At 40.8% G+C, this 72,089-nt stretch overlaps 3 protein-coding genes across 8 annotated transcripts in view; all 3 read right to left on the bottom strand.

Moving 5' to 3' along the window:
• LOC123962799 (voltage-gated potassium channel subunit beta-3-like) overlaps positions 1-14,827 on the bottom strand; it is a 17,715-nt gene extending 2,888 nt beyond the window's left edge. The window contains exons 1-9 of one of the 3 annotated variants that reach the window (XM_046039153.1): positions 13,458-14,827; positions 3,333-3,376; positions 3,213-3,250; positions 2,923-3,002; positions 2,682-2,726; positions 2,155-2,199; positions 2,005-2,048; positions 281-367; positions 39-124 (exon numbers count right to left, since the gene is read on the bottom strand). In XM_046039153.1, coding sequence (XP_045895109.1) covers positions 39-124; positions 281-367; positions 2,005-2,048; positions 2,155-2,199; positions 2,682-2,726; positions 2,923-3,002; positions 3,213-3,250; positions 3,333-3,376; positions 13,458-13,780 — 792 coding nt within the window. In that variant the 5' untranslated portion in view covers positions 13,781-14,827. Of the gene's footprint in view, positions 1-38; positions 125-280; positions 368-2,004; positions 2,049-2,154; positions 2,200-2,681; positions 2,727-2,922; positions 3,003-3,212; positions 3,251-3,332; positions 3,377-11,245; positions 11,352-13,457 lie in introns of those variants that run through there. The other 2 variants (XM_046039155.1, XM_046039154.1) reach the window with 2 other exon arrangements.
• Positions 14,828-28,834: 14,007 nt separating this feature from the next.
• Positions 28,835-64,428, bottom strand: ephb4a (eph receptor B4a). Its single transcript, XM_046039393.1, has 17 exons — positions 63,480-64,428; positions 45,465-45,535; positions 43,368-43,649; positions 41,034-41,424; positions 38,807-38,959; positions 36,966-37,301; positions 36,757-36,881; positions 35,913-36,078; positions 35,488-35,587; positions 34,181-34,245; positions 33,907-34,020; positions 33,334-33,581; positions 33,035-33,250; positions 32,663-32,812; positions 32,170-32,363; positions 31,579-31,737; positions 28,835-31,284 (listed from the first exon to the last, which is right to left on the bottom strand). The coding sequence occupies exons 1-17, from the start codon at positions 63,556-63,558 to the stop codon at positions 31,176-31,178; spliced, it is 2,958 nt and encodes a 985-aa protein (XP_045895349.1). The 5' UTR covers positions 63,559-64,428; the 3' UTR covers positions 28,835-31,175.
• A 7,187-nt stretch (positions 64,429-71,615) lies between these two features.
• Positions 71,616-72,089, bottom strand: part of LOC123962845 (disks large homolog 4) — a 22,344-nt gene continuing 21,870 nt past the window's right edge. For all 4 annotated transcript variants that reach the window (XM_046039253.1, XM_046039254.1, XM_046039255.1 and 1 more), the window contains exon 20: positions 71,616-72,089. This exon is cut by the window's right edge and continues 3,045 nt beyond it. The gene's annotated coding sequence lies outside the window, so the exon portion shown is untranslated.

Raw genomic sequence — 72,089 nt, 5'->3', positions numbered from 1 at the left:
ATTTGTCAAACTTTTCTAAATGGGAGATCAGCCTTCACCATGATTTCCATGGCACTCCAGCGTGAGGTTCCCCAGTACATGGCCATACCCTGGTTTATTACAAACGTCATGGCCCGTACAATCTCTGCAAATCACATTATATAACATCATATAACATATTTAAATTACATTTATTTCAACACTCTAAGGTAAATGTTTGCATCTTTTTAAAAAAAACATATAGTATATACGCACATAAGCAAGCAAACAACCATAATCAATTTAAACATTTATAACTGACCTTCCATCGGACTGTTGACATCATTTCTATTGGCAAAAACGATGTCCACATAATCTAGCTGCAGTCTGGATAAGGATCCTCTTAAACCTGTCATAAACAATGGTCAAAAATTAATCCTCATCATCATCAGTTTGCTCATTCATTGTACCTTGTAACAAGACTAACAATCTACAGCAACACAAGCGGGTCTCTGCTCTAACATCAGCAAGCTAACATGCTTACAATGTCTACCTCATGGTGGCGCTAGATGAAAAGTCAGGGGATCACCAAACTTAGTAGGGTACATTGTCTTGCAACTATGACTGCCTGTACAATACATCATGATAATCCATCAATATTTGCAGAAATATTGCAGTGTGGACCAAACACACTAAAGTGACGGACTGACTGAAGAATTCTAAGCTAGATTTTGGTCACTGTCTCCTGTGTGCCAACTTTCCAACCTTTGGTGTGTTAGCAATTAGATGTACAGTTTAAAGTCACAAACGAAGTCAAATATGAAGTCCAAATATGAGCTCTGTCTCATTACGCAATGGACTCATGACAATGACAGCCATACAGCCCATTCAACTCCTTGGTAAATGGCCACCCCAAGGCCATGCTACTTACAAAACAAAGAAGATTATGATATACAAGGCCAATAGCCTCTTGGCTTTCTTTAGGATTATTTTTGGGAGGGCAAACTGATTAAGTGGCTGTAGTCTTTCTTTGTCCCAGAAACAAGACAGGATTCAGTTAGTTACATCTGATGACTAAAACACCTAAACATCAAACCTTATTTCTACATTTCCATTCTTCAACTTCATCCTTCTAACCTTCGATAAAATCAGGCACCTCCTCACCCACTAACATATGTTTACAACCATGGACGTAAACTCAGGCATAATAAAGTTATATTAATCAGTTATAATGACTTTCTCCTTTTTTACTGGGATTTATATGCGTAGTATTTGTGGTAGGAAAGAGGTTTGACTTTGTTTTTATCCAGTGTTTATCATTAATAATCTATAAATGCTATTCATGAAAGCCATTAGTACAACACAATGTGTGACTTGTTATTGATCTAGATTATCGACTATATCTGCTAACAATTTTTGTTTAGCGTTGGCAGAGTATTCAGCTAATAATAACGTACTATACTGTCCCGGAGAGAGAGAGAGATGAACCCCTGAATGTCGCACAGCATTTTCTCTCTCAGCACCCTCAACTCTGACTGACTTCCAGCGACCCTGTTCGCAACCATTACATACTGCAAAGGAACGTACTCAGTTTTTCTTTAGCTGTTACAAAACATAGTATTGTTTAGTTTAAATTTTAAGGCACACTGATGTATTTACTGTGACATGTAGTGGCTTTAAGTGAGCAAGACAAGCATCGCTCACACTCACAGATTAAAGGGCAATCAAATGATTCATCACAACTCAGTCTGTTTTGGGGTTGAACTAATGCACTCTGGGAAACAGTTTAAATATAATAAAAGTACCATACACTCCACAAAAAAATAAATTTGAAGTAAGTAATCTCTAAATTTATGGACAGCAAATTGACAGAAATTTAGTAATTTAGTAATTTTTGGCTTTCTGAATATATTTGAGCTGTGGGATAACATGTACTGTGAGGAACTCCTGTTTCAGGGCCTGTACCAGGAACCTTCTTGTATTTGGTTATAACTCTTCATAAATGAATTCCAGGTACTTTACTGTAAAAAATGTATTATTCTCTACCTTCAATAATGTGCTTTCTAGAGAGTCCTCTCTCTGTTTCTGCTCTGTGGAGTGATGAAAATACACATTAATAATGTTCCATTGAATTTATAAAGGGAAACAAGGACTTTGATTAAAAAGAAAGAAAAAATATGTTAGTATGATACTTACTGGCCTCCCCAGTAGATCTTTGTTGTGATGACAAAACTTGAACGCCTGGCAAGGACAAAAATTGGTTAAATTATTATATTACTTCTCCACTTCTATTACTATGTAAGTATGTAAGTTTTCTTTCTCTGTGCCTGCAATCTTTGGCACATTTATAAAATATATTTGGACCAGCATTGTATTTCTTTCTTTCTTTTGACATTTAGTTATTTATTTTTTTCTCCAGATTAAACATTTCTCAAGGATTTCCCACATGTTTTGTGATTGGAGTTTATTTTCACATGGTAACATTTTTATCCTTTTATAGTCTTTCTGAGGTTGAAGCTCCTCATTTGTCTAAAAAGTATGAATTTCCCTTGAGATAATTTGATGGTGCGCCTGTGCCAAAAGTAATAAAAACATGTGGTAATGCAGTGGATTTCAGAAAAGACAGGGATTATTGGGGATTATTTACATTTCAAAAGATATAATAAGAGTTAAAAAGCATTTCACATGCATGTGAGTCAGTGTGTAAAAATGAGTTACATCACCTCCATCCTTTCTTCTTGATAATGTTCCCCAGAGTGATTTCCGCTCTGTGGACAAACATCATTTTACTTCACATCACTGCACAACAACATTAAATCATATATGTGCAGACATGTCATATGTTAAAGAAAGCTGAACACAGAATTATTCATTAAGGATATAAAACACGCCTAGAAGTACTCTACAAGAATGAAAAGTAGCAAAAGTTTGAATTAATGCTTGGAAGGAAAAGTGCAGTCTCACCTTCCAGAAGCGTACACCTCTGCTGTGTCAAACAGGTTCACTCCGTTCTCATAAGCTATGGCCATCAGGTTCTCAGCCATCTGGGGGAACACAAAAATTATGAAACTGAGCAACAGAGATGATGGATAAATTCCAATTACCTGGAAATTGTCTGTGAAGGGCACTTTGAAGGGATTTAGAAACATTTCTATAATTGAAAACACAGGTGAGATTTTTTGACTGAGAATGGGCTCACAGTGCAGAGCGTTTTCCACATAAGGAATATGAGCGAGACACAACCGAATTCTCACCTCATCAGAGATCTGTGATCCAAATGTCACCCAGGTGCCTGAACGAAAGGGGAGACAGAGACGTTTGTATTGTTTGAGGGATGGAAACAGAGGAGTATGTTTGCCTTCAAACCAACTCACCTAACCCGAGGCAGGAAACACGTAGGCCTGACTTCCCCAGGTTTCTGTGGGAAAAAAGAAAACAGACAGTGAAGCTCAGGAATAAACAACAAAAAGACGGTATGATGTGTGGGTATTTAGGATACATTTGCACACACAATAGCTTGGGAGATCCAATGGTGTGTGCGTGAGTGACGAGAGCAGATAAATCCTGAATAGTAACAAGACTTGGTTACATGTTCTCCAGTGCTACTGAGCATTGATGGAAAGTAACTCATAAGTACTTTTACTGAAGTGCTGCACTTGTACTTTATGCTATGTTATATTTTTACTCCACTACATTTCAGAGGCATATATTGTTCTTCATAACAGCTTATGAAGTAGTTAAATGTTTTTCCCAGCTGCACACAACAGTGACAATAATCTACTAATACAATTTGATGTAGATTTGCATATTTTATTTTTACTTGAGATACTTTTGCGTAAGATATAGAAGTATTACAGTATTTTGACAATATTGTAGTGCTACTTGGACTCACGTAAAGCAGTGCTCGTGCAAGTATACTCAAAAAACTAAAAATGCTGAAAATAGATTTAATCTTACGTGCATCATGCACATACCAAAAAAACTTAAATTAATTATAATAATGTAAATATAATGTAACACAACCCAGGTGTTATGCATGAAACTAGAGTATGACATGAGATGAATAGACTAAATGTTAACATAAGACTTTCCATAGTCTTCCTGGATGTGAATTCTTCCTCCACTACTGCTGCTGAGTCAAAGTCTTTCTCGCCTGTGGTTAAATTACTGCCTGTGTCTAATTATTTCTGAACAATTGACCTTTCATCCTTCTTATGTTAACAGTTCAGTGTATTACACTGGGTCAGTGAAACAGCTGGAGGGAAGAGAGCTCAGCTCAGACAGAGTCAATGCAAAAGCTCCTCTGGTCTGTGCTGTAAATGGCCCAAAATGTCCCATAAGCCAAAGAGGAGTCCATTACCCAACATGCCACATCTGATTATCCAGACAGCTGAATTTTGAAGGGCAAGCAGGGAGAAGCAGAGAGCTGCATTTCTGACCACGGGAGCATGTACGGCTGAAAATGATGTGAGCTTCATGTCGCTCTCCTCCTCCCTGCGTGCTCTCCCCCATTCTAATTAGCCGGGGAGCCAGCTGGAGAGGCAGCAGAACTGCAGTGCAACTCTCTGCTCGCCGTCTTTTCATCTCCAGCGCCTCTCCCCTCTCTGCCTGTCTGCCCGCCTGCCCGCCTTCCTGCGTCCGCCACAAATAGCCAAATTCAGAAAGACAGACTGTCAGAGCATTTAGACTCAGTCGAACGAGTCCTGCTTTTATTTTCCCTGGTCTATTTTTAATGCCTGACCTTAAGCTATTTTTAGGTTCCTGCATATGTAAGCGTTTGTGTCACACTGCGTGAGCGTTTGCTGTCTGGGGGCGTCAGTGTTCATGTGTGCACTGTGTGTGGGTGTGAAGTGCATACTGTTTCTGTCATTTCTTTAAACTCTGTCAAAATAACGAACAGGTGGAAGGTCAGGAATGGTATACAGAGGGGACAAGTGTTAGCGGGGTTTGATGATGATGATTCCTTGTATGGTAATCTGGCTCTGGTTCACCATTTGTCCAACCAATGAGCTCTGCTTGTTCTCACACACTGACAGTCACTTTGAACAGTGGGAATAAATATAAACGAGTCACATGGGAGAAAACATGCTTCAGAGACTTTTCTAAAGCTTTTTTTTTTCAAATAAACATTTTTTTTTCATTTGTTTTGTTCTCCTTTACTGGCATTTTTTGTTACATATATCAAATTAAGCAGTTTTGCCTCAACTTCAGTCAGGGAAAGTTAAAGGAAAAAAATATTTGTCTAACATTTGACAAGGTTGGACCAATAACAGCATCCCCAAATAATTCCCTGCTAGTTAAAACAGTTTACCTCAGCTTCACAGCAAAAAGGCTAGAATTTCATCAAAAAGACCAGTAATTTGATCTTAACATCACCTGCAAGATTACTGCCGTATCTGCACGCTCAGCGCATATAAATGACATGGTTGACATTTTGGTGTCTCAAAAGTGCAGTCCCAAACTGGACCCTTATTTTAAAAGATTAATATTATATTAACCTTTATTTAAAACATTATATTCAGCAGACTGGATGATTTTGTGGTATTATTTTCATTATACCATTTAAAATATTCAGTTTTACGTATTTAGCATTATGTATGAAAAGCCTTTTATTTAGCCTGAGGCTATCTTGCTTGGGTAATAAATGTGATTTAATGACATTATTAAAGCCTAGCTCCAACTGTGTTTACCACCTTAGTCACACTAGAGTACACCTTTTTTCCGTACTTTCCCTTTCACATCGCATCATCCTGAAAATACAGAAAGGTTATGTGTGACAAATAAAAGAAATGCAACAACTGAACATGAGTCAGCATTAAGAGAATGTCAAGCATCCAGTAGCATCCACAACTGCTGCACAAATGCACGCTTTCTTCTGTGCTTATATTAAATAATGCTTTTTAAAGATGGAAAATAAGTGCATGAAGCCGGAAGACTAACATTTTGGTTATGTTATTACAGGAGCAAATGAGGACCTTAGTGGGTGAATTTCATGATTGCTGTGCCTCATAAAATACCTTTTTTATTTTGTTTCTGGGCAATGGAGGATGTGATTGTTTCTTTTGTGTGACAACTGGCTGCCCCCTCCCTGCTTTCAACTCCACCGCTCTCTGCAGTGCTGCAGTCTGCTAAATTACTATCAGTGAGCCTGGAGAGACACATGCTCTCTCTTTCCTCTCACTATCTCCTCCGTGACAGTCTCTGCCACACTCTCTCTCTCTCACATGTACACAGACACTCCTACATTTCCTTTGACATGGATTTGGCAGACGTTAATGTGAAAACTGGTTAGCCATCTATACTGTGCAAGAGTCAGTGGGGCCGGTCTATGCTTTCACGTGATCATTCACGCTTGATGGGAAATACACCATAACACAGGCACAGATCTACATATGGTCACGCATGAATGCACTCATGAGCCGGGCACACAAAACCACAGATGCTTCTCTGTAGCCTTTATAAGTAGGGCTTCCTGTGTTTTTCTATTTTTCCTCCCGCCATAAATCATGAACTCCAAACAAGGTGGTTATGGGGACTTGGCTGTTACACACATTATTAATGGAGGAGAGAAAGGAGGCACACAGGTGCTCTGTCATGGTGTAGTCAGCATTTTAACCTGTGCTGACATTTACAGTTAGTTTTCACCTGAGACAGGAGCAAGACACTATGTACAGATGGTTAGTTGCAAATGATGGAGTTTTCTTTTTCCTGCACTTGTCATAAAATGCCACACACATGCTGAGCAGGCTCTTCTCCAGAGGGAAGCACACCTAGATATTAATAACACTCACGTCAGAGCATATGTGTGTGTGTGTGTGTGTGTGTGTGTGTGTGTGTGTATGTGTGTGTGCGTGCGCGCTTATACACGCATTTCTCTGAGCATGAGAACTCAGGGTTTTAAAGGGTCAGTTCACCCAAATTACAAAGAACTTACTTTGTCACCCATGCAGAGATTTCAGCATCTACCTCAATAAAACAGAGGCAAATTCATTTTCATTCGTGATGCTCATAGCCTCGACAAATTACTTTTCTTTTCTTATTTTAAATCAGCACCAGTGTCTCTTTTCTATGATCAGTGTCCTTTTTCTTTGGTAGAAAACAGTTTCACTGAAAGGATTATCCAGAGCATCAGGGACGTTGCTTCTGCTGCTGCTGAATTTAAAAAAGATGTCTTTTCAGTGCCACAAACAGAATACCCTTCACTTCCATTGTATGAAGGTAGAGTTCAGAGAGAAATATCTCACAAGCAGGACAAATAAAACAAAAAATTATCTGCGCTGCTAGACACCACAATAAGTGAGAAAATGTAATGTGTGTGACCCTTTAACTCTAAGGGACAAGAACCCAATGTAATTCTGACTCAAATTTTCCTGTAATGTGATGTTTTTAATTCAGTCATATTAAAACAGTTAGGAAAGTAGGTCTGTCCTAATTATAAAATACACATGCTGTGAGCGGAGCAAATGGGGAGAAAAACACAAAGACAGACTCTCACAGTCACAGACACACAAACCCAGCTGTTCTCCTCCAATGTTGCGTATCAACTGCTAACACTTTATTAGTGGTCTCCTTTTAACTGAAAATAATGTGATGAAGTGGCAAAGCTGAGTGATTACAGCAACTGATATTAAAACTATGAACCTTTTTTACATGTGTGAATTTTCTGTTTGGGTCTGGACATATGGACATATGTAGCACTCCTTTTGTTAGCGTGGATTATGTTTTAAAGGTAACTGGGTGTAAAATGTTACTCAAAGGTAAAACTATTCAAAAATGTCTACATAGTTTGTAGTTTGAGTTTTTGCGCTGTCAAAAGCAGTTTATTAATGAAGTTCAGTGTTTGAAAAGGTCACTGCACTGTGACCTGTTAGGTCTGTTATGATCTGTTATGCTGTGAGACCAAATATTGGAATATGTCAGTTTCCTGGCCTGGTGCCTCATAAATATAGACTTTGACAGCTCGAGTTATTAAATGCTGCCACTAAGATGCTTTTGAATGTCACGCTGTCCCTCAGTTCGTCTTGTCTTATTTGAAACATCTCAGCTACTTTGCAACAAGGAATTAAGTAGTAAAGTTTGTGGAAATACTGAAATTACTATTACAGTGTATGCAGCTTAGCTATGTTTCACCCGTTTCACTTGAAACGGCCGCGCCCTACAAAGGGCCCCCGACTGACATACAGTAATTGAATAATTCACCCACTTTTAAAATAAACTAGGCCTATTCACTCAATGCGCCATAGACATTGGAAGAAGGAGTGCTGCAAAACCAGCCATTATAAAAACCACCAATTGATTATAAGTGTGATGCAGACTCACAGCTGAGAAAGAGAGAGAGCTCTTGCGAGGGCGAGAGAGAGAAGGGAGCATATGTGTATGGACAGAAGTGTGTCAATGTGATATTAAAACTTTATTTGATCATGAAGCCTAATGTTACTCTGCAATTATGTGGTTTATCAGTCAAGTACATCAACTACACTACGGAGTCTAGTTTAACAGTGACAGACAGACGCTCGTCTCCTCTATGAAACATCTGTATCCTCACTGCACTGCATTATTATATATAATGATTGCCCCTACAAAAAACACATACTATAAATAATTACTATAGAAATACCACAAAAATAAAAATAAGGGTAAAACTAGTATAATATCAGTATTACTATTATTCTATGTTTAATACTATTGAGTTGGATATGGTGCTCTTGTAGTGAAGTTAGTGTTATACTATAGTGTTTTCTATTTGTTTTTTCAGATGCACTGTAGAAAGTTGCGATAATAATACTATACATTTACTATAACATCATGGTATTACTATAGGAATATTCTATAGTGTAAAAACAACTACCGAAACACGATATAATATACTATAATAATACTTTTTAAAATAATATAGGAATACTACAAAGATACACTGTATTACTATTGAAATATTATAGGGCTACTATATCTAATAAAATAGCACTACAGAAAAAACTATTGCAGTACCATAGGTGGTGAAAAATACTATAGAACACTACAAACTTACAATGGGACACTTTACAATTCTCATAGTATACTACAGTATAGTAATACTATGGGTCATTTTCATATAGGTGGGGTTGGTTGGCACACTTTTCAGTCTATGCCGTTTTTTTCTGGCATCATTTCTGTTGAGTATTAAATAATCTAACAAACAGCAAATGAAAAGTTAAGGTCTCAATTTAAAAAAAAAGTTTTTGTACACAAATGTTTTCTAAAATTACGTTATGCGTGATTAAAGTCATTTTATTTTTCTGGTCTTTTAAAGGTCACAGAAACAAAAATGTAACAACAAAAAACATTATTAATGCAAACCCCACTTTTTTCTCTTTTATGTTTAGGTTGTAGGGCCCCCGAGATGCTTAAGGCTGCCCCTGAGTATATGTTCATGTTTCAGACAACTGAATCTTGGGTAAAATCAAGAAAAATATATTTAAAGCTACCTGGAATTAAGTCCAAAGAGTTTTTTATAACGTTAAGATATTTAAGATCTAAAATTTAAATCATATATTGAAATACTTTTGAAGACTTTTCCAGAACATTAGGATACTCTTTTTCATTATGCTGTGTTTCTGCTCTTACATGACATGCAATGATGACTCTGTCTCTGCCAGAAGACAATATCAGACTTTGACTTTGACTACATGGCCTGACGGTGGACCTGACATTTTCTGGCCCTGAATATGATGCTGGCAGTTCATAACAAGCCTGCTGATTGCTGCTGCCACTGCTTCTATCCACAGACAAATATTGACAAATGTAAGCCTCATTAAACAACACTGACCCAGCAGTCACTTCACATTTAGGAAAGATTAAGTTGTCTGCTTTATGTACTTTTCTATGCACAGGTTTAAAACAACTTACAACAACACAACCAATATCGTAATATATATATATTATATATATATTATATATATATATATATATATATATAGTTTGCAGTTTAGCAGCAAAAAACAGATCTGTCTGGATATCTTTTGGTTATGACCAAGACTGAAATCAAGCAAGTGAGGATAAAGTGTGACTTTGAGTCCTTGCAGGACCTGAAAGTGATGTCAGTAATCTGTTCAGTCAACCGGGAACTCAAAAATCCAGTGAGAGGAGAGTTGAAGGTCAAGGTTGTTGCAGCAAACACTCTTGATCTCCTCCCTGCCACACAGTTTGTTTCCAGTGATTATTAATCATGATAACAATATGAGGCCAAATTACTTAATTACCACTTAATTATTATTCATGATGACTCCACTCTGTAAAGCCCATATTTTATCACTGTTTGGAATTTGGTTAAATACATGTGGTGTCCGTCAGGTTTTATGAAAGTGGGAATAGTGTAGCTATTAGCATGAATTTTTTCCCACAGCTTTTCAGAGTTGTATATATGAGGCAAGTCTAAAACCACATTACTTAAATTAAATAGTCTGGGATCCAATTAACAAACTGAATCTGTGAATTCATTGTGCCCTCAGCTTGCATAAAAAACTGGCATACTGTGAGAGTAATAAGACTGGGGCTGGGTCACTGTCTCATAGCACTAAATGACCACAATATGTCTGTAACACTTGACAGAGCTGTTCATCAGTGCGAACGACTCAATCATTACTTCATAAGCTGCTGAGAGTTCAAGCTTTCAAAACTCACTCGTTCAAGTGTACTCTGTTAGAGAATGGCACCTCTCTGCATGGTTGAATGTCAGGACACTTGATCCTGATACAAATGCAAATACATGCAGATGCATGTGAAGCCTGAATATTAGGTGCTCACCTTAACAGTTTTGTCATCTGTTAACTATCCAGTATCTAGTCATCTGCGTTGGATGAGAAGGTTGATACCACTCTTGCACCTGTCCATTAAATATGAAGCTTCAACCAGTTAGCTCAGCTCAGCACAAAGACTGGAAACAGCTAACCTGTCCAAAGGTAACAAAACTTGCCTGCCAGCTCCTCTAAAGCTAACTAATGAACACATTATATTGTTTGTTTAATCCATACAAAAACGCCAGCTATAGCTTCATATTTCGATACAGCCAATAAGTGTCTATTATAATATTTAGTATAGTATAGTATTTGTCAATATTGCCTTGACAAATACTTGAACCAAATTCACTGCACAGAACCAAAATGTTGGATTTAGAAACAGCAGAGTGGCATTTACGTGTCGTCATCATGGTTTTAGAAGATACGACCAAACTTTTCTTTAAGTGTCTGACTCTCTTTCCTGGTGTGTCATAGTGTTGAATGTTTTATGTAAGTATGGCATCCCTACTTACACGCACCTCCTCTCACTCATGCATGAAGATAGTGGCATCTAGCTCCCTGTTACTGACCCACTGTGTCGTGAGGCCATTAGATTACAAAAAAAATCTGTAACACATAAATCTATGCTGGAAACGCAACTGACCTGCTTACCGGGTCGCTCTTGGTAAAAAGAGAGGGCCTGGTTACCATGGAAACGGCCAATTTGCTGAGTGATAGAACTTCGCCTGACTGACTTCTAGACTCACCCCGCTATAGGTCCCAAAACAAAATAGAATATTATTGTTGTTTTCAAAAGATTTAGAAGATTTTAAAATGTCCAGCAAAAAAATTTTTTTTAATACAACTATGCTTATTGAGGAATTCATTTAAGTTTGTGAAAACGCATTGCACAACAATACTTGATCCAATTCCATCCATCCATTCATCCATCCTATGTACAGGGTCGTGGGGGACAATTCTTCAACAATATTATTGTATATGTTTAACATTGGAAAATAATGTTTATCTATTGATTTTGAGCAGGGGGTGACAGTAGGGGCTCATGGGAGTGATAACTGGCAGCAGGTGCCTCAGTCTGTGACCTGCTGGTGAGTGATGAATACTCAGGTTAAAGAGATAGCAGGAGGGATTAGAAAACATGTCAAGCAAGTCAAATAATGGTAACAATGGTTTCCATCTACAAAATGGAATTCAGATGAGATCAGTTCACTCGTAACTGTTCACTTCTGCTCTATAATGGTATTCGTTTGGCCTCAATCTATGTCATGTCAAGAAATCCACAACATTTCCTCTCCGCACGGATACACAGACTCATTCAGCATGCTGACATGTTTTATGTACATTCCTGTTCCCTCCTGACAGTCTGATTGTGACAAAGTGTGTAAAATGGAGAATGTGCGACCACTGTGCTGCCACAAACACACTCTGTGGCCGGGTGCTGCAGGGGCTCTGAGCGGACTCAGTTGCAGAAAGAACTGGTAAGTGACAGCAGTGCTGGCTGATTAGGAAATAAGACAGACAAAAACTAAAGGCAATGCCTGGGGTGTTGCCCCTGGCAACTGGAGCTGGCCATATGCTGTATAGACTTATTGTGCTGCTGCACTCGCTATTAGTGACACTTTTCCAAAAACAGCAGAGCAACCAGAAGAACCCAACCCAATCAGAAGTATGGATGCAATTCTCAAGGAAGAAATGTGGAGATATCCGAGTGTCATCTTGTGCCTCATTCCTTTTTTAAACATCCTATTAAATGAAAACTAAATTGACTGAAGATAATGGCAGCAATTCAATCAACCTGATTACCAGGAAAACAGGTCATTAGAACTCTCCTCCTAGTTGTTGAATTTTACAGTCTAAATGAGGCGATATGAGGTTATGGTCTTAAAGTCAATGTTAAGCGCATGCTGTGTGTTTTTATGTGCATATTTTTATAAACATGCATTATTTGCCACTGCTCATGAGGAGCCCTCTGTAAGTGGAGGCTACATGAACATCTGTCCTTGTCAACCTGAAGCTTTTCTTCCATCAAGGTGAAAATAATCTAACTGAAAAAATAATTGTTGCCCCTACATTATAAGGCAGACCTGCTGCACCACTATTTTATTAAAATGAAATGCTTTTAAAACCTGCTTTTAAAGAAAAGCTGAATGTCCTGGGGTGATTTTAGGTAAGCTGTTACTGGAGGCAGGCTTTTTATTAATCTGTGGTGAAGAGCAAAGGGCCCAGGCAAAATCTGCATGAAATACATAAGCCTATGCCGAATGCTCCTATATGCATACTGTCTGTTACACTGTGATAACATTATAGCTGTTTGCTATGGATTATATAAGCACTTTTACATCCATCTGCGTAAGCGTTTTTTGAGTAAATGTCATATTTTCATGTCAATAACATCCCTGCCGCATGTGCACTCACCGAGGTGCATCTCATCATTGCTAATGGATATGTAGGCAGCCTGCACAATATGCTACAGAATGCATGTTGGTGACAATTTAAGCTAACCTACCATTCACCTCACATCTCAACAAAGAGGGTGACAGAAATATGAATAAAAGAAAGGCTGGCTGGTAGAGCTTTGTGATGAGAGGAGGGCCGATCACGTCACCTGCCACTTGTTCCTGGAGGAGGATTTGCCACTGATGCTCATTGTGATATAATCTAGAAGTCAAAAGGCTGTAGTAACCAACATGAAATAAAAACCACCCCCCTGATCTCCATACTCACCTGTACTTCATACTGGTGTGGCGCCCAATGGCCTCCTTCATGTGGGCATGGCCGTGTGGGGCCTGACGGGACCCGGACCCGTCCCTAGTCTTGACTGAGCCTTGGGACATGTAGTTGCCATTACTCCCTTGTCCACTACCTCCTCCTCCTCCTCCTCCACCACCACCACCACCACCACCCCCACAACCTCCTCCTCCTCCACCACCGCCTCCCCCTCCTCCTCCACTGCTTCCTCCAGGAGGTGGAGCGGTGCGAAGGCCACAAAGTCGGTCCTCACTACGACTCTTGAGGTTGTGCTCAGTGCAGGCGAAGGACACCTGCATCCTGACCCTGGTTTCCTGGGAGGGGGCTTTTTAAGGAAGTCACACAAACAATAATGTCTGTAAACGGTTGGTGCTGCTTGACACTGTTCCCCCGTTGTGCTGTTGTGGCAAAGCAGTGATGCTCCTGAAAAGGGCTCAGACAGGGGAGGTCAGAGATTTTGGCTGAGAGCTGGAGGGAGCAGGCAGGAGTCCAGCCTCTAACATGACACACACAGAGTTACCGTCTGCTCTGTCTCCTGTCTGGTGATGCAAACCTGGCAAAAGGGCTCTTTGAGTTTTCACACTCACAAGATGCATCAGGGCTCTTCTCCAGAAATCATCAGGAAGCTTGTAAGCTCACAGCAGTCCTCAGACGGATTTGGAGATGTGTCAGTTCATGGGAACCCCTCAAACCTCAGTGCAACAAACGACTCCCTCTAGAGTGTCAGTAGCTCGGCCTTTCCCCGCATACATGCGCGGGCTCGTATGGCTTATGTTGGGTGGTAAAGCACTTGATTGCTTGCTGTCTTCTCTTCAGCTGAGGTTAGGTGTGTGTGCCTTGAGCCGAGGAGCTCCGGAGTGTGCCGCAGCAAAGACACAACCACAGGTACAAGCATCTTCGCACCTCGCGTCGAAATAAGGCATTTTTTTTTGTCGCAAGGCGGGTCATCAAAAACGGTCCTAATTGCACGAATTTAGTCTACATAGCCGAGTCGAACAGTCCAATCAGACTTGAAGTGATGCCAATTCACACAGTCAAACCCCACCGATGTATCATCGCCCAGCAGCCTCACGCAGCATCAAATTGATGCAAGAGAGAGAGAGAAAAAATAAACACCGAGCCGGTTTTTTATTACCTTCAGCGTGTGAAGTCGCTCACATACCGGTAGCAGCAGCAACAGTGCAGGTCTTCCGTCATTCGGCAAAATCTCACTGTGCACGGGTTTGAAAAAAATGCCGGCATACTGGCCCCAAAATCAGCTGCAGCAAACATTTCAAACGCTCGGTACCGCCTCTTGGCTCTCCCTCAGCATCATGTTGTCAGTTCAGAGTCTGACTTTTGTATTTGTTTTGTTTTTTTGTCTTTCCTTTTTTCCAGCGGCTCCAAAAATGTTCACGACACACAAGCAATGTGGGGGTTTTGAAGATGCTCTCTCTCTCTCTCTCTCTCTCTCTCTCTCTCTCTCTCTCTCTCTCGGGTGTGATCTCTACATTATTCACCACACGGTTGTACTACACATCTCATCACATCGCCACAGTATGTAAGTGAAGCTAACACACACACACTCACACACTATCTTTTTTTATATTTGCACACATAAAGATCAGGCATCACATGAATCATATTCTATCATTGTAATTTCTGCATATAGTCGACGTTTGCACCAGCTCCATATGCAGGGATCTCTGTCTGTTTACCACACTCATGATCAAAACACTCTTTTCCCTCACTTTATTCATCTATATGGCCAACCATCAGAATCATACTGCAACACCATCATCATCATCATCATCATCATCATCATCATCATCATCTCACAACAGAGAGCAGATATACGACTTCTAAGTCACATCACATCACATCATGACATAGCATAGCATGGCATATCATATCATATTGCATCACATCACGTCATGTTCAAATAAAACTGATGTGTCATTTAGTGGCCAGGCAATGATAATAGCTCCTCCAAGGCTGTGTTTACAATCCAAAACAATGCTGCCACATCCTTAGAGGAGACTGTCAGTCCAAAAAGTTTCAGTTGGTATGCAGGACGATCTGCAAAACACCTCCCAAAAGATGCAGACACATTCATAATTTCTGTCAATTTGCTCTCAGTAGTCGTGTCTAATGAAATCTTGCTTTAGAGCAACCTGCAGTTCCAGGATGATCCCAGAGCAGATTGCGTGACAGTCAGCTTCCAGTAGAATGTAACTTCGAGTTGACAATCAGCTATTTTTAAAGAGCCATTCAGTGCAAGTTGGGACGGGGATAGGCAGAAAGAAAATGGGAATGCCACCCACTGTGACGTGTTAAAAGGGAAGATGGTTTAATGAGCTCCTGTCCTGTTAAAGCATGGTGAGCGCCTACACAGATAAATGGAATCACTTTATTCTGTTTTCCAAACAAATCTGCATAATAACTTTGACAGGTCTTCATCTACACATAGGCTCAGCCTTCACCTCCACTCCAAACAATGTCCATCACCATTATCATCATCATCATCATTGTCACTTTAAACAGCAATGACACACTGATCCTGCTCAACAGTTCAGCTATATATTGCACTAAAATTGAGCTTCCCTACACTTCACACAGAGCACCAGCTGCTCCATCTTGAAGTTCTGTATCGACAGACAACAAAAATTAGCGTGTCTTTAGATACATCTGTTCACTTTTCTGCAAATAAGAAGGCTGCAACTGCAGTCTCAGGAAGTGAGGAGACAGATGTCCATCATTCTTAAGGAGATGCATTATATAACAGATTGTATAATAAGAATGTCCTTGAAAGGGTAGATGTTTTGTACAACTCTGCCATTAGACTCGGCACCAAAGCTTATTACAAATCGTGTCCCTTCTAACTGTGTTCCTCTATAAACTGCCAAGTCCCCATCCAGGATAAAATGCTCAAGCTCATTTACATAATGATGTTTTTGGTTGACAAAATGTTGTTTAAATCTGTTATTGGAGTGCAAATAAATAGGTCCACCCAGTGATTTTAGGTGAGTGTAGACCTTCTGCTATGTCCTTGATCACAAATAACCTCAAACCCAAATGCAGCAGGGTTGTTGAATAACTGTATGTGTGTCCCGATATAGAGGAGATTAGTTTCAGTTGAATGATAATTGTTGTAAGTTTGCATCAGAAAAGTGTGCATTATTCATTTGTAGGCTTCATCACCACGGCCTTATTCAGTCAAGAAAGCGTAACAATTTTCAGTAACAACTGACAAAAACACCCTTGTTTATAACACGTAAAGTTTGGTTACTTATAAAATGCAATAAGTCTGTCCAGTAGGAACTCTAGATGGAGTGAGGAAACACATCTCCCACAGTGACACATTTTTCTTGTGGCTGCAGAGCCGTTAACAGCTGATTTTGACTTCTTTGGACTGATGCAGAAATAAAGAATTGTTTGTGGTGTGCATGTAGTTTAGCAAAGCTGAAAGTATTTATTCTATTGAAGTATTCCCTCAGACATCTTGTTCCTGTTGTGGTTTTGGTTCATCTTAAAACAATTCAGCTTCACGTTAAGTTTGTCATAGAGAGGGCAACCAGAGGACAGTTATCAAACGCTTTTAGCAGAATTGGTTTTACTTAAATCCGTCAAATATTCTGAATCCATCTGACTGATATATATGTTTAAATATGTCCAACCTTTAAGCTTTATTTTATTCAAAGACAAGATTATGCACTCGGCCCTCATAATCTGTTTGTCAGAATATATGTATCTGTCTCACTTTCTCAAATTTGCCCTACACTCAGGAGATCAGCGGATGTGGAAAATTGTCGTTTCCAGCAAAACCAGCAAATTACATAGAGCGCCAAGGTAGACTGTCGCTGTGTTGATTAACAGTAATCATTCTCAGTCTTGGGGGAGTTTAAATGTGATGCATCATTACACAAATGAACCAAGGCTAATGTGTCACATGCACAGTGGCTGTATAGAGACTGCTGCCGTTACAGACACCAAGTGAGAGCAGAAATTCACAAGCGCCCAGCACCAGTGATGGAAGCAGTGCTGCCAGAGAATCTGTTCAACTGCATAATCCAATATGTCATTAATTTATGTCAATTATCTAATCTATGCTGCTAGAATATGCTAGGCTACTGATTTTGAGGCATGGTTTTTGTCACTTGTTCACACAACATGAGACTCTTTAAGCTGTAGATTCGGTTCCTTTTTTGGTTTTGAGTCATTGTGCCATGGGGCAGTCATGTCATCTCATCTGGGTAACACTGCCACCTAGAGGCAACTTTAATGGAGTCTTAATGCCTATGTGAGTCTGCTCGGGAAATGGTGTGTCAAATAAAATGCCAGATTGTTTCTTGACAACTCTGTTTCCTATAAATTAGATTTTATACTAATATTTTTCAGCCAATATATCACGAGTGACACTCACAAAGTATCCACTGATATTCCTACACACAAACCTACAAAGATGAAATCTGCAACTATACACTATGTGTCTTCTATGTTTATGCTGTAATTTATGTCCTCTTGTCTCTGTCACGTTTTTCACTGAAAATGGAGTCATGGAAACCTTTTCATCCAAAAATAGCTAAATGGAGCTCTTTAAACTGAGAGATACAAGCATTGTAACAACCAACTGCCCGTCCCCTGCTGTCAAATCATGCATCATTAACCCTAAACCTGTGACCCACTGATGTACAACCTGTCAAGTCTTTTGGAGCAGAATTAGACAATGGTTGATTAAGTCCCATGTAAGTTACTGTATCTGGCATTAACACTAGTGATCCTGTACAACCAGATGTTTCTGCAGTCCAGTCACATTTATTCAGCCCTGCTGTGCTTTGAAATCTCATCAAACGCATGATATTTCTTTCTAGGTCACTGGTGGGGGGAGAGAAAAAACTGCAACTATATTTCTTTTTTTTTCACCCATGGATGATGTTTCCACTCACTGCCTTCAATTGTAGCCCTCTTCAAACACTCAACTACATTCATGCATTAGTAATATATTAGAAAAATATTAATCATGTTATTTAAATGGATCATCCACAGAGGGCTGAGTGCTCAGGATGGTCTGAATAGAAGCATTTGAAAAATCAAACCTCCTGTTAAATCTGTAAGTAAGTCAGTGTGTACATATCTAATTATTTGACATAATTTTATTTAATGTTCTCATTGTGATCTCTCTAATGTGCAGGTTGTTACAATAAATGTAACGCTACTTGTGAAAGCAAGAGAAAGGTTTAATTTTAAGGTGTTTTACATACATCTGTCATCACTAAAATCTTTTTATTCTCAATAATCTTGTTGAATTGTGGTTTTACATTATAAATTTGCCGCACTCCTACTTTTCCCCCTCTTTCAGCTTCCTTCCCTCTTACTTGTACACCATTGCAGAGCGCTCAGCCTCGCACTCTGCCAGGGAGAGGCCACATTCTCTCAGGTAAAGCTCCAGTCGGCGTCGCTCCACCAGCCTGTGCGCCGCTTCCAGGATCTGAGAAGCCAGGGCCTCTGACTCGGTCCTCTGCTCCGGGGTCTTGCTGCTCCGAGCTCCAGATTTGGCCACAATACTCCCAGAGGAGGACGACGCCTTGGGCTTCTTACTGATGCCATAGAGGTCTTCCACTGAGTATTTCCCTCCCTTACCTCCTCCACTTGCACCGCGACTGGCAAACATTATTATCTGGAATCGAGTGCTGCAAAGTGATGAAAATCCTTCGTCTCTTTTGCTCAGTTTAGCCTGCTATATCTACTTTAGGCAAAAGCTGCTTCTGAGATAGAAATAGCTATTTTGATCGAGATTCATGAAGATTTGAAACACCCAGCCCGAGGATGTCAGACATCAAACAACAAGAACTTAAATCACCTGTAAAATATCAAAAAGTCTTGATTGCTCCTTTGTGGAGTCTAAATCCAAAATAAAACAAAGCCAGTGCCAACATGTCAGCAGCAACACCCAGTCACAAACAATGACTCCTGCTGATGTGAGGTGCTTCTTTGAGTAGAAATGGATAGGAAAAGCAATCAGCATCTTTCTCTCTTTATCTCTTAAAAGAGGGATTTGTGTTGAAGCTTACATTTGTTCAGATTAAGAGAGCGCCCGGATGAAGTATCTGTAGTTCTGTGACTGCCGTATAATCTGAATCAGTGGAAGCTGTGAGAGTTCAGCTCTCTGACCTTTTCTTCTGATACTGAGTAGTAATGATTTTTTTTCTCACTAACATGGACAATTATTAGTTGATCTGCAGGGGCAATGTCATCGTAACTAACAGTCTCGCTGCCTTCCAGCTCCTGTTGGCTCAAACAAAGAGAGAGTGGCATCCTCCCAAAGCCTGGCACCGGCTTCAGGCCAGTGCTGAGCGTTGTTGTCGGGGTCAGGGTTAATGTGCAAGCCAAACCCCTAGTGCCTGATTTTCACACAAACCATAAAGGAGCACATAATGTGTGAACCTCATTCCACTGGAGGGGAAAGTAATATATCTTACCACTCATGTACTCTTTGTAAAAAAGGGATCATCTGCATGCTAAAGTTAAATGAAATCAACAGAAATAATACAGAAACAAAGGAGGTTGAAGTTTACAAAATGATAATATTGATGCAGAGGATTGCTTAACTTTTCAACAGGATATGCAAAGAAATCCATCTTCTATTTCTTTCTATCTACCGTAAATTTTTCTATGTCACAATTTAAAGACCAATACTGGAGACAAAAATGAATTTGTATCATACAATTAATAATAATTAATCACACTATCCCACCATGAAATAACTGTTATTTTGATTTTCCAAGGCAGATATGTTTTCCATTTCAGAAACAAAGCAATCAGATGAGTCATTATTGATATTTTGAAGTCAGTGAAAATGTTTGCTCCTACAGTGGGTCAAAGGTTGGATACAGAATTGAACTGTCAGTTACTTATTCTATGACTGAATGTGCATCAGTACACAAAAGTCAAGCTCATTGACTGTTTGAGAATCCATTCATGCATCCATCTCTTTCTGTTCCTTGATCTTCAAGCTGTCACAGTGGCCAGGCACTATCCCTAAGCTCAGTCCTTCCTGACGCTGATGCAGTGGCTTTCAGAAGCAGAGATCATCTGGGATTAAGCCGCTATAATCGCGCTCTTTCGATTGACTACAATCACTCAGGCAGCTGCTGGAGGTCAGTCTTGATGCTGGCTGTGATCTTCAGTGTAAATTATCACACTGAGTGTTTCTGGGCTACAGAGGTGCATGATGGCCTCCACCAGTGCTAAGTAGTGGGATTATTATGATGTGCAGTATGAGAAATACTAGATTTAAAAATAAATGTTTGCATTTGAGTGAGCGATCTTGGCCTCCACATTGTATAACTGCCTGACTGATATCTGGGTTAGAACAGTGGAGTTTGTTTTTAGTAATCTGTTGCATAACTGCAAAGATAGATTTAGTCAGTCTGATAATATAGTAACTCAGGAATATAGAGCACAAAACTATGGGGGAGTAGTGCTATTTTTTGCCAAGTTGTACATACTGTACAGTGATGAGAGGGTGGTCAGCTCAATTGTTTGTGAGAGAAGTGGGTTTATTGCAGATGGAGGCATTTTCCCTGTGTGTGGCAGAAAAAGCCAACTTTTAATCAGAAATCATGCCACCCCTGTTCAGGATCCCTGTCCAGCTTCAGTGTTACTCGCCCACTTGCACCTTTATACACAGTTGCACCGAAGCATTTCAGATACTTACTGTAACTATGAGAGTGATGTGGCAGAGACAGTCTGTAAAAGTCAAGGTGGTAAATCACCAAACCATACTAAGGGACTGTGTGAAAATTATGCAACAAGTCCTCCAACTTTAACAGCAAAACACATTGTTTGCTTATGCCCTCTAGAACGTCACATCAAAGAAGAATTTTCTAATCTGAATCCTCTATCTGCAAGATGACATCATTTGTCTGTACCTTCCCAAACTGTCAGAGCTGAAAAAAAAATCTGTTTTATGATGTGACAACACTCTGGGTAGGTAATTTATTTCACAAACATTTTTTGTTATATTTGTTGATATTTTCTTCTCTTCAAATGCTCTGACACAAAAAAAAAATCCAGTACCAGTAAAGGGCTGCAAAAAGTACGTTTTGAATTGCTTGTCCCATTGACTTTCTACCTACCTGCACTCCCTGCCCAAATGTGTTTGGACAAATGTGTTTTGGGGGAGTGGCTTTGGAGGGAGGCCTGAAGGGAGGGATAGGATTTCTTCTATTATCTATTCAAAATCTATCTCTTGCTAGTTTCTCCAACGTTGCGTTAGGCAGGGTTAGGCAGCAAAACAAGTTGGCTGCATTTAGGAAGACATCACGGTTTGGGTTCATTTTCACAAAGACACATTTTACTTGACTCCAGTATTGCTTTTTGTTAAGATGCACAATAAAGTGAATCTGCTGACAAACTATGTGCTCTCTGGATAGAAGAAATTATATCACTAAACCACGCTGACTGATACAGTGTCTCAGGCCCTATCCATACTACTTTTACTTTTTGTTTAAAAACGGAGTTTTAAAACAAATATGAGGCAGTGTTTTAGCCTCATATCAGAGTTGATCTCTATCTTTATTAAAACGACTAAAAACACACATCTAGTGGCTGTTCACGTACACTGGGCATGCATGTGCGCGTGTAAACATGAAGCAGATTATCTATTCCATAGTTACAGAAGATTTTGCAAAATATTATAGCACCACAGACAAAGAACCATACCAGATTTTATTTTGCATGGACCAGGACAAATTGGGAATGTTACTGAATGTTACACGGAAGTTAAAAATGGCTGTGGCGGAAAAAAATTCTGGGAGTCATTGCAAAGTAAATATGGCAACAGGCATAGTACAAGTAAGTGTAGGCTATAAGTGTTATTTGCAGGGTACAAAATATTTTAATAAAAATACAAAGTCAAAAACTCTGTCAGTAGCATTGTGTTTCTACTTCCGCATGACTTATGAGACCCAAACATTAGCGTCTGCATCATCGTTTCTGAAAATCCACCGTTTTTCCCATCCACAATAAAATGCTCTCCAGAGTTTAAAACGAAAAACATGGTCAGTAGTGTTTTTCTCCGTTTTAGGTCTTTGTTTTTGCCGTTTTAGTCTGGACGGGAGGTGCAAACCTAGCAAAAGGTCTCTTTTAAAACACACACACACACACATGCACACACTCTTCAGCAAAAAGGAAAAAAGAATACCCAACTCCCCCTTTTCTGAATTTTCTTAATAATTTTCGTACAGTCCCTAAGAACTCATTATAGCCCAAATGCACCTATTAATTAATAATTTAATTAAGTAATTATTGACTTTTGTTATTTTATGATATGAGTAGTGTGTGTGTGTGTGTGTGTGTGTGTGTCCACAGCTAATCTCCACTCTACTGGAACCATCAGCCTAATGTTGTTTGATCACATTTATGGCTGTATGCTCAAGAACTATATTGCGGCGATTCCCAATTTATGAAAAAACATTTTATTGACTGAGCCTATGTAAAGCTCAGACTTTAGTCTTTTCAGCAGTATTCGCCTGTGTGTGTGTGTGTGTGTGCGTGTGTTTGTGCGCGCGCGCTTGCATGTGCGTGTATGGATTCATCTTTGTGACAGCAGTGAAAACGCCCCATGCGACCCTTCAGACCTCCAACTGTGGTCGGCCAAGCGAGACATGACTGTGCGTTTCCTTCAGGGTGCAACACCTTGCCATCAGCGCTAGGAGGCGACAACGCAGCGCAGCTGAAAGATACTGCCATTGATGGATTTATGTGAGAATTATTTAAAAAAACAAACTACCTTTCAATTTAGATTGAGACAAGAGACGACTCTTCCCTGTGATATACAAAGGAGACATATATGATCATCAATAGTTAAAATGCTGTCAAACGCCCCGCCCTTAAAACTCTATAATAAACAGGACGTGACAGTGCCTTAAATAGCCTACTACAGATGAGAACTCCAGAACCGCACCTGAACTCCTGATAATTTCACACATGCTGCTCTCTGCTCTGTTCTCTTCAACTGATTTTGTCTATCCGGCCATGTGGAGGCGATGGCGTATGCTTCACCCCGTAATGTAACGTTAGCCTAGATTTGGGGAGCAGACTGTGGCAGACGAACAAGAATCCGCCATTAAAATGCTTTGCTGTTTGCGTGACACGGGGCTTATCGATCCGGGCAGCAGGTTTTGTGATTGTTAAACTGGGGTGATGTCTCAGAAGAAAATATGCTGAGACACTGCGCGCACAGCCCAACTCCCGGACAGCAGCTTACTTCCATGGCCGAAGGTCATTCAAGCTTCACAACTTTGACACTGATCAGCCTGAAAGCATATATCAAGATAAACGTGGAGTTTCATTGTTTTTTCTCATCATTAGAATAAAAACAGAGATTGGGCTTTCTGCACACTAGATGGAGCTCATGATACAGTAAATAATGCCATTGTCTTCTTGGGGGGTTTATTTCTTCTAGTCTGGGTATGTTATGTAGCCTATTGGAAGAGGTGTGGTGGTCACTGCCATTGCACATGACCTGTGATAAATTGAAGAGTAGGCTATGCTATAAGCCCATAGTTGATTACAGTTAGGGCTGCTTTATTTCTGTAATCTGATTACATTCGATACTGCACACAGACACACTTTATACTGTAAACCTAGTTTTATTGCATCCAGATGCTGGTTAAATTATAACCATATGCTCCTTCCTCAGATTTCTAAGTGGGCTCTAAACAAAGGTGCAGAGAAACCCACAGACTCTGTCATACACACGCACACACACACAGAGTCCTGACTGCCTTGCAGATTGTCACAATGCGAGCCCCGGTTTGTTCATGGGGTCAGTAATAAACGTGAGTGGTCATGTTTCTATAGTATAATCAACAGATGTAATGAATGTAATTTATCCAAACCAAGCTGAAAGAGTGAGGGTATGTTTGGGGGGGCACAGGGGAACAGAGGGGTGTGCTTTAATCTTTAGGCCTGCTGTGTGAGGAGCTGCATTTGTGGGGCCAAAAAGAGACTGAATTAGGTTCAGACTGTACATCTAAGAGCAAAATCGGTCCTCAGTAACTCACACGTGTACGCTTGTTTATCTAAATATTCAGTGTTTATTGCTCATTTGCTTGGTAAACGTCTATGAAAAATTGCTCATTTAGGCTACTGGTTTGCTGAACTATAAACTATGTCATTTTAATGTAGAAAAAGAAGAGGGACATGCAGTTGAAGTAAACAGCTATGACCACAATACAAATATAAAGACCAGACTTCACTGTAATCATGAAAAACAGAACAAACAGACAAAGTTGAGGACTTAACTGCAGCACATAACAAAACCCTTAGATGTTTTACAGTGATGCTCTTTGGTAGTTTCTTCATATCCTGAAAGCTCTATAAACTTCTTTTGTCTGATTAAATCAAACCTCAAAAATGTGTGGTGGTAAGAAAAGGCACTGTTTCTTAGTTTGTGATGAGCAGACTTTTGGTGGATACACATTTGTCAGCTGATAGTAAAGATTTATATTCATGGGGTACAGAGGTGTGGAGGAGCTAGGTTGAGTTAGGAGATGAAGGTGAAGCCTGTGCAAGAGGTTAAGCACAACACCGTAGAGTAAACTCATCAATCAGTTCAATAAGGCTAGTTCAAAAAGGAAATCAATCACACTGATCAGAAACATCTTTAGCATGACATGTCTACTGTGTCTGATCACTGTCTTTTTTATCAGCTTTCCTTCACTTCAGACACACACACTCACACTCCTTTTTGTCATGCGAAGCCTTACTACTACTTCTCTCCCCCAGCTTAGTGGCCCTTGACACATGTGGATTGAGTTTTCAGAATATGGGGCGATTCACACAGAGCGAATAAGAAACAGGGCAGGTCACACTCCTTTCATTTCCTCACAGTAGGCAACGAGCACATCTTAGCGGAGTGCAAAACAAAAGGGCGCCACAGGGGAGAAGGAGGGCTGCTGTGTGTGTACACTGAAAGCTGAGACAGAGCAGGAACCTGCAAACACCTTTATAGGGGCCAGTTGCTTGTCCTCAAGGTGGTAACGCTCATATTCACATTCCTCATCCCACTAACACCTCCATCGAACACATGATCTGCTCTTTGAAGTTTGGTGAAGAAGAGTTGGATACCAGCTATAAATGTGTGACTTGGAGCCATAATATGTATTGGAAAACTATTTGGCTTTATAAATTATCGTTTTTTTTTGGAGCAAACAGATGCAGGAGGAGCAAATTGGACGTGTCTTTATTTAACTGTGATGGGGCCAAATGTATTCTTAACTAGTAATTCAGAAAATTCCCATAAATTGAGACACAGCTAAATAAATGAAATCTGAAGGTGACAGCCTGGAAGTAGATAATAAAAATATATTTAAATATTCTGCTACAACAAATAATAACAATAATAACACCGAGGAGACAGCAGGGGCCTGTAATCTAAAGGTTTACATTGATTAACTGGATCAAGTGCATAATGAAAAGAACCAGGCTAATTCCAAGTCAAACTGTATCGCAGAATGAAAGTATAATTAAATTCTAAAAACCTTTATTTGACCAGGTGGGTCAGCTAAGAACAAACTCTTATTGACAGCGATGGCCTGGCACAAGCTCCTGCAAAGTCAACAGATTTGCTGTAGAACAGTGGGAAGAGACAACTTTCCCAGTGATCAGATTTAATACGAAACAGAGTGGAAGCGCTCTGCTGAGCAATGTGCCTCCCATCTTTCGCCACAAACACCCTGCATACACAGGTGAAAAATAATCTAGCTGGCTGCTCGGTGGATTTGCTCAGAAATATTGGGCCATTTTGATCAAATTGTCTTCAAGTCATCTCAGGGAGGAAATCTGGCGCCTGAAGTGGAGGGAGTGGCACAGGAATGACAATCTCAAATCTAACTTTCCATCTTCAAGCTTCTGCTGTTGAGGAAAATCTAAGCAATTCTGCAGATCCAAAAAGAAGACTGATGGAGAATGAAATTAGTCAGTGGTTTCCAAAAGCTGATCTAGTTTTACACGTTAAAGGGGCATTCCACCCATTTTCACATGAAGCTTAGTTGACTTTTCACAAGGAATACTCCTCAAGGTGGGGTCATGCTGGTAACAAACTAGTTTGTCCTACGAGACGTCCAGTTGCAGCACAAGTGCTGTTGTTCCAAATGGTCACACTCGAATGTCATTAAGAGGAGCAAACTATGATAATCATTTAAATATGGGGATAAAGGTGCACACTCTAGTAAGGCATTCATAGTGTTGCACTATTTCTGTGAAGGTTCTGAGTCATCCAGGTCATAGTTATCCAAGGAAGGTTAAAGTCAATAGTAAAGGGACTTGAAGATACTTGAAGACGTTTTGTCCCTCATTTGACAGATCTTCAAGTATCTTTAACCAAGTCCACTTTAACCTTCCTTGGATCGTCTTACACTGGTTTGTATGCACACAAAAAGAGATCCTGCTCACTTTCTTATCTCTGCACCCCTGGCAAAACGCTGAAAGAAATGTCAAATGCTACCCCCTCAAATTCCAAAAATGTGTAGGGGATTGGATTTCAGGTGCTGTTCGACCGTCTGACGTGCACTTCAATTGGAGCATACTGACACCTTCAATCTGTGACAACAGTTGCATAATGTCTTCAGTGGATCTGGAGGGAGCTTTCCATAGTTTAAAAAAATAACCCCCATGAGGCCTGCGTTAAAAACTGGAGGTGTGGGAGGGAGGGTCTACTGAAAGATGCTACTGAGTTGTGTTATGGGAATTGTATGATACAGTGTTTTTGAAGCTTGACCCATACTAGAAGCTAAAATTCAGGACACTTCTGCCTCAGCTGTTTCGAATTTGACCATTCATTCTTCGCTCCCCCAGATCTATGGAAATGCAACAGTAAACCTTTAATGCTGCACATTTTATGCAGGATCACTCTTTGATTTTCTGAGCTGTTTACTGCTGCAGACAGGGTGAAACCATTTCAGATGGCCTCTTATCCCGTCTCTCCCTCCCTGCCCCCCTTGCTTGCAAACACACATGTACCTGTCCCGCTGGTTAGCCCCCCACCCCTACCATCCATCCATCCACCCATCCACCCACACACACACAGTCTACACTTGAATGCACAGGAATGCGAGGGGAATGACACAATCCAACGAATGCTAAAACCTGGCCGGCCTGGTCTGCTCCCTTCTCAACAGCCGCCCATTAAATGAATAGCCATTCAGACACACACAAAGCTGGGGCTGGATGTGCACTATACGGCGAGGTCAGGGGTCACGCAAAGCACTGACAGAAGTAGAAACCAGAGATGAATGCCCGACTCTCTCTTTGAAACACTGAATCACTCGGACACTGAGATTCAAACACTCCGAAACACACTGTGGCGTAAAAAAGAAATGCTTACAAGAACAGTTACTCATCATTATTTATCTCCACTACAGGGAAGTGTACTTTGTACTTTGTGGGCCACACGAGAGCAGTAGAACAAGAGGATTGAGTCAGTAACAGAGAGATAATCAAAGTACATTAATCAATGAACCTAAACACTTCTTGAAGCCCTGGCAGCTTTGCCTGGTTATGGTAGCTTTGGAGATAGGAGGAAAAGGGGGAAAAAAGCTGTGAGTAAGAGTTTAAGCTTATGGTGTGCTATAAGCTGCTCTCAGCCCGAGGCACAGGAGAAGAAAAGAACATCTCTTCATGATTAAAAGGGCTGAGGACCAGGAAGGGAAACATAGGAGAGGACAAGCTTCCAGCCCTCGGGTATAAGTGCTCTCTGGAGAAACAGAAGGCAAGAGGAATGGCTGCGAGAAAGCAAAGCTGGGAAATGTAGGGGGAGTGAGACTCAATTCTCGCCCTCGCAGTCTCCTGTTTCTCTCGTATTATTAAAAAGGGGCGATGGGATAGATGAGAGGCATGTTTGCAACAAGAGCCACAAAGAAGACAGGAAAACACACCCCATTAGACATTGCACATTTCTGCTATGATCGTAGATAGTTCAGGCAGGGTATTACCTAACCAAAGCTAAAAACAAACAAAGAGAACCAAGAACTATTTATTTACTTCACATCTGTGAGCACTGAAATAAACTCAGTAGGGAATATAGGTTCTTGCAAATCCAGAAACATCAGTGTTTTTTTGGCAAATGTGGAGTTGCTTTGTTGTGAATTTGGGACAGAAGTCACTCGGGTCACTGGGACAGAACAGCGTGTCATTGGACTGCAGACAGGTAAGTTATGTGGATCTTCACTTTCAGGACAGATAGGAACTTCCTATGACGTCTATACGATGACATCCGCATATGTTTGTGCAGTAGTGTGAGAATGATTGATGAGATGGATAATCAACAGACCATCAGGCATGTTAATAAGCCAAAAATTAGTCCTTGATGGTAAACACTGGTGTGCATCTTTATTATGAATACTGAATACAGATTAGCCTACACACAGAACAGTAATCAAAACATACTTTATCTATTCATTATTTCAAAGTTGATTTTATTGAGATCTTCAATATGAAGACCACATTTCCCATAATCCTGAAAGAAATCTCTCAGACTCTTGCATAACAATACAAGTGTTTTTGATGAAGGCCTAACACATTCTGAAAAATATGATTTTTATGGTCACCGACGTTTTCACCACCCTTGGTCTTTCTCAAGTGCTGGCACAATCAATGGAAATGTGTGGCCATCACCACCGCTTATTTTTGGTGTACATTAACCAGACTTGAATATATGTTAATTATCACATATCGAAATGTTAATGTCAAAGGAGCTGTTAGCAAAAATCTGCTCCACTGGCGTCACTTAGCAGGAAAGGTAATGTTTTGTGATGCACATCCAAATTGTCATTTGACAAATAAAAAAAAAGACCAACTCATAAAGACATTCTTTCATAAAAGTGCACTGTGGCACAAAGGTAAAACCATTTAGAAAAAGTGATACTATACATTTCATATTCAACAAAGTTGTTTGGGTATGTTTTAGAAGCTGTTTAAGCTCTATTTTCCTGATTCATGGCAGGTCTGTGAGCTACTCTGAAAATTACGACCTAAAAAGGCTGGTATTATCCTTCAAGAGATGCAAAGTCTTCGAGCAGTACTTTGACATTTTGAACTCCAGTTTGTTATTCTTCTTAAACAAGCACTTGTAATAATGTGTGTGGGGGGATACTCTGCTAATCAAACAGCAGCTCAAAGGTATTATTCGCATTCCACCCTGAAACCAATGGATACTACTGGCTACAATCTCGCCTGTTAGCTGGTAGCTGCACATTGTTTTCCATGCTAAATGTTAAGAAATTATTTTGTGGAGGTTTGGGGTAAAAGCAGAAACATTTTGCTGACCACATAATCCAGCATTTGATGAAAGTAAATAACATACTAAACTTAAAAAGTAAGGGGGGCTGCGATGATAATCAAACAGCAACTCAACAATGTTGTTAGCAAAACTCAGCAGAAAACAATGCTTACTGCTGGCTGCAAACTAGTCTGTTAGCTTAACTGATAGCTGTACATAGTTTCCAGGGATAAATGTTAAGAAACTATTTATGTGCAGCTTTGAGGCAAAGGCAGGAATAATTTGCCAACTACACAACCAGCAGCTGATGACGGAAAATAATACACTCAACCTCAAAATGTCATGGTAACCCTTTAAGGTACATTTAAATGAGACAGTAACCCCTCATGAGAGATTTCTGCTTTATAAAATTGGCATTTAAGTCCACGACTGAATGGCACTGAAAGATGGCGAATACAGAGAATTAAAAATGTATCAGTTATATCAAGAAAAACGTTCAAGGTGAGATAGCTTCCTTGGTAAATTTCTACTGAGAAAACCAATTCTACAGTGTTCTCTGGTCTCTGAGTCCACTTGGTCCTTGTTCAGAGTATAATTAAACTGAGCTGCCAGCAGAAACACAGGCAGTAGAAACAACCAACCACACTCAAGGAGAAACACATTGAGTTACTGAAGATTACAATTCAGTCTGAAATGACAAAAGTGCCGATATGTCTCGGAGTCTCTCTTCTCCTCACATGTTGTGGAGATGGTGAGGGGAAAGTCAGACTGGGGAGTATGACAGAATTCTTATTAGGTCGAGTACAACGCTCTCCCAAGTCTGCAATACACATCACACCTGAGTAAAAAGGAGATAACGTTGAAATCAAATGATTGGGGGGGCGAAAATCTGACAGTTAAAATGTCTCGATGTAAAAATTGTCTCTGTAGTAATGTCATCCAGATGGATTTTATGCAAGACACCCAGGGTGAAAGTAGTGCTCATTTATAACTACTCAACAATATGGGAACTGAAATCCTTGGATTGCCACTGGCTTTTCCTTTTGTCTCCATTGGTGAAGTGACTTTTTATTGGGACAACAAACCAGTCAACTGCCAGTTTTCAAAATGACATAGTACAGAAACTTTGTAAACTCTGATCCGTCTCTCCTCTTGGTTTAGCACATTTATTGGGTCCTAACCTCGGGTAGATATAAAAACACTGAACACAAACTTTAAAAAGTAGTCGGTCCAAACAATGTCAACTTCCTCCCCTGGTCACGTGGGAGACAGCTGTGGGGACAACTCTCAATTTTCTTGTGGCGACGAATCAAATCTGAAAATCTCTCTTGGAGTCCGTCATCAAAGTGGGTCACAGGAAAAGGACCCAGAGTGCTCACAGTACATGGCTGCACCTGTGCGCTGGTGTTCCAGGTTAGGAGACAGGCGAGCTAGAAGGTCACAGTTGCAGTGCTCTTGTTCCGAAAGGTCATTGTCTGGATGCTGGAAAGGATTTTCCTCTGATGCCCGGCCAAAGTCACTCCCATGTGCAGCAGATCCCTGAACACAGAGGAGAAAAAACAACAATTAGACAGGAAGAAGAGAGAAAAATCAAGTATGTAGATTTGATGGACAATAATTCAGTCACAAAATTGGGCTCTTCTTCTAGTCTTTCATAAAAATTCTACTTCTGGAAATTGTGCTCAGTAATCTAGCCTGTTTGCAGCTGTCACTACTAAAAGCTATGACACTAGCTCCCTGACCTTGTAGCCAGGATGTGTTAAGTGAAAAGTAAAAATGTTCCTCAAGAGATGATTATCAGTTCAGATAAGAAAACTGGAGATAGGAACTGACTGTGTGGTGATCTGTGCCAGCTGGTCCACCGAGTTGAAGCCGGCCTGCAGGAAGCTGTCCTCGTAGCGCTCCATCTTGATGGCCCTCAGCCATTCCCCAACAGAAGCACACGATGAGAGGGCTAAAGGTGCTCGCTGGTCCAGCAGGGGGTAGGAAGGCCTGGGGGACAGAGTAGAGAAACAAAGGGACAACTTACACACACTGTCACCAAAACAACAGTGAGGAGCTTATATATATCCTGCAGCAACATTCCAGTCAACAGGCAGAGGTATAATCTGAGGCTGAGTGACTGACAGGGACAAACAAAGGGATTTGTCAGGGGTGGAGCGTCCTCTGCTGTATGCGACCAGTTGACAGGCAGAATATGGAGGAAGGGAAATGGGCACAGCAAGAGGCTGACAGGTCACAGCAGGGCATTTAGTTGGTACATAAGATTGGCCAGTAGGAGGGTAATGTAACGGTTCGAATTCTAAATGGACGGAGTCATTATGAAAGGACAGACATGCTTCCTTTTTTCTGTTCATTCTCAAGCTGTATATTTACTTCCCCTGTGGCTGTATTGGGGCAGGTTTTTCTGTCAATCATCCTCACCCTGCTCCTTCTTGAGCAACTATTTTCAGCGACGCAGGGTTGCGGATCAGCTTGTCCAGAGCGCTGACGAGGTCCGCGAAGCGAGGACGTGCCGAGCGGTCCTTCTGCCAGCAGTCCAGCATCAGCTGGTGCAGGTGGGTGGGGCAGTCAGGGGGCGGGGGCAGCCGGTAGTCCTGCTCTATGGCATTGATTACCTGACAGGAAGAAAAGTTATCGTTATTCAAACCAATGCATTAACTTAGTGGTATTTCTTTTTAAACTGGAAGAAAAAATAAACTATACAGAAAAGGGAAAAGCAAGAAAATGCTGAACTTGATTTGTCCTGTATGACTGTGTTCCTTGGCAATCTCAATGATTAAGCTACTATTCAAACACTTCATTTATTCCCTGAAAAATTTTAACTATTGAGCTTAAATTTTGTTTTGGAAAAGCTGAAAAGACCTTAAAATCATTGTCAAGAATGGCCCAATTGTGGCTTTTGGTTTAAACTTACATCCTGGTTGCTCATGTCCCAGTACGGCCTCTCTCCAAAAGACATCACCTCCCACATGACAATGCCATAGCTCCACACATCTGAGGCGGATGTAAACTTTCTGAAGGCTATCGCCTCTGGTGCTGTCCAGCGGATTGGGATCTTACCTCCCTGCACAAAAAAGAAAACGATCAGCTCTGCAAAACTTCAACATCAACATGGTCAGATGGGAAGGCTATAAAATGATAACTTTAATGTTAATGAAGCAAAAATAACTTTTACTGCTGTAATTATATGATTTAATACAGAAATGTAAAAATACCATCTGACAAGCAGATATACTGTAGATGACTTAATGCAAGTGAATCTTAGGCAAGAGGACTGTCATCTCACCAGAGAGCTGGTGTACGTCGGGTCAGAGGAGTTCTCCTGCAGGAAGCGTGACAAGCCAAAGTCGGACACCTTGCACACCAGGTTGCTGTTGATCAGGATGTTACGGGCAGCCAGGTCTCGGTGGACGTAGCTCATCTCTGCCAGGTACTTCATGCCGGAGGCGATGCCGCGCAGCATACCCACCAGCTGGATGGGTGTGAACTGACTGTCATTCAGCTGTGGAGGAGAGAGAGAGTTCAGGTGGAGGAATGAGTGAAGTGGCTGTGTGTTTCAGGGTGTGTTCTCTTTGTCACACTGACCCGTAGAAATGAGTCCAGAGCTCCGTTCTCCATAAACTCTGTGAGGATCATGACTGGACAGCTGGCCGTGATGATCCCCTCCAAGTGGATGATGTTGGGGTGCTGGAATTGGCCCATGATGGACGCTTCAGACAGGAAGTCCCGTCTCTGCTTATCGGTGTAGCCTCCCTTTAGTGTCTTTATTGCTACGTAGTTTTCTTTTTTCCCGGGGATCTTCAGCCGTCCTCGACACACCTCCCCAAACTCTCCTGCAGCACACCGGCATACAAACACACATTGGTGAAGATGACTGTTGTCTTCGACAAACCTAAAGCTCCCTTGCAGCTTTACGGTGCCCTTTGGTTTGGAAATAGTGCTGACATAATTTATCAGTTAATTGTTTTATATACGCTGCAAAATTTAGGCAATGCTTTTAAATGTCACAGAATCAATTTGACTAAATTAGATATATTTTTAATAATGTTATTTGAGAACAATCTGTAAGACTACAACAAAAAAGTACACAGAAAGAGTTGACCAGTACAGAGTTTACACATTTGTGAATGATGGGAAAAGCATACAGCTGGGGCTTACCAGCACCGATAACCTCCTCAATCTTGACAAAGGAAACATCGATTTCCTTGGCAAATTCTCGCACGGCCTCATTTGGGTCCTCATAGGTGAAAGGGTCGATATAAACCTTGACCCCTGTGAGAGAACGACAAAGAGAGTCATGGGAAAGGAAAAGAAGAAATCTTTAGCGTACTATGAGGAGCAATGAACCCGGGCACATTAAAAATGATTTTCTTGATGTGAACGAGTTGTAAATCACAGCAGAGGTTTAGCGTGCGTGTCCTTGATATGTTACCTTGGCCAACAAGGTACTGGTTGTTTTTGTCGCTCAGTTCTGGATCCTTTACTCGGCTGTGTCTCCTGCAGGCAGAAGGAGATCAGGATAAATGAAATAAGATGGATGGCAGTGCAGTTATCTGAAGAATGGAAGAATGGAAGACTTTTTTCTTTGGCAGGCATTCCTAATGCTTTATCAGCCCAATGTGATGCAAATCAATGGTCTCACAACGTGGCTGTTCAGAACAGTACAATAACAAAGATGCCCTTTTGCAAAAATAAGCCAAAAATCACTAATTATATGAATATTTTTATTTGATGTTCTAGAATGCAAGCAAGCAACGATATGATAATTTATTGATCCCCGTGGGGAATATTGTCTATCCTGGCCCCAAGAACTGACAGGTCTGAAGTCAGTTCAGCTACAGACCAGTTCCCTCTAGCCAACAGACAAGGACACTGTCTGTTTCCAAAAACACTGCCATCATTTTAAAACTCTGCCTTGCTGACGAAAGGATTTTGCTGGCCTTAAACAATCCTCAGCGATCTCAAACGCACATTACAAGATTGCTTGTGGTAGTGGTAGCATACCTGAGCCAGCCTCTGTGGCTCTGCTCTTTGACACAAGCGGCTGCATTATAATTCTGCTGGCGCAAACTCATCCCTGCAAGACTGTAACAACCCCGTAGCTACTGGATTCATGCCTTCCTCCATTTCTCTCCCACCTCATAAGCCTAAAATAGCAATAATGCACCACCCTCAGTTAGTGGCAGATCTGGGCCTCAGCCATTGGTTTGTGTGTGTGTGTGTGTGTGCATGTGTGTGTGTGTGTGTGTGTCACAAGGTCACAGCTATTGTTCTCCTGTCCTGTGGAAACAGGGTTGGGACGCCTGCATCCTGTCTCTCCCTGCCCTCTACTTCTATCGTCATCTCTCTCTCTCTCTCTCTCTCACACACACACACACACACACCTTTTCTCCCTCTGATGGCATCCAACACTATTTACTCAAACAATGAAGCCTAAGGAAAACGTTGTAATGAGCAGGATAACTTTTAGCTGTGTAAGCAAAAGACATCGTGAGCATTGCTTTGTGTCTGAACTGCCTCACTCTGAAAAAATGGTGTAGGTAACAGAGTGCAAATCCACTGTTGATAAGATATGATTTGTATAAACAATAGAACAAAGTGGTGCAAAACTGTAAAATTGGGGTCACGGTTGTTATTGGTTTTCGATTTCCCCCGTTTTTCCATTTCCTGTTATTCTGTCAGCTTCTTTCCCTTTCAAATATCTTTTTCTTTGGCTCTTTCCCTACCGTTCGTTCTCACCGTATGCAGTAGGCGGCCACAAAGACGAAAGTGACAAGCAGCAGCATCCCAACAGCGATAAGGATGCCGGGCAGCAAGAACTGGGAGGCAGAGTCTTGTCCTGAGAGACGAGACAAACAAAAGAGACAGAACAGAAAGAGTTAGAGTGTAATGACAGAAATCAGGACAGGAGGTTTACATTGGTAGTAAAGAAAAGTATGAGAAGGGAAAAAAGAACATGACAGGAATTTATAATATTAAAAGCGGCTTAACACAAGGGCACTAACTCCATACAAGGACACAGGAAATAAATTCATAGAAGAAACTGTCTAAGGATATGGAGAAAAACCTCCCCAGTGGAAAGGAAAAAAACGTGTGAAAGAGAAAAAAAAAAGAGCAATGTGTGTGAAACTCCCTCTTCAAGAGCAAACAGGGCCTTTTCTTACCATCAGGAAGGGTGCGGAAGATGGCAGCACGACTGAAGCTGCCATAACCGGCCATGGTGCGCGCCCGAACCTGCACTTCATACTGAGTGGCCCTGCGGAGGTCTGTCAGCACAGCCTGGTTTCTGTTACTCTCTGTGTAGTGGCACTGATCTTCACTACGTCGCTCCTAACACATGAGAACAAGAGTTAGATTTAGTTAGGAATGCAGGAGAGAGTAAAAGCAGGAGTAAGTGAGGAAACAATGGGGCAATGTGTAGGAATTCAAATACAACTGCACAACATTGATATGCAGTTTAGTCAAACTGACCTGAACTGAACCTGGAGTGTCGTTCAATACAGTACAGCACATTAAAACATACTGATCAGAATGTTAACTAATATGTTGGAGGGGTACACATGTTTTGAGATTTCCTTCGTTCACACAAAAACATCTTGTGTCTCAGCTATGTGTCTCTCAGGTTTTCCTCTGTGTTTTTGTCAGAACAAAAACACAAACTCAGCCACAGTTGTCACATGCATCACTAAAACAAAGTATTATATATAGTATCTCTGAATTGACATGACACCATTACTTAAGCTAATATACTGCAATATATAATTTGCATAGTCAAGTATCTGGAGCATTGTTTGGCTGGGTAATCTACAAAACCACAGGCAATTTGGTTTCATTTCTCTTGACCTGCATGTTTTAGGACTGTGTGAGGAAATCCACTTTAACCACTAAGCCACTGTGCGTACCACACTTCTTTCCTAATCCTGAGCCACAGTGTGTAAAATCATGAAACCTGGAGAGTATGTGACCTTTAAGCCAGACAGTTGAGGGATGTTGTCGGGGTGCTCTCACCTTCTCACAGTAGCGTAGCTGGTACTGCAGGATGGTGTAATGTGGCTGAGCAGAGACTGACCAGTGCAGAGTCAGACTGCTCTCTGTGGACTCACTCTTCCGAATAGCAGACACCAGCGATGGCACTGCACAGATGGCAGAGGAATTATAAATACCACATGAAATTCTGACTATTTATACCTTTCTACCTCTTCCTCTGTCCCTCTTACCGTCATGGCTTGTGGTGATGTTGACACTTTCACTGGCAGGGTCCTTGCCGCTGAGCTGAGATACCCCGTTGAGGGCCTGGATAGTGAAGGTGTATGTGGTGTGAGGCAGCAGACCCCACACCTCCAGCCTGCGACCCAGCAGGCCGTGCTGCTCGGGCCGGTAGGTGACGCTGTCGCCGCAGGGGAGGCACGGCCCCTTGGGTGTCCTGCACACAGAGCACCTGACAGCGTAGCTCAGGTCTGTTCTGCCGCCGTTGTCCAGAGGCTCGTTCCACTCCAGACTGAGCGTGGTGTCATTGATATGGGTGACGATGCTGCGCGGGGCAGAGGGAGGTCCTACAGTGACAAAAAAATTTCCTGTATTTTAAATACTGGAGATAAACAGAATAAATGTCCTCCTGTAAAAACTCCTGTATTAGCAAATCATCCTGGTTAAAGTTATGTATATAATATTTTGGGAAATACATTTAGTTGTTTTCTTCTACTAAACTACCAGCAGTCATCCCCCAAATATTTTCACATTATTCGGTCAAAAATGTCATCCTATTTTAATATTTAGGCCTTGCTTAGCCCTGATGCAATCATAGTGTATAAAATGTCCAATGAAATCAAATTATAATCCCTGTTGTGTCATTTTACTGCTGTTTTACCTTTCCATGACCCACACAGACCATTTGTTTATGTTTATGTCAGTATATGGTGAGGACATTTTATTCAGTCTGCACATGAAGTCACGTAGCTGAATGATGCTCCTGCAGTGGCTTCGCATCACAGCGGGAGCATATGTGTTGCAGAATTTAACTGGTGCAATTACATTTGTCTAAAACTGGAGGATAATGATCACCGTCTGAAAATTGTAAGAAGATAGCTATTGCCTCAAGCCAAGCATAACTAAACAGCAATACCACTCAGCCACTATGAATGAGATTCTGTTCCTGCCAAGGAGACAGAGCTTTGTCACTGAGCCTGCAGCTAACTTAAGTGCTAATAGTGCTCTCATTGGAAACCCAAGTGGGGCAACATCATAGACAATCTGGGTGAGAATGAATTCAAAATTCAGAATTTGGGAATGGGGATTTTTAGAGGGGATACATTTTATGACTTAACAATCAGAATCCACTTCACCAAATCACCAAAGCTGTCACAGTAATTTTCAGGGGGGGGACGCTGCATGATTTATAGATTGTACACCTTGGTTGCAATTTAGCACACAAATTAAAAAATATAAGTGATGTGCAGAACTGCACAGGCAAGTCAGTACAATAACAGAATATATAATAGGAATGGCCTAATTAAGTGATTAATAATTAAGATAAAGCATTTGTAATTAAAGTTATCAGTAATAATGAAATTGGTAGTTGTAAAATTCTTGTTGCTATTGATATCACACCTGTGGGGAACAGGAACTGTCAACAGCCCAGCGCTGTTTCACATTGTTTCCCATCCTCTTTATGGCCATTCCAAAAGAGTGCACCTAATTAAAAAGTTCCTCCCATTCACACAACCAACATACAGCTGAATTGAAATTCCTGAATCCGAATTGGAGTTGTCACTTGAGCCCATCAATGCCTACGCTACTTTTGAGAGAAAGCCCTGCCCCCAACAACCTGTCACAAAAGACATGCATCTCAATGCCCAGCAGTGGGACAAAGGACAGATTAGATGAGTTTGGCTAAATGACACCAGAAGGAAAGAGAAATAACCCCAGAGATGGGAAAAACAAAGTGAAGAAGTGCAGGGGAAGGTAAAGAGTGAAAACGAGCGAAAGGATATTTGTGTTGCTTAGCACCTCCATATTTGCATGTGGATCCGTGCATAAGTACTGCTTTCTGCATACTTACTAGTGCATGGGGTGTCCGGGGCATCAGATTCTGCACGCAAGTATCCAGAACGACATGCACACACTGACGCCCCCCTGATGGTGGCGTGGCTGAATCCTGGACAGCCTGTACACTGTCCCTCGGCGCCCGGCTTGAACTGACCCACAGGACAGGCTGAAGAGGGCAGGAGGGGAAAACAAATGAAGGCAAATTATCATGGAGGTCTGATTCTCAACCTGTGAATAATACTACAGAACAATGCACACAGTCTCCACACCCACTGTGTCCCAGTCAAACATGGGTCAAACTGAATGTGCAAATGCATTTTTTCCCCCCAGGATACTTTGGTGCCAGATGGCTGCAGATTGACAGACAGGACCACGTAATGAGGGCTATAAACTGAAACTCAGTAATGAACATATAGTAATAGTCAATTTTGTGAATAAACCCTATGTGTTATTGACCATATCTGGATGAAGAGACCAAACATGTGATTTTGCTTTTTGACTCTGTTCCAAGTCTCCACACTAAAACCAAAAACAGACCGTGGCACTCAAGACACACCAGATTCAACACATGTCCCCCACGTGAATGAGCAGTGATTATGACGTGTTCATTGTGGCTGTTGAAATGCAGGTCCAGCTGCTGAGTGAGAGGAATAAAACAATAAACTTTCGCACCAAGTGGAGCATTGTTAATAGTCAAAACTGATTTGTTTGCAGGGTCTACACACTGGCCTTTCCGACTGACATTTTGCCAGCTGGAATTTCCCACGCGTGAACAATGTATTGGCGTGTGCCGAGCGCTGCTGCATATCACACCTATTCCAAGTTGTTCAAAGACATAGTGATAGTGATCATCATAATGCAGGATTATGAAACTAACCTTGGTGCTTTTGAGCTCTCATTCCACTCAGGATAACATAAATGACACTTACCTGTTCCTATTGTTCACTAAACTGATTTTTTCCATTTATTCATCTGTAACTGTTATGCACTTGCAGTAGTCCATGCCAATTTAAGTAATTATTTTGTTCTGAGTTCTCGCACTTTTTATGAAGATTGATATTGAGTTTGTTGACAGCTGCTAACATTTAGCTTTCTTTGTTTATTTGGGAATATTCAGGGTGTCATCTTGTACCCTTTTGTATTATATAACATTGTTAATGGGGAAATATACCCCTCCCATGTAACAGTATTTATAGCCTACTAGAGCTCTGCTTCCAAAAGACGTGTTTTAAATATTCTAATCTAGCTCATCTATAACACTAAATCTACTTGACAGCAAGTTTTGCGTTAAAGCATTGTGTTTGACCCAGAAAATATATGTATTGTCAATAGGAGATAATGGCGTTACAGCAAAATTAACTCAAGTAGACTTCAATTTCATCCTCTGAAATGACCGGCCTACAAAGCAAATTAACAGTTCAATCTTGCCATCAAGAAGATTTCCATTTATGGTCTGGTGAGTGTTTTTCCCTCACAGCTCTCTTCAGTGACAGAACGCTGGAAATGCCAACCTCACTTCACCAGAAATGATTTTGTGTCATGAAAAATCATTATACTTCCTGCAGAGATCAAACTGAATCCTACCTCCAAATACAGACAGATGCAACCGCAAAATTTACTTGAGAAAATGTTGCATTTCTTCTTGTGTTTCTTTGTTTTTACTGTTCAACATTTATCCATGTTGGTGTGCTGCAGAATGTGTGTGTGTGTGTGTGTGTGTGTGTGTGTGAGAATGTGCGTGGGGGGGGTGGGGGGGGGGGTTCATGCACGAGGCTTGTTAATTGGACTCATTAGACAGAGCTGCTGCACAGCTCCTGAGAGAATCATCCTGCTTCTTTCTTCTTTTTTTTGTCAGCTTTGCTTTGATGTTCCAAAAAGTGATATGATCTTTACCCAGAGCATTCCCCCCCTCTAGCTCCCTTCACCTCTACAGTCCTCCTGTGCTCATCCTATCTTAGCTGAGCCATGCGTTGGCGCAGCAGTAAGCCTTTGACCCTGCTCTTCCTTTCTGAGATAAGTGCTGCTCCACATGACCTCTCTCTGTCCCCTCTGTGGCACAGCCATTCCCCTGCCTCATTAACTTCCTCGGACTCTCATTTCCTCTCAAGCGCTTCGACCCTCAGTGAACCCCACCCTCATCTTACCATTGTTTTCTTGTTTAGTCTGCCTGCTCTGCTGCCTATGTGGTTGCTGTCTATATACATACTTGTATATGTAGCCTATCCTTGCCTCCTTCTTACCTGTGCATCTTGTGTGTCCTTCGGCGGGCTCAAATCCTGATACGCAGGCGCAGGTGGTTGTTGGCTGACCCACCCACTGGCCATCTTCCCCGCAGAACAGCTTAGGTGCACGAGGTCGGGGCCCCTGCTGGGCGGCATGCTCCACACACACACCCTGCGCCTCTTGCACCAGAGTGCGGGGAACAGTTTCGGGGAAAGAGGAAAGAGCACTGACCAGGGGGGGGCACTTCTTGAAGAACACCCTGACAGACAACAGGGCCATGTGGACGGCCTGAGCCTGAAAGGCCAAGTAGAAGCCTCTCTTAGATAGAGGGCCGATTCTTAAGGTCTTCACATTAAATTTCCGCTCCCCGCCCTTCCTTAGTAGAAAGTCTGCAGCCACTGTGTCCACCTAGGACAGGAAGAAAGATGTAATGTAATGGCCCTATTCCAACACACAGGATTTAGCCTTAAAAAGGACCAGACTGTCGGTTTTGCATGTTTTAGCCATTTTAGCCCATTAACTAGACACAACATATGCTTTATATTATTGAACATTTTCCAAAGCATACCACTTTGAGATTGATTTACTACCTTCCAGGCAGACATTGTTTCCCATTTGTTACAGTACGCGTTGAACCTCTACTTGCAGGGACTTGAAACGTGCTTGGGAGAAAGGTAATTCATCCTTGTGAACATTTCATCACTTTTATTTTTCTGTCAAAGTTACATTATGAAGTGGTAATGAAGTCGAGGAGCAGGGACTGTTTTTGAAACCTCTTTCTGGCGGTGTGTTCAAGGACGCTACAACATTTGAGGTTTGACGATGAGACGCCCAAAAGCACTGCACTTGTAAGCTCTGTGTTTGGTAAATGAAAGCCAGAAGATAAACAATAAGCAAACATACAGATTGAATGCACAGACGAGGAGCGTTTTCAAAACAGTCCTGCGGCCCCACAAGACAATAACTACAACATAAAATAAAAGTGCGCCATTGTTGACTGCAATAAACATAACTAACGCAACTTGTTGCAAGCTGATTTTGTAACTGTAAAGAAATAGAAGCCAACTGCATGTTAGAAGTCAATCTAAATAGTTAGGAATTAAAAGGTAAATTGTTAGCAGTCATATAACATCACGCATAGATGGATTTAAAATGCAAAACAAAGTCCTTTAATGAAATGTGGTCAAGGGAACTTAAAGCCTGTCTTGTTTTGGAGAGATTTACTAATATTGTCAAAGGGAAAGATAAGAACTTTCCTCGTTAACAGCCCTCATACAATTTATTTTGTAAACTTAACACTTTTCAATGATGTGGAAATGATCCACTTGTGTTCTTCTTTTCTGAATTCATTATGTGTTTTTTTTCTTGAATGCATTAAAAGTATACTGTAGTGATTTAATACTGCACTTACATAAATGTTAAAGGACTCACAAGAGACGGATGTTTTGAAAAGAATTTGATGCAGCAGAGGCACAAATATCCATACTTTTAGTCCCCAGTAAAACTACTGGATTCTACACCTCCCATAATGTCAGTGAATGTTCTCAGTCATCCAGGCCATAGTTATCCAATCCTATCTTCAACCAAGTCCAGTTCTCCTTGATTTTAACCTTCCTTGGACCTCCAAGACACGGTCAAGCGCTGTTCCTGGGGCACTTGTAATAGTTACAATCACTACCCAGAGGCTGAAAGGAAAAGTAAGATGTTTTCCCTTTCCAAAACCTAAAGCAAATCCAGAAAAATGTCAGCTGTGGATTGTTCCTCATGTAATGTTAGTTAGTTAAAACTAGCTAACTGTTTTTGCCTTTTAATGATTGTAATATTGAACAGAGACCTACCCAGCTGTACAGGAACAGTGTTGATCCTTAATATCGATATCCTCTTTCTCAATAGATAATAGGTTACAACGGTTCACTTTTACTCTGTGATCGGTAGGCTTTAGCTTCTGTCTTTACTTTTTTCACGTCAGTTTGAGTCAGTTTGACAGCATGAAGAAAATCTTCAGATGCACAACGCAACTGCAATAATGTTTGCTTCTTTCTGGGATCGCTCTTTCCAAAAATTAGACAATATTTCTCCAGGGAGTGCAGTAATAAACAGTGGCAGTCCGTCAGGACTTTTATCACGGCGCTGCCACTGTTAGCAACAGTGACTAAGGGAGGCGTGGCTTAGCAAAGGGTCAATTATAGTTTACAGTAATTACAGCACAGTAATTAATTACATTCTCAGATGGTTCTTCCAGAGCCAAATAAAACATTATACAGTGGTACTCACAGTCTGAATGGCGCTTACCATGGCAAATAAACTGATCTTCAAAAGTGGATATCCTATAGCACTTGTCATGGACGTACCTTGATATATGGGTTCTCCATCCAGGGTGGGTAAGTGGAAGTGGCCTCGTTGGAGTCTGCCTGGTAGTAGTAGAGGTTAAAGGTCTCCTTACAGCTGCGTTGGTGGGTGCTCCTGGATGAACACTCCATCATGGTGAATCGCAGTTCCACGTAAACCTGAGATGCTCCTCGTCGCTGGATGAAGCCACTGCGCAGCCAATGGCTGGATGAGCTGTCAGTCTGACAGATCTGATAGATCCTCACGCTGTTGTTCTCCTCATCTAAACCGCTTACTTCCTCCCACTGAGAGCAAAGATGAGAACAAAGGTAGTCAAGTTAAAATGACATCTTAACCAGAAAACTAGTATGTTTAATTCTCCTGTAAAGTCTTTCACTAGGCTTTTTATATAATTGGTCACATTAAAAGTCCTATTAATCATAATAATGTTGCAATTCTTTGTCGGCCCTCTGCTGTACTGCACCTGTCAGAGGCTGGATTTTGATCCAGCCCAAATTTAAATCTGGGCTGTTAAATCATTCCTCCTATGGAGCTGCAGCCCAGCGAGTGGGAATACAAGTCTCACTTGTCAAACAGAGCATACTACGGCACACAGTATCCGAGACAGGCACAGCTCTCTCACCCTTCAAACACACTTTCAGACTAAAATACTAGAATACAGAGGGGATATCACAAATATGTATGAAGTGAAAATCCTCCACAGGAATCTACCTTTGTTGGGGAGCCAAATGTAACTTAAATACTTAATGTTTAACTTCTGAGTCAAGAACTAACATGTTCACCATCACTATGTTCCCAAAAGCGGGAAACAAGCAAGAAATTAACATACTCAGGGCAGAATTTAGGAGATTTGCTGAACTTGAGGCTCAGAAATTCAGTTATGTAAATATGTAAATCTTTAAAAATCCATTTACAGATGTTGTGTTGAGTGAGGCAGAATACTGGTCTGAATGAATTACAGCGCAGCAGAGCACTGAGAGCCAGGTCTAAATCTCTTGAGGGGAGAATTTCCCTTTTAATCCTCCAAAAAATAAATATTATGGACACATATTTCTGTGAACAAAATCTTTTCTGCAACGAAGATGGACAGAATATCCCACAGGGCTCATGTGGATTTGACAAAAATCATGTAAAGCAGTTGTTAAAAATGTTTTTTGAAAGCAAATCAAGGAGATCTTTAAGCAAGGCCAATCACAATTGATTTTATACTTAACATCGAAGAATTGAGTTTGGTTGCCATGTCCTTTCTGTGCAAAGCTTAGGTCTGAGTGATGTGATTTACACTACTTTCTATCACACCCACACTGTCAAGTAATTAATATGAAATCGAGAAGCCAGACTTATCTGACAGGGTTAGGAGTTGCCACAAATATCTACTATGAGAGTATCATAACCCTTTAATGCTAAAAATAAATAAACCATATAATAGTCTTTTTATATCTGTAATCTTTAATGTCGACAGCTCATGGCATCTCTCCACTGCTGCCTGTCACTTTTGACTAAATCACAGCTTTATGCTCTTTACTGTTAAGTTAGTGTAATAAAACACAGTCCAGCCATGTATTTTGACAATGTGGAACTTTTGATAAACTGCTTCAGATGATAATGGCCGTGCAAACTATTTAGAGACTGTCGGCCTGTTTTTGCTTTGCATCTTAATCAAAAGCGCAGACACATTTGCTGAAAATTTCTCTCCGGTTCCAGAAATCTCCTTGCCAGCATCACTGTTACCATTTTCCTTGTGAGACATCAGCAAGTTGAGCAGTTTTGGTCACTGACGCTGCTGGCAAAAATACCCTAGCAACCACTCCTCAGTTGATCAAATTACAAATATGTCTTTTTCTGGCAGCAGTATTCAAAATTGTGGGCAGCTAGTGACTCCAACTCCAAGGTTGATGGGATATATCAAAGCATCTGCTTTCAATATACTTTGAACCCCACATTCACTCAGGCGATTCCTTTATTCTGTCAGTTACCTGCCATATAAGGAACTCTTTTATAGCCAAAGTAACAAAGGAACAGCAGGAGGGCAAAAATCCCCAGTCACCACAAGCTCTATGTTAGTAATACGGATAACATGTTGAAGCTGGGGCCCATACCTCGGGTTTGGCATTTGAGAAGATGGTCCATTTGAGATCAGACGTCTCTGTCTTAGTGTTCATCAGGACCTCTGTGGGGGAAAAAAAAAGGTTTAAAAGACATAAAATCACTCACAGCAGGAAATATAAAAGTGACATGTATGAGACTCATTTACATTCAAAGAAACACATAAATGAATTTAAAACCACATATTTCGAATCCCGAGTTCTCTGCCTATCAGCTATGGCTTATACTGGGATTAGAGTATGAGATGGAGTTTCACCAGTCAATTACATCTACAGAAAGATTCCCACTACCCTAAAATTGTCTTTCCTATCATGTTTGTTTTTATTCTCCCCAGTGTCCCTTGTGTTCCCAGCAACACACCATGCCTGTGGTCACACTAAACCCGGTGAAGAGAGTTTGCCTTTGTCAAGAGAGAGTAGGGACAAGTAGCTGGAACAAGACAATCGAACAGACTCTCATAGATACAGACACACACACGCACGCAGACACACGTACATAAAGATTTAAGCCCTTCCAGTCACGATCTGTGATTACAATAGAATAGATTTTTTTGTAATCTTTTGAGCGGCAGGCCGCCAGCTCACAATCAATCTGAGCTGTTCTGCTATGATTCAGTATCTCAATGAAATCCGGGACTTGAACTGCATGTAACCTGATGCAGAGTTGGGTTAGGGTGAAGGGACTTCTTCTCATGTGAGGAGGACATCTTTTTTTTCTCCCCAGCTGTCTTAGCAGATTGTCTCTGCTGAATTGTGACTTTCTCCTGATGGGATGAGGTTTCTGTCACAGGCCTGGCTTTAAGAGCCATGCATGTTCCCCGTGGAAGCTCATCTCAAGGGTGAGGCAGTTTGGCTTTACCAATAAACAGGATTTAATGCGGCTCTCCTGTGTGCCATGATCAAGGAGAGCACCTGCATGAAAATGGATGCCGGAGGAAATGGGGATTTCAGTGTGAGTTTATCACTGGGGTTATTAAGATGTTTTGTTGAATTAGCCTTCCAATATAAAGCTCAACGGTAAAACCTGGCACCCCATAACCCCACTAACACACACACACACACACACACATTTATAGACAAATACAATACAACCACTGCACTGGAAAAAAACATTTAATTTCCAAGTTTTATTTTCCCCGATGTTGGTATCTAAGTGTATTGATTTTTGCTTCATGAAAATAATAAAATCGTGCCTGAATTGCACTGAAACCATATCTTAAAATAAAAATGTAATTTTAGTAAGATTATTCTTATTACATTCTCATATTCATAACAAAAACATATCTTAAACATGTTTCACTCTGAATCCTGGATGAGGCCAAAGTGTTGTTTTCGTCAACTGTTTAAGATGTGTTGTTTCCACCTCCTACTTGCTTCAACATGTTGCTTTGTTGTACAAAACATCTGCTCTTAATATATGCCTGCAAGTCAAGTGTCTAATTTTATACACAGAATCAGTGATTCATTCTGTATTTATCCAAATGTGGAGACTATACTTCTTCCATTCGTTTAATAATGTTTAATGTGCTTTTGCCATTTGTGAAGCTGGCACTGGTACTGGTTTACCTTTTCAGAGATAAAGTTGTTAATTATTATCTACAATTAACCTATCTGAAATGTGCACTACACAGAATGTAATCTAAAACACCTCAACTAGAACTGCAAGTTTCCCATCGCCTGGAAAGGCAAAGTTAAGTAGTGGTAAAATGGTTGATTAGTTGACTGACCAAATATAAATTGGCAACCATTTTGAAAATCAATGAATCCTTTAAGACAACATCTAGAAAAACACCAAACATTGCCTTGGTTCCATACCTTTGGGTTTTGAACAGTTGGCCGGTGAAAACAAAAAAATTGAAGACATCACTTTGGGCACTGGGAAGTAGAACTGGCCATTTATGTTTGGAAACTGCTTTTGCACCAGACATTATGAAGATAATAATAATAATAATATTAATAATAATAATAATAATGTTTATTTATAGAGCACTTTTAAAACCAAACGTCACAAAGTGCTTAACATGAAGCAGTTATAACATAAAAACATATATAAAACAGTACAAGAAACAAAAGTCATGATAGATATGAAGGCTGTTAGGGACTCCTTGTGCTCTATGAATATATTTTGCACAACACTGTTCAACACAGGCACTTGTAGTATTTTACGAAAATAACTTCAGCCGCCTACAGTTACTAATCTCTGCGATCATGTGTAAAGTGAGAGGCAATCACATTTACCACTTTTCAACCCACATCCCAATGAAATACACATGAAGGCAGAAAAATCCTCCGATATAAGGCAGAGTCTGACTCTGGCTTCCTGCGGAGATCAATGTTACAGCTATAGCAGTCCAGAGACAGACGCCATTGTTTAACACTAATTAACCTTAAACTGTCAGTTAAAGATCAGATACTATATATATCAGATATAGAGGACAAGTGAGGTCTGTTCAGCATGGACAGTAAACAGTGTCTTTAATGCTTTCATAGCTGCACTCAACACTAAGCTTATAGTTTATGGTAAATCTGTTTGTTGTTCCTCTGTGCTGATGGAGAAGATAACATTTGATTATTTTATTTGAAATTTGAAATATCCTACAAGCCTCATTCTAAAAAAATACTAATGGGATGAATTAACAGGATAATACAGTTGGTCAGAGTCAGAATTTCAATAACAATACAAATACATATTACAGATAGATTTGATAACTGTATTAAATAAATATGCCCTACTCTGCCCAACAGCTATTCCTCCTTTAGATAAAAAAAAAATTGTAACACATGGATATTTTAATACAAAATAATTAACAGTAAAAGAACAAGTGCTTTAAGTGGAAAATATCTAGCGTCATATATAAATATCTGACTCTTTATATCCTTGCTTTTCCATAATGCTTTCAATGATCACACTCAATCATGCTGAGGGCTGCTCACATCTTAGCTCCTGCTAATTTAATGCATTTCCTCAGTGAAAAAAAAACCCACCCCCTCATACACAGAATTCATCCCCCTTCTCAACTCCACTCTCACTGCCATAAAGCCAAATTAACAAATCTTTCTTATTGCATTTCAACTCAGTGTCATTTTCTTGTTCCCATGGTCTGGGTGACCTGTCTCATGCACAGCATATGAAAGCAGTGACTTGATAACACTAATTATCAGGGCTGCATATGCCGCAATTTTGTCATTGTATCACACAGAGGTAAATGTGGCTTTTATTAATGACTTCTCCCTGTGTACTACCCGATTCTTTTTTGCAGCCTACTCATTTTACTCTCTCTATGCAAACTCTCTGTAAAGAAAACACAAATGTACATGCTTGTCACCCTCTTCCGCTTGAAAGCCCCAGAAGCCCACCAGCTTTGTAACAACAATGTGAGGCGATAAAGAAGAAGAAAGGAAAGTCTGCGGCAAGCAGAGAAAAAAAGGAGAGAGGTGGATGAGGAGGATAATTGGATGACAAAGTTCAGACAGGTGCTTTCCCCCACATTTAGTCTACCTCGAGTTCACTCCAGCATAATTTAAAAAAAAACACCTTCATAATACACATGCTCCAGTTTGGGGACTGCTCCGTCACCACCTTTCATATGCACACCTGCCTCTGTTTCGTTTTGTATTTTATTTTGAAGGAGTGGAAAAGAAACACCCCCCAGGCATGGTAATCACTGTTTATCGCACTCTACCATTAAGGTTTATGAGACAGGATGTGTGAGCGTGAGTGTTTCTATGAGATGGTGAGCATTTCTATTATGTGCCTGCACGGCCTTGCCTTTCACTGAAGTAGATCCAGACTTAAGCCCTGTTAGAGGAAGCTGGCTTTCCTTCATTGTAAGGCAGGGCCGCCCACCGCCATTTGCCATTTGCCAATTGCCCCTAGTGCTAGATAAATGAAGGAACAATGAAAATTCGTCATCTGGCCATATTTAACACCCAAAAGAAACAACTGTACAGTAATTACAGTACAATTGTCCACATTAGGAGACACAAGAGACGTCTAAACTGATACTGGCGCTGGGAAGAAGACCAGGACTGAGCCTTGGAATTACGGAGACATGTTATATGTTGTTAAATATTATAAAAAGACATTATTAGTCAAGTAATTACTCCAAGGAAAGACAATGAGAGGCCTGAAGTAGGTGAGATATCAGTATTAGCGTGGTATAGTTTTGATTTTAATCATCAAACCATGTCAGAAAAAAACAGACATGGGAAGGTATTCCATATGAAAGGCAGACAACAATAGAGGGTGCTGTACACATTTCTTTTGAAATGTAAAACTTGACCCTCTATTTCTGACGGGGGGGGGGGGGGGGGGGGGGGGGGGTATGCGCCAAATATTACTCCCTCATTTTCTATACAGTTGTCTTCAAGCTTTTGACAACTCACCTCAAATTCAACAGCAGGATCCATTTGCTCTGAATCCTGTTCGCCATTCTTCACTTTTGTGGTAATTTCTTTTCTGCGTGCCCTTTCCCTCCCTATTTTCTACTCTCTCCATGGCTCTGCAGTGTGATAGGGAAATTATAGGCCTATGAACATTTGCCCTGCTTCAGCTACAATTAGACCTCATTTTAATTAAAGAAACAGAGTGCCAATTACCCTCATACACCTAGAGAAATGGAGACAGAGGGGGATAACGGAAAAGAGGAACGTAAGATGGGAAGAGATAGTAGAAGGTTTGGGATTTACAGATGACAAATGTATAAAAACTAGATAGACTTTTCAGTGTGCCAATTTTACAGCTACATTCATCAAGCTTGCTCTGAATGTCTTTTTTTGTGCTTGGCTTGGCCAGCTAACATGAAGCCATGACAGGTTGATAACATATTGGTGTCATCATAATGTATTTCTGTACGCTCAGTACTTTCCTTTTCCATCTCATCCCGACATTGATACTACTGACATATACCACATGTGTAGCTTAATTATTTCAACATAAAAACAAACACTGACAATTTTTCTGTCAGAGAAATACATTGCTTTTTCTTATTAAAGTAATTTAATCAATACAAGACACAAAAAACGAAATAAATGATGCCGAGCAAAGAAATCATATCAGCTTGCATATTTGTTTGGTGGTTTGGGGCATATAGCTGCTCTGTTCCCTGCTCGATATGAAGGTTTGTCCTGCTTCTTGGAGTAGTGTGAAGTAATTTCTTGATAGGAGAGTTATTGTCCTCCAGGTGTAACTCAAAACCTCATGTGTTTCAGAGAATACTGCAAGCACATGTTTTAAATTTTGCAAAGCCAATACCCTGAAATTAGATGCTTATGGGATGTTCTGGTGCCTCTGGCAATTTGATACCTTCACGTTTCACATTTAAGTTAAAGGAATAGTTCAACATTTTGGAACATACACTTATTTGTTTTCTTGTCAAGAGTTAGATGAGAATATCGATACATCTCTAATGTCTGCACGGTTAGCTTAGCTTAGCACAAAAACTGGGAACAGGGGGAAAAGGCTTACTTGAAACTGCTCAATGGTTTAAAAAAAGAAAAAGAAAACTTGCCTACCACCTGCACCAAAGCTCACTAATGAACATGTTACATCTTGTTTGTTAAATCCGTACATCATCCGTAGATTTTTGATAGCTTCAGACTAAGTCAGCCTAGCCGGTTCCTTCATGTTCAGTCTTTGTCCTAGTCTAACGGTAGCTGGCTGTAGCTGAATATTTACAGTATAGACATGGAAGAGGCATTCTCTAAAGGCTCGCACAGACTACACGACTTTCATCGTCAGCCGAATGTCGTGCTGCTCAGATTACACAACGTCACTGATCGGTGGTGACAGGGGGCCACACACTACACGAGCTGACAATGTCTGTGTCACCTGACGGCTGGTGTCCAAACCACGTTTTGTAAGAAAACACACGTGAAATGTGAAACGGGAAATGACGCGATACTACACACAAAACAGCTGCTGTTTGTTAATATAAAAATAGTAATTATAAAGACAAAAATATGGGTGAAAGAATGGATTAGCACACACAGGTAGCAGGGATCGTCTAAGCTACAGAGAGAGCTGGAGGCGAGTAAAAAGTGTTTTGCAGTGAAAAAGTAGTTCTCTGTCCTGCCAGCTGCCTGTTATATATATACCTGCCTCGTGGAGTTGGCATAACGACGTTGGCTCACTGACCGGCAAATCAGGTTAAAAAATCGTGTAGCGTCAACTAGGCTTAGCATGACAATAATGTTGAACTATTCCTTAAAAAAAATAAAACAATACTCACTTTGGTCATTTTCTCTCCATTTTAACATCAGTGTTCCCCAGTGAGGTCGATGTTCTTAAGTGGCTAACTATGGTTACAATAAATGACGTCTGCATTAACATTAGTTTGTTTTGCTTGTTGGAGTATTCAAATAATTTCTTAGCAAAAGAGTATCATTATATGGTAGGAGTGACTGTTCTCCAGGTATTATTAACCACATGTTACAAAGGATTACGCTGGTTAATCATTAAAAATGCAAATTTTGGATGTCCTTGGTTATCTACAATGGAGCAGTTAAAGAAAGCAAATGAGAAGACAAACTGATTTTCCTTCACGTGCCAGCTGTCCAGTGTTGTTTTTAAGAGGGTAGGTTAGTGTGTGCATGTGAAAGAAAAACTTGCACTCAATATGTGTGTATGAATCATGTTTGTGTGTTTTTGACAGAGTTGTGTCTAGTGAGATTAGACCTCAGCTTCCTGTAGTTCCTGCCCCCCTTCCTGTCTCCTGGTCTGGTGGGGGCCGGCCGCCAACATGCACATCCTTCACATGCACAGCAACCAAGGGGGGCCCTCTTGAACTACTTGTCTACAACAAAATCCTCCTGTGGCACATGTGGATGAGCTCAGCTACTTCAAGTGTGTCATGGAGTAGCGAGATGATAGGAGCGAGGGTGAAATGAAGAAAAGGTGTTAATGTGTGACACGTTAGTTCTCTTGTTGGTCGGGACGCATATCAATGCGTGTTGTGGTTGGTCTCTGTCCCAGGACAGGATGTGGCCTAGTTAGGGAGGAGACTTCATACTGGACAGAAACCAAGGATGTCACCAGAGAGGATCAACACTGCTGTGAATGAAAGTGACTGACCCAAAGCAGTGAGGATTAAGTACAGGTCTAATTTACGCGACCTCTGAACGTTTTGGCATCAGTTTACAGTCACCAGAGATTCACCGGACAGAATCATTACATCAATTCATTCTCAGAGATCACACTGGAGAACTTGTAAGAGAGGTCAATCTTCCTTAGCTAATAATATATTCACTACAACACTGAAACCATTTTGATTTCTAGTTGTTGTTTCGCCTAACATACGATCCACCGGCAGATCACCCTTTTAATCTTTTCTAATTCTTGCTCACTGTTAAGTATGAATACATCTGTGAATCACAACAGAAGAAAGGATCTAACAAAAGCTTTGTGTTGGAACACGAAACAAATGTTGATTTATACAGGTAGAAGCACCTTCTATGATTCATGGCCATTCCCTTTTAATTAATTGCAGTAAAGTGGAAGGAAATGCTGCTACATTATTCAAGCCACACAAGTTCAAAGTGAATATTTACTCAATGGTGTAAAAAGTTTGGAGCCTCACGTAATATGAGAGGTTAAGGTTAAGAGGAAGTGAGACGTCGACTTGGTTCTGTGGCTTTTTATATCACCGCCTACGAGTAATGAGTTTTGACCTGTGGTGTTAACTGCTGAACAGCACTTGTGCATCTTGGACTCAGACAGCCTTTTTTCCTCAGACAAACAAAATTCACATAGCTGTGAGGCCTCAAGATATTCCCAAAGAGACTACATTAGATGAAATATGAACATCATCATCTACAGAGAGGTGACATCTATGACTGTTTGAGAATAGATTAGTGTTATTAAAGGGAGTGTTTGCTGTGTACAAGAGGAACTGAATAACATTGGCCAGAAGAAGAAAATTTCCACATTTAAATCCCAACATGACCAAAGGTAGGACACCTCACTTTTTTTTCTGGTTAAATTGTTAATCATTTTAACTCAAAGAACACAAATTTAAGAACGTCAAGCTTTACATACACAATTCGCCTCACTATCTCTAACGGTATGATTGATTAAAGTGCCTTGCTTTACAGTGCATTTCAGCCCTTTTGGAATACTAGTGCCCTCTTTCTTCATCTCTTCTTGAACGTACTGAACCAAGCGACGGAGAGCAAGCTTTACCCAACATGCTGTTCGGGGGCGAAACAGTGTAACGGGGGTCCCTTGTCAATACACTACACAGTCTATGTTCCAGCAGTAGTAATGCACTACTAATAAATATGTACCATAGATCTCACGAGCTTGCACAACACACTGTCAACACTGCACTTCCTTCCTCATCAATACACCTAACAAGGGCGATGTCAGGATTCCTTGTAAATTCACCTCAATTCGAAACAACAAGTCGGAAAGTCTGCGAAAACTTTGATATCCGCTTTGCTGAGTTGATGTCAAGTTGCAGAAACATGGTGGATGAAAGCAAATGTTGGGTTGATGGTAAGACACTTTTTATTTATTTATGTATTGTATATCAATGTTCTGCTAACAAACAGCTTTCTACGCGTGGTTTAAATGCTCTGAGCAAGAACATACAACACATCTCCTTTGTAGCTTCCATTTTGTCTCCAAATTATGACTTAAAACTCATGAATACACATACATACAAGTCGGAAGAACGACTTCCCAACTTGGGAAAAGGGACCATTCGAGGAGCATGTGAATACAAATAGAGATTTTTAGTGACTAGTGTAGCGCCCGTTCAAAACATACCCATTTGCAACGGGCCGAAATGCCTCTGGTATTCTCAATATCATCAACCTGCAGAGCCAGAGAGCCCCGCAGTTCAGACCCACTGTCTGACGTATGCATGCACCGCCAGTTTTTCCCCCTTTTTTAAACTTTATCAACAGCAAATATTACAATATGCCTTCAGTTTATTGAGGTGTTCCCAAAACATGAGACACACCCAAAATATTAATGATAATAGCTGAATGATTATTGTTATTTCTGCTTTACATTTAATGGACTGAATGTAGGCTAGACACACTGCACACATGAAAAGCTCAATGTAATGTTTATGTAATGATGTAAATGAAAGATGTGTTTATAAATGCATAACATTTACAGGAGATGCTGAAAGAAAAGCCCCTGCCACTGAAATCTAACTCTAAGAAGTTTCTGATCCAGACATAACCGTGAAAAAATGAAATCTTCCCAGGGCATTACAAAGGATAGGGTGACAGTATTCATTGAAGGTGGCAAGCCAACGTTAGCTTAGTAACATTAAGTTAACCACTGCGTAGGGTTATCAAAACATTAATATTTACACTCAAATTAGCGGATGCCACGTTAGGCATAAAGAATAACCAGGGTTAACCCTAACCCTCTCTCTACGTGGCTCTGGGTATAATGTAGTCACCGACTGTCACCGACTGTTGTTTTAACTCAAGCATGCGTACATCTAAAACTATGGGTCTGGAACTGAATGGTTGTTGAGAAAAATTTAAGAACATTTCCATCCATACATGCATAGACTCCTTCCATTTTAGTTAGATTGATCTGCCACTGAGTGAATTCACCTCCTGCTACTTCAAATTATGGACCCCATTTTCTCAAGGCCTCTTCAAAAATAACCCAACTCTGTGAAAATCTGAAAGCCTTCTTGAGAACATTGTTGCAGGCTAAACCAACTCCCTCATGGCTTCCTGATACAGAATCCTTTAAGAGGAGGAATGAATTACAAAGGAATTTAAGTTAAAGTTAAAAAATTATTTCTTTAAAAAGAATTTCTAATCATTATAGGGTTTAATGCACTTTTCAAAACCTCTGCATTTCCACAAGCAATTATTAAAGACCACTGTGAGGGGAAGAAGGGACAACACTTGAGACGATGCCCAAATTAGAAAGAAGACAAACCAGTGGTGTGTGCTCTGTTTGTTTTTGGGGTAGACAATCAGACTGATCATTTCCACTGTAACCTGGAGATTCATTTTATTATGAAACGCCACGACTAGAGCTGCAGCCAGAGATTATTCCATGAAATGTGGGTCACGTGTATTGATTAGTGTAGCCAGACACATTTTTATTCATCACTATGTTCATAGAAATTCTGCTGGAGTCTGACTGACTTAAGGGAATTCACTTTAATTCTACAATATTACATTATAGTATTTTATTAAAAGCATATGCAAACACGGCGAGACGGGGAATGCCTTATTTTTGTGAGCATGTCACATCTTTTAATCTTCAAAAGTGATGCAGTAACCTCTTCTGGGCTTAAAAACATGTATTATTTCTTGTCAGAGACCTTGATTCTACACAATTGAAAGGCAAGTGCCCCAGTAAACAGTTGTGTGCCGAATCATACATTTAACACTTTGGTGTTTTAAAAGACAATTTCTGTGCTAGCGGCCTTTACAAAAAGGTTTTACTTTGTTGGATGCTGTCAAAAGCTACAGACTGTACAACTGCAGAGTAGGAAAGAACATTTGTTAAACAAAAACTAACTCAAAGCCACACTCATCTACATAGAAAAGGTGTTTACATTGGGAAATGATACTCTGCTTGTTGATTGATCATCTGGGTGATGTGCTAGTCAACATCAGAGCAAAGCAATCTAGATCCTGTGATCAGAGTTGGCAGAAAAAAGCACCACATTTCTATGCTTGACTGCAAACAGACAAATGTCACACATTTTCAGTTTATGTAATGGGAAAGAAATTAACTATCATCTTGGAAGGAAGATTACACATAACTAAGATAGAAAGCTGTCAATACATCTGTGAGGGTTTTTTTTACCACAGCACCAAGATCCTCATGAACAAAATTTACTTCTGACAACTTTATAGACACTTCCCTGCTCAATACCTGGAAGCTATCACACATCATCACTCTGTGGCCTCTACAAAGTAATGAGCCACCATGTTGCCATTTCCTTTATAGACAGCTTGAAGGCAGCAGATAATCCGTGAAGCCACAGAGCTGAGCTAGGTGTCATCATGGCAAAAGCACCATGTGAAAGTGCAGGTTGTGTGCTTGTTTTCAAACACTTTCTCAATCCTTGAAGAGGACATTCATCCTGTGAAAGGATACTCATTGTCTTCTCCTGTCCACAGGGAGGCCTGAGGTCGGGGTTAGTCATAGACTGGCACCCCTGCAGGGCGGACACTTTGGAGTCATGCAGCACTGAAATCCAGGATGATCTTTTTTTACCAGCAGGAGACTCTGCCACCCCCGTGAGTGCTGTGTCTTCCAATAATTAGACCAGATAGTTTGCCAGCTAGATGACTATAGATTAATTATTGGCATGTGTCTTGGGTCATTTGATAAAAAGACTGGGATCCACTTCAAAATGTGGTAATGTGTGCATTCACCAACAGCGCTGCAATGATATATTATCCCATAGAGCAGCAGCAGCAAAATGAACTCCTGTTTGTTAAAGCTGAAAAGACATGATAATGTGAATGTTTATATAGTAATATATGACAGGTGACCCATTTCATTTAAAAATTTGCTTGATGAAAAACTCACATAGCTCCATCTACTGCTGTGATGCATCTAACAAACTCTCCATGAGCCCCAAAAATGTCGACGGCTGTGCTTAAAACAGAGTTGGTGTTTTTTACCACAGCAATATCTTTCAACAATTCATTTTGGGGGAAAAATAAAATCTTGCTCAAGAATTCTTGCCCCCCCCCCCCCACACACACACACACACACACACACACTGACACACACACAGCTTTCAATGACTAATCTGCTGTGGGAGGTGGACAGCTTGAAGCCAGCAGTACAAACTACAGCTAAATAAACCATCTAAGGATTGACACATCTAAGTAGAGATACAAGAAAACAGACTCTCAGCGAGACTCTCTCTTTTATTCTGACACATCACACTTCTTCATATTCAAACAACAACAGACACGCTGAGGGCTAATTCTCTTCATCAGTCTAAGCCTTACTCCTACAAGCCTGCGACTGGGTGTTTGTGTGGCGATGACCGATTTATCTAGAATAAAGATAGACTCATCTTTGGATGTGGAGTCATTTGTTAGAGTACAAAGAGCTTAATTTTCCTTCCTCAGCCAACCATACTATGTTTTTTGGCAAGGAGTGAATTACCATACTTTTGTCCAATCTCAGAAAAATCGATTATTTAAATGGATTTCAATAATACAATGACCCTTCTGCGATAATTGGATGGGTGGAGCAGAGACAGCAATCAGTTATCATTGAAGCAATGGTGATATGTAAGAACATGAAGGTAGGCAGGGAGTGAAAGAACATTTTGTGTGCAGCACTCACTAAAAATAAGATACCAAGCTGCCAAAAAAAAGGTGTTTAATGCTTCTTTATGTGAACTGACCCACTCCTTTCGGAGCAGGACTCCCTCTTAAAGCTCTTAGCTGTGTGCAAGCTGTAGGAGGGCAGCTAGCGCACAGGAATGTCTGTGTTGTGCCGTACACAGCAGAGCCTACTTGGTTCAATGCAGTATATAAAAGCAGGCCCTGGGAGACGAGCCGTGTGCAAGCATGAAGGTGAAAGCAAATGCGCACGTGTTCTCTAGGTTGTTGTCGAACCGAGTGAATAGCATTTTAACTTAAAACGGGCATATCAAAAACAAGATGTAGGTCAACCTATGACGCAGAGAGGAAAATATCCCAGACTCAAATCGAATCAAGTCACGCGCATGCTTCAAGCAGAGAAATTTTTACATCAAGGTTGCTTTTTTTAATCAATTCTTGCACATCCAGGCTCAGACGCCTCACCAGCCTCATGTTGCCCCCCCCCCTTCAAGATTTCATTCTATTTTTTAAAGTAACGACAAAAACATCACAAGGCGTAAGACAATAATGGTATGTAGAAACGCTTCACAAAAGATTTTTTTCCCCAACACAATGCGCAGTAAGCCTCAAATAACAGCTGCGATTAGAGTGCAAGATAAATGAGAAAGATGGACCTGAGATAAATAGCTCCTTCTCAGTTGCTGTTGTCTAAGTACAGTAAAGGCCTTTTTAATCCCTTTGTTATAATCACGTATTCAGCTCATCACATGTATCTCACAAATCTGGCCCCAGGTGTGTATGATTACAGAATGCAAATAGGCAGTATACCTACTTTGCTCATTATGCAGCGCGCAGACGTGCACACACTTGCACCATTCTTGCCCTCTCTGCGCTTGCTCTTTCTATTTCGTCAACTCATGACGGTCTCCCCATCTCTCCTTGACTCACTTCAAAGAGAACCCCCATCCCTCTAAAAGTGCCATTCTCCTTGGTGCTTATGGCTGATAGGCTGTGGCCTCATTCCCTCTCTGCTGCAGCCTGTCCCCATTGTGTCCCACTCACAGAGAGTAGCGTGTGGGTGGAGGACAGACTGGCTCTCCAAAGTGAATGCCTGACATGGATGTATGGGCTGGGGGTGTATCCTCTCACTGAGCTAAACTATCATCCACCTGCATTTCCCGGCTGCCATATGCATCCTTCTTCGGCGAGAGGGGAAAAGAGAGAGAGAGGGAGAGAGAGAGAGAGACATGGAGTGAGAGTACTTGTGGCACTCGGATGCCTGTTTAACTCTTGAGGAAGCTAATCATCGGATTGAGGTACTGAGGATGATGGGCTACAGGCTTTCCGAGAGGGGGGAGGTTGCTTTAAATGCAAATCCCTTTCTTATAAAAATCGGTTCCGTTTAAAAGGATTTCTGGGAAACGATCCACATTTCCACGGCAGGGGAGACAGTCAGCAAGAGGAAACAGCATAGCACCAGTCAAACATCAAGGAGACAGAGGACGTGGAAAGAGTAGCAAAAGAAAAGGCTACATGTCTGTGAAAGAAGGGATTGAGGCTCAAGTAAGGCCTCTTGGATGAAAACATCCTTTTTTGCATTTGAAACACTTAGTGAGTTTTGGTTTAGATTGAGAAGCATTACGCTATTCATCATGCTAGTTATGCCACGGAGGAGTCAGGAGGTGAAAGAATAAACAGAAGACAGACGGTGTACAAAACACGAGAATGTCCCCACTTTTTGGACATTTTTTAGAGGGTTGGTGTCAATCTTGCCTTCCACCTAAAAGCGTCTAACAGCAGATTACATAAATATGAGGCTTGAATATTTTGTTTAATTCCACATAAAGAAGCCTGCTTTTTAAGCTGAATGGATATGAGGGACAGATGTGCATTGGCGTCCCTCGCTGCCTCCACACAATCCACTACCAATCCACTGTCACTATCAACAGTACTGCAAGTTATTTCTTACACACACACACACACACACACACACAGACACACACACACACACACACCCTTCTTCGGATTAAATTGTGTATATATATATATATATATATATATATATATATATTCAATTTACAATGTTTTAAATCATGTAACACTAATGGAAATGCAACTCAGTTGTCATTACTCCCACTTGGCCCCCGGCACATCTACTTGTAGCTGTGTGAGCTCATTGCTGAGAATGGAGTCTGCACATGTGCCAAACAAAACATGTTAACATCACCTCTTTTGTATAGGGTTGCTTTGGTTTGGGCGAGCATGATATAGAACGGCTGCTGTGTGCAAAGTTTGCAAGAGACAGGATGACACATCACCCCTCTTTCCTTTAGTAGAGGCTTAAAGAGCTGTCCATGTTTTTGACCCCATCAACAAGAATGCTAAAACAAATTGCACTGGCAGATGCACTCGCTTGTTGCACATTACGTGAAAAGCTTTGTAAATAGAAGGATGTAGGAGCTGCAATAACATACCATATTGCAGAGGGTATACTCTCCACTGCCAGCAGGATTTACAACACTGTAAAAACTATAAGCACAAAGTACAAGCCTCCCAGACAAAAGTAAACAATTTTGCTAAATAGACACTGTCTATACTTCACACATATACTTCAGAATCTCAGCTAATTCTCCACCACAATCAAGCTACAGTCAAGTTTCATGAACACATGTAACAAGAGTCGCATGATGCATCCACCACTTTCAATTTGCACATAAAAGAAAAGGTCTAAATATTGCAAAACATTTGCAGTGGATGGAAATGTATCTATCTATTAACCTTTTCTTTAGCCGATTCTCTGGTACACTTGGATGGAAACATGACTATCGATATTAAGAGAGACCGTCTACAAACTTGTTACACTACAGGTGTTTCAGTGGTGCTCCCTCTCAGAAATGCCTTAAAGCTATGGAAATAAGATAGGACAGAATAGAAATGTGGTACACCTGGGTGGAAAATTGTCCTATAAGTCTAGATGAGCACAGACGAGTTTTCATCATTTGAGCTCTGGACCTGAACAGGTGGGGAAGACTGCAGTGCTTTTGTCACAGGCTGCATCTTGCCATTGGTAAGAGAGAGAAACTGTATGTGCAAGGAATAACGAGGGGCAGGGAGAAAAACAAAATGGGTACTTTATAGGTTGCGCCTGTGTGTGGGAGGATAACAAACATTTATAACTTACATTTACAGTTAAATATGTTTTAAAATCGCAGTAGGGCTACATTAGTGAGAATTATTAATACTGGACAAAAAGCACATGCCTTTTCCATTTAAGGCCATGGTCAGAGATCTCTGTACATGACACACTTTATATATGCAAGGCGAGGCAGAGCGTGTTACTTTCTTCTGTGTGTGTGACAATGTGTGCGTGTGCATCCTCGTTACTAATTTCCACCCAAAGCTTGCTATTAATTTCCAGCCAAAGTAATTTTCTGATCAAGAGGTCCGTGTTTTAATCTTCACGGAGACAGAAGCAAGAGAGATCCACGCGCTGAAGGAGCAAGTGGTGTGTGTAAGTGAGTCATTTATCCTTTAGTTGGAAAAGGAGGAGATATTTGGCAGCAGTGAGCTTCATCTACCCTCCCATCAGTTCATTACAGAATTCCCTACTAGGTGGAGAACAAGGGGGAGGACGATCCAGAGTGTGCTGGCAGAGCAGCGGGCCATTACACAAGACATGGAAACCAGACATCTTGTTCACACTTGGCAAGCCACAGATGTTCTGGAGTCAGTCGACAAGGCGCTACGACCCCCTCAGCTCCCGACTACATGTCTGTCCTCCACGCTGTGCCTGTGCTGCACCTGTTTGGAACCAATATCAGCAAGTGGGAAACAGAGCCAAGTCGATTGAGACTATTATTCATTTTCTAAAAGGGAAACATTTGATGAATTCTGCCACTAAAAAACCTGCTGGGCATCGCTTCCTAACACACACAACTGAGGTTGGGCACCTCTTATGTCGAGGAGGAAAAGACCGAAGATCAAATTCCTGGCTCCCAGAAAACTATGACCAATTGTTACGTGTCTGGGAAAATCCCAAACTTCTCTCTTGAAATACAAAGTCAACAAAGTAGCTGCGGTAATTTTACATCTTCTTCTGGTGGGTGTGTACTCACAAGCGGCAAATCCAGGCTTTAAAAAACCCTTCAGAAAACCACGGTTGAAGTCACATACTGTATGCTACATCCATGTGTTTGTACAGTCTACAGTAGAAGCCATACTGTAAGTCCACCCCTCCAAGAAAGGGCATTTAGTGCCAGCGAATGTGGCGTCCGGCCTCAAACCAGAGGCAGTTGACAGATTCATGTTCCTGCCATAGAATATGTGTAGTCATGCATGTTCATGGTGTTCCTGTTTATGGCAACTATTGATTGGACTGAACATTATTGTTCAAGTGCTCATTGTTTTCGGGGCAAATTTATTTATTTTTTGTAACAAAACACCTACCTCATGTAGCAGTACACGTTGGGAATTGGCCAGAGAAATTACTGTTGTGTCAATGTTTTGTTTTATTTTAATGTATATACACCGTATATATGTCCATTACAACTAGAGCACATGCTAGTCGTGCCCCAATGAAGCAACATCACCTCAAGCAGCTGTGTATAAGCTTAAAACAACACCAACCAGAAAAGAAATCAGAGATTATAGAGTGGTAACAGACCTGTTATTCCCATAGACTGTTTTTGGATCAAAGGTATTACAGAAAGTTGTCTCAGCGGCATTGTTAACGAACTCAAATCAGCTTTCAGCTCCCTCCACAGCACTGAAACGTCCCCATTAATGTCACATAAAGACAGCGACATGGCAGGAGATTAAAAATAAACAAACACCCAGCTTTCTAGTTTCTTATTTGTCAGTGTGGCTCACTGAGGCTCTGTCTCTCAACCCTGCATTAAGCAAATTATCCACACACTGGCCCTGTTGTTATGCTGACGATGCTGAGCTGTACTCACCTGTGAAAACAGGCAATTTGAAACCATCATTTTCTTTAACACTGTGACAGCTAATTTCATACTGTGTTACTTGTCCCTCCAAGGTTCACAAAGCAGATCCAGGACAATTTTGCCAGTTAATGTCAAGTCTGCTGCCAGAAACTAATATAAATTATGAACGAGATTATATATTTGATACAAAGCGTTGTTCCTCAAGGCTAAAATGCCTCATGTAGATGTCTACATTAAACCCGCATAAAACACACCAGCCCTGCATTAGCCCTAACGCACCAGATGATTTATAGATTATAGGGTGAGCTGGATAAGATTCTTAGGGTGCAGCCTGGGAAGTTATTGATGATTTGAAAGTGAAAACTAAAAGTATGTCTTAGAAATGCCCTTCGCGAAGATATCAGGTGGGCAAAACCTTTTCTTTGGCAACATGTGGAAGAAACTCTTTCTAAATAAGCTTAATAGCCCACTGCCAGAGGAAGAAGATTCTTACATGGTGATGATGCTATTGGATTAATGCTTTGCCTGTAACATACAGTGCTTCTTATCAGTGAGGCTGCAGTCATATCCTGCCATGATATTTTGATTAGTCCCCTGAGATTTAGGTAAAGTTCTTGAGTGGTCTTTGAATTTAGCATGCTTTTAAATTGCCTTGTGGTTTTTACTACACTTCCTTTCAGGGTAAGGAACACGATGTAATACTAATTGGACTCATCTCACTCAGTCATGTAACCAGAGAAAACAAGTCTGGGCAGCATTTGAATAAAAACTCCAGACTCACCTTCCTCTGCAGAAGCCAGAAGAGCCCAGTCCAGGAAGATGCTCCCCAGCAGGACAATGCTCCTGTATGTCAGCTCCATATTGCTGTTACTACTAAATGGTAAAAAAGAACCGACTTCTGATTTGCCTTGAATTAAAAAATCAAGTGGCTGTGGCAGCTCGGCGGTGCACTCACTGACCGCAAACCAGTCCGCATTTAAAGTAGACTTCAGTTCAGAGAGCCTCACACTTCGGCTGCTAAATGCGGTTATCAGTCTATAGAGATTATAAAGCACGTCTAATTAGTCGGGTTCCGGCACTTTAAATAAAAAGTGACTGGAAACTTCTCCGAATTGTCCAACTTTGTGTTGTGGTGAAAGTCTGGTCAGAAACAAACAAACACTGCTGCAGCTCCTCTCCCACCTCAGTTCTCGGTCAGCACAAGGGGTGCATGGTTGAAACTTGTTGTGTCCTCGGCTTTAACCAGCTCTTTGTGCTCCACACGACTTCTCCCAAAATCTCCCCCTCAGCTAGATGGCCGTGCAGGCTGAATCCGCAACCACGGCACCTCACTGCATATCTGTTAGTGACAGCGACAATCCTCATTATCAGTCGATGCATACCTATTTCCACATCTTCTTGTCATGTTCGGCAAACAGTCCGCCTAAGTGTGTCTTGTTTTCCTTTTTCCCCAGTTAAAGAACCAGACTATTTGCCTGCGGGAGAAAAAAAAATCCACGAAAGGTGGTGGGGATTTTGCGCGACACGTCTAGTCTGGACTGGATTAACATGCAAAATTAGGCTGAAACTGAGGGGAAATGTCTAGTTTGTTCTCTGGATACTCAGCAGACTGCACGCACAGCGGTTATTAAAAGTTGAGCGGTAAAGCAGCTCTGAGGGATGACTACAGTAAGCTAGTGGTCACCGAGGACTTCATCGCCGCATCAAACCCGGAGTCGAATGGCACCAGCAAGCTCCGCCCCCTCAGGTCTCCTCACAGCTGAGTGAAGAGCACGCGATAAGGTATATCATTTCCGGAGAGGGCATTCAAAATAAAATCCATAATAACAAACATTTGGATAGTATTAAATATCCAAAATGAATGATTAGAGAAACAATTTAATTTTGTATTGTTTTCTAATATTGGCCTTTTTGATTTTTTTTAGCTTATAAGCTACGTACACTCACACTAGACTATATGTTGACAGGCTTATATAGGGCCTACCACAATTTGCAGAAATATTTTTTATTGATCCCAGGCAGGGACAATTACACATTGTCACAGTACAAAATTAGTTTAGTCAGTATTTTGCACATTCCCTCCTCGTTGTTTTAAACACTGTAGGCTACATCTCTTTTCATTTTAAAAGAAATAGTATAATATATATTATATATATTTGTATTTTATATTTAGGATTCTTGACTTTTGCTGTAGGCCTATATGTTTTTTCTTCTCATTTACTATGTTTATTGTGACTGCTATGCACCAAAAAAACCTAACCGAAGTCTATTAAATACGACAAAGAGCAAGTTAAATTGGAATTATATGGGCTGGCTTGACAACGTCTTTCTAAGCTCTTGTGCTTGTTCATGTAGAGTAGGGGACTTGAGTTACGCTACACAGTCATCCAGATTAACGTATTGGTTATATATAAATTAGATTCTGTAAATATAAGTTCAATGTGACTTCATACACAAGCTCCATGGGGAAACATCTGCTTCTGAAATTAATCATAGGCTACATGTACAGTATATATGTTTAGCACTGTGGGAAAGTCACTATAATTTGGTTTCTAATAGCATAAGCAAGGGGTCTCTATATGTAGGCTACTCTCCCGCACCTGCACCAACAGAAAACCTGGTGCAATTACACTTTACTAAGCTCAGGTTTAAACACAATAGGCAAAGAAAAGATGCTTTATTTTTACAACAGAGTCGCACGACTTCCGGTATTATTTTGACTATTTCTGAGTGTCTTGAGTCCAAAACAACAATTAAGTCCGTCCTATCTACAAGTGCTGTCATGCTGTTTCAATACACTGTCCTCGAGTCGACATGAAAGCTGCAGGTAAGTGGTGGTACAGCCATCCAGAGTTGGGTTCAGTGTACTGATATTGGCCTGACTCAAGCCCAATTAGTCGGGAAATCAGTCAGCTTGTATAGCCTACCCATCCCTAATGCAGACCAAAATCAAGTTCATCTTTACTAAAATATGTTTGATTTAACATGTAATGACTTCCCATTAAGGGCAACTCTGAGCCACAGAGGGGCATCGCTGAAGGATACATGCCGCCAAGGACATGTAAGCAAGGCTGATAAACTCTGGCACTGGGGATTTCAGCACAGTAGCCTATGTGGTGTCCAGTTGAGGTCGAAGTTGTGAAATGCAGATAAACCAACTTAGTACATAACCAGACTCATGATGCAACCCTGCTGCCATATTGCCTTTGACAGATAAGTTCTTGCGATATCATGAAAAAATAAAGTTTTTGCATAATTACCATGGCTAGCACAAAAAAGGGAGCTATCATGCATCCAGGCCACCACACTGGCCAGTTTTAAACTTGTATGTTTTATGACATCTCTCTCTTAGATGCATATTTTTCTGCAACTAACCATCGGAACACATCATATTTTAATGAGAACCATAACATTACCGATTCATTACATCAGTGTTGCAGCACAGCCTATTTTCTTATTTAATTAATGGGTGTTTTCCTCAAGGGGAACTGAATGGAATCACTTTTTGAAGAAGATCGGGGAGAGACAGCGGCATAAATAAAAGAAAATGCAAATTTTAAGTCTAAATGACAAAATGTAAATAAGACATTAGCAATTCAAGCTCACTAACAAGGCCAGACTGATGTTTAATTTTGGCAAGGCGAGGCCAGTGTTTCTTTATCTCTGGGTTAAACTTGTGTAGTTGCGTTTTTTCTGGTGTCTGTAAAGCAGAAACACTGAGTTACATTGAATTTATCCATCCGATTGACGTCAACACAGGCTAACACGCGGTGCAATGATTTATCTGAAAACTAAGAAACATGATGATGAGATCTATGTGGCACAAAAGAATAAGTCTTTTTCTTACATTGATCTTTTACTCTACATCAATACCCGTTTATCTAAGTATGTGGTGTGGAAGATGTCTTACAAATAAGAGGAGTGGGCTCAAATGATAGAAACAGCATGTCTACAATTTGTCAGTTTTGTTAATAAGATACTTGTGCTGCTTTGATTTTCCTATTTGTGTGCTCAAGGGCACTGCATACATAGTATGGCCATAAACTGTAATAAGTTAAGTCAGTAAGAAAGTTTCACAATTCACCCTGACTCTATAAAAATGCCTATTACTTACTTCTGCAACAACTTTTCCTTTCAGGTCCTTTCTTAGTGTCTTATATAAGTGGATAGGAACCATAGAAACCCAAAACAGCATGCATAAGGAAGATGCTTGGGGATATTCAACACACCAAGGCTGTCACATTTACTGTATGCAGTGCATGAAATTCACTTTAATCAGGATCTCACTTCCAGCACTGGCAAGCTGCAGTGGGAGCTTCAACAGGAAATAATTGTGAAACAAACGAGACCGAGAAATGTCCTTGGGAGGTTCCATTTTTCTTCTTCACTCTGAGCCTATGATTTGGAGAACCCCTCGAGTGTAAGGCACAAGAGCTTTGGGATCAGAGTGACCAACCAATCGGAGGAAAGGCTATTTGTCAGCTGTTTGTGCACACTATGTGTCTTTTACCAGAGGATGTTTTATCAGAATGTCGTCACAGTTTTACTGATTGTCACACGTTGTTGAACGCCTGTAAGAAGGCGCAACTGCTTGGGACTTTGTGGTTTGGCTGGTGTGGGAGGGCCTCTTCCACTTGATGAATAAAATGCAGAAGGAGGGAAAGGAGCAGAAAGAGTTACTTTGTAGGAAATACTTGTACAAACTCACTGTAACCATGTGACCATAGTTGATCACATTATATTTCTTGCAGAGGGCAGTGTTGCTGTTGGTGTGTTGTCCACTGTTTTGGTCAAGTCAACGTTTTCACTTATCCAGTCAAATATCTCATCATCTATTTAATGGACTAACAATATTTTGTACAGACAGTCATGGCTCCCAGATGTTCAGTCCTACTGACTTTTCTTCCAAGGCCACCATGAGGTTGACAGTTGTGGTTTTACATGAAATGTCTCATCAGAGATAATTTGCAAGTGTTAGCATGCTAACATGCTAAAATAAGATGGTCAACATGTAACTGCTTAACATCAACATGTTAGCTTTATCATCATCGTGAGCGTGGTATAGCATGCTTACAGCCTCATAGAGCTGCTAGCCTGGCTGGATACCCTAAGTTTTGTTCCCTCAAGCATACACCTATTGTGAGGGTTTTTGGATTCAGTGTTTTGCTCAAGGGCGCCTGCTGGACATGTGGACAGGATGAGCCAGGGATGTCCATTTCCGTTCTTTCCACATTGCATAAAAACAAGGCTCTTTAAACGTAGCAACACAAAGAGAAGGTAACTGAATTTCTTGTATTCTTTTAGGTCGGGACCCACAACAACTTCGAATAGTCATAATGGCACAAGACATGCGCATGCATATTAAAATTAAAACGGTGGCATATTGCTACGTGCCATCATTGTAATTCTGGGATACGCTCTGCATGCCCTTGCTACTACAAAATGAAAGTGTGCATTTGGCTCAGGTGACATTATAAGCCTTCATGGGTTAAGCTCTGCATGCCCTTGCAGATTCAGTTTATAAAGCGAAACCAGAAGGCTGTAGTTTAAAATCAAGTCATTTTCTTGGTTGCTGCCTAACTGTGCAAAACCAAAATCTGTCATTTGTCATTTTCGATTAATTTCAAGGTTATTAAATATTAAAATTAACCACAGAAGGTAACAGTCCTTTGAAGGCAACATGCCTTGTGGAATGGGCAAAGAGTTGCTATTTCACAAAAGAAGTAAATATGCCAAAATACTTCTTACAATCCTTTCAATTTCATTCTCACATAATTTCAGTACAGAAATGTCTTTTGTGGCAGGCTGCAGTGTGGTGCTTTTGCCAGTTTATTATTATAATAAGCATTTAAGAATCAGAAAAAGGCAGAAGCACTCATTAAGTTTAATCCAACATCAAGTCTGAGAGCTCTGGCACAAAACCACCAGAGTCTGTTTTATCTTGGTCTATAAACCTAAGTGGGGAGCTTTTTTTTAAACAGCATAAAGCAGCATCTTAACGGCAAAACCCTGCACCACACCCTGCCACTTACCAATCTGAGGATGAATCATCTGATCTTTATGCAGTCAGTGTGATATGTGGATAAAGAACAGTGAAGCAGCTAAAGTGACACCATCCGGATGTCACATGCCCAACACAGCACAAGATCTAAACAAAAGACTTGAACTCAAGTTGTGCTACACAAACAGTTTGATGGGTGCCAGCTGGGACCTCCCGGGTGAAGGAGTGAAAAGAGGGGACGAAGAATCAGTGAGTAGAAGACACAGCTGGCTGAAATGAATAATAAAATATGGACATGGAAAGGATCTATGTTTGATCCTCTACTCGACGCTGTAGCTGTCATGTTGTAATGAAGATAACAAATGATGCTGACAACCTCCTGTGTGTAGCCAAAGTCTTTGCTAGACTGATTGAAATGTGTTGGCGAAGTCTATGACTAACAAGTCCTGTTGCAGTTTTTGAAATTCCTAGACAAAAACATGTCTGCTGTATAATCGTTCAGGATCTAAGGGGATTACCTTGACCAAATAATTAAATCTTTGCAGATGAATACAGGTACGCCCATCCGATAGCTCATGCAATGGAAAGGTACACAGACATTTTGTAATTTTAATAGATTGAAACGTATGTGGACCTATTTACTACACATGTTGTCAGAATACCTCAGCACTTAATGTGATCCCCTTGATGTCTGGGGCATGTACTGTAAGTCATGACTAAAGGTAAAGCTTCAGGGATGATTGATGCTTGAAACACCTCAGGTCCACTGATAATTTTGTGATAGCTGTGTGTTGTACTGAAATGCTTGACTGGTTTCCCGTGCAGGCGTACATGAGCAGGTTGAGGTCGCATTGAATGCTTTGAGATAATTCTCTGGCGAGTCTTCTTCCCAACACCCACAAGACACACATGTCAGCTGTTCTTTCATCCAAATCCAGCCCTGTCACTGCGGCTCTGGACCCCAGCAGCAGGCGTAAAAAAGCATTACTCCATTATCAGCCTATTGTGAAACAGGCTGCGGATACATGCTGGTGATACAATAATAGCACCCACTTGCGATGCATAATGACCATCACCTTGATCTAGCTAAGAGTTGTGAGATCAAATTGTTTGACAATTATACTGCTAATTTCACTCTGCCAGTTTCCCAATTTCATCGCGTTTGGAGTGAAATTTGATTCTAATCACTGGCTCAATTTAATTTTTCCATTTGGAGGAATTCATTTCTCGTTCCTTTTGAGTTTAAGAAGACTGTCCGCCCTGGCAGCGTGCCTGCAACGGATTGTGTGTACATCTGTGACATGCATGGTTTCAAGATTTTTAAAACATGAATCACTTAGATGATTAAAGAGAGAGTTTATCCAGTGAGTCAGTTACTTCATTAGGAGGACATTTCAAGTTCTAAATTTGAAGTAAGGACATTACTTTGGCGAATTTTTCGATGATCCATCTGTCAGGCATCTGCCTTGCTTAAGGATCCAACTGTGCAGCTTGTGGGTAGACGCGTTGCATGCCCTGTATGGAGGAGACACCTGGTATTGGCTGATAGGAGGATAACAGAAACATGTGAATGGGAGTAACCCGATGGTTGTAAGGACTTAAATACATAGCAGTTTGCAGGTTTAAATCTTGTTTATGACCCCCCAACCCTTCTCTCTGTCAAATCCTTTGTCAAATACAGCAGAGACCAGGCTGTGGTCAACCAGGTGATTGATGTTTTGAGTTTCAGGAGTGAAATGCCTCCCTCAACCGGAACAAGTGGCTGAGAAAATGGATAAATTGATGAATATTTTACCTCATTAACTTAAAGCCCTTAACATACACATTTCCCATTTTCTCCTTTAATGGGTTTAAGGGTGGGGGAAATAATCTTATTGAAAACTGCCTGAGCTCGTTCTGGTTCTTCATGCTATATGATGTGTATACAGAGTGAAACTTTCAAACCCAGTGTTGACTCCATGCTGCTTATGTCTATACCAGATATTTTGTGCATTGTTGGTTTCTTAGGAAAATTACAGATTTACCCAAGTATTTAAAGTACTTAAAGTTATGAGTTTGAACAATCTTTGATTGCAAAGCATGAGTTTGCAAAGACTGGCCCACTAGTAGGTCAGTTGTTGGATTTTTCTCAGTAGCCTTTCTTTAGAGGTCCAATTTGTAATTCTTTGTCTCTATGAATCAGTTAACATAAGACTCAGAACTCAGAAATCAGAAACATAAAGACTTTGGGTTACAAATTAATCAATCACACTTAATAATTTAGGGCTGTTTTATCCTTTGTTAATACAAAATAATGATATGAGAAAACCTTAACCATACAGCATCAGAAAACATGGTCAAATCGGACTTAGGTATGTGGGCAGTTAACAACAGGTCAAATGTTATGTCTCCTGTTTTGGTTTTGATCAATAAGTTTACATTTAAATTACAGATTGTGCCTTTAAAAATGGCACACGTGATATGCAACAAGCCAGAGGCATAGAGGGGGACATAGCATCATGACAGCCAGATACACAGTGTGAATGTCAGTGTGTTCACACACACAGACACATGCACATGTGCACAAGCGCACGCACGCACACACACACACACACACACGCACGCACACACACACACACACACACACACACACTATAGCATAACATGCAATCAAATGAAAGGGTCCTCACTGTGTGCTTTTCTAAAGAGAAAATGGTTCCCATGATGAGAAAGGGGGAGGCGGGGGAGCGACCTGCAAATAAGAACCACAGCAAGTATGTGCAAATGGAGCTGAGAGGAGTTTGTAAAGGCAGCTGAAAATGGAGAGTGAGTGCCCTCCCCTGGTCATCCTGTTGCTTTCTTGCAGCCTCCACCTGTGGAATTGTGAGGCATTAAATCATTGACATAGACAAACAAAAGACAAGGCTGCTGAGTCCATTTTCAGAAAGCATTTTTAAATTCATTTTATTATTTTATAGCTAATTTACAACAAGCGCTTCACTGAACTGGAACATCTTATTTTGCTTGATATTGTCATTGTTAAATATATTTTTCTGCATCAGTTGACTTTGTTGTAACTTTGTAATCAGTCTTTTCTGTAAAAATTCATATATTTTATAAGGAATATCACACTATGATACGGATGGCTGAGAGAGATATTAAGAAATACATTGAACCCTCAAATAAAGAAAGTGAAAACATATTATTCCATTCATGGATGTGTTTTCATGTGTTGTTGTTTCTGTGATTCAATGTGTAAATGTAGGATGTGTGGATGTGCTGATATCTTTATGTGTGTGTATGTGTGTGTGTATGTGTGTGTGTGTGTTGCCCCACCGGAGTGTGCAGATGTTGTTTCTGTGTTTGAGCAGTTAAACTGGGCTATGGCTATGATGGATTCTGTACTTGCAT

Source organism: Micropterus dolomieu, linkage group LG23 (assembly GCF_021292245.1).
Source record: "Micropterus dolomieu isolate WLL.071019.BEF.003 ecotype Adirondacks linkage group LG23, ASM2129224v1, whole genome shotgun sequence".
Taxonomy (NCBI): Eukaryota; Metazoa; Chordata; class Actinopteri; order Centrarchiformes; family Centrarchidae; genus Micropterus; species Micropterus dolomieu.
This window is presented reverse-complemented; position numbering and strand designations above follow the sequence as displayed.

Coding starts and splice junctions, on each gene's coding strand:
- ephb4a (XM_046039393.1), bottom strand. CDS start 63,558: ATGGAGCTGACATACAGGAGCATTGTCCTGCTGGGGAGCATCTTCCTG. Junction 37,302..38,806: donor CCCGGACACCCCATGCACTA/GTAAGTATGCAG, acceptor TTGTCACTGTAG/GACCTCCCTCTGCCCCGCGC. Junction 33,582..33,906: donor TGAGGAGGTTATCGGTGCTG/GTAAGCCCCAGC, acceptor GGTGTGCTGCAG/GAGAGTTTGGGGAGGTGTGT.